The sequence below is a fragment of the Crinia signifera genome, chromosome 12 (genome assembly GCF_055691185.1).
Source record: "Crinia signifera chromosome 12, ASM5569118v1, whole genome shotgun sequence".
NCBI lineage: Eukaryota > Metazoa > Chordata > Amphibia > Anura > Myobatrachidae > Crinia > Crinia signifera.
The window spans coordinates 43,485,854-43,557,942 of NC_139228.1; the positions used below are offsets into that span (position 1 = coordinate 43,485,854).

Below are 72,089 nucleotides of genomic sequence, written 5' to 3' on the forward strand. Positions count from 1 at the left end.
GGGGTTAGTATTGGATGCATTGTTTATGGGTACTCTTTACCTAGAAGGGCGTCTGTCGCAGGCATCGCGGGTACATTTATGTATGGCCGCGACGCGACCGACGCGATGCCCGCGATTTCCCATTGAAACCAATGTTAAACATGGAAATCGTGTCGGTCGCGTCGCGGCCGGCCATAAATGTACCCGCGATGCCCGCGACGCGATGCTCCCGATTTCCCATAGGAATCAATGTTAAAAGGCGCGATGGACCCGATTTTACTGTTAAATGGCTCAATCCACCCGATTTGGCCATAGGAATCAATGTTAAATGGGCCACAGAGCCCATTAACCCTTAAATGTGCCCCCAAATTTTTAACGCCACCCCACGATCCACGCCAACCCGAAGCGTGGCGAGCGCAGCGAGCCCGCGAGGGGTGGCGGTACGCGTCCTCCGACCTTTTCATGCCCTACTATCCACTAGGGCGTGGTGTGAGAATATAATAGTGTGGCGAGCGCAGCGAGCCACCGAGCCCGAAGCGTGGCGAGCGCAGCGAGCCCCGCGAGGGGACGCGGATACCTTCACAGTTATGCGCGTCCCCTCGCGGGCTTCACAGGTGTCCGTGGCGAGGCGGACACCTGTGAAGCCCGCGAGGGGACGCGTCTACCTGTGAAGGTATCCGCGTCCCCTCGCGGGGCTCGCTGCGCTCGCCACGCTTCGGGCTCGGTGGCTCGCTGCGCTCGCCACACTATTATATTCTCACACCATGCCCTAGTGGATAGTAGGGCATGAAAAGGTCGGAGGACGCGTACCGCCGCCCCTCGCGGGCTCGCTGCGCTCGCCACGCTTCGGGTTGGCGTGGATCGTGGGGTGGCGTTAAAAATTTGGGGGGACATTTCAGGGTTAATTTGGCCTATTTGGCCCCAAATCGGGTCCATTGAGGCATTTAACAGTAAAATCGCGGTCAATCTGCCATTTTAACATTGTTCCCTATGGGAAAATCGCGGTGATCGCGGTCATCGCGGTGATCGCGGTCATCGCGGGCATCGCGGCCATCCCGATTTACCGCGATGCCCGCGATGACCGCGATCACCGCGATTTTTACCCCGATCACCGCGATTTCAATCGCTGGCGCCCTTCTAGTTAAAGAGTACCTATATATGTATTATCATTGTGTTTATATTATTTAATAATTAAACATAATTATAATACTAACACAGTAAAAACCATCCTATGACCAGAATAAAGCAGTGTTCATACTCTTTCCCTGGTAATGGCATTATAAATGGTGTTACCAGAGCAGCAATTTACGGCGGTACTTGTATTGTAGCGACATGAAATGTGGGAGGCTAAACACTGTGATACAGCAGTATTGCTCTCCAAAGGTAAATACACCCGTTATCCTATATAAATTAGTTTAGCTATCCTTACTTATAGAAATTCATAGAAATAATTCTCCATTACCTTCTGGTGTACCTGTAGTCTGGCCTTGGGTTCTCATGGTGAGCAATGTCACCAGAATAAAAATCATTAAATCTAGATTATTCATCTCAAATCTATTCTCACTCCTCTTCTCTCAACCACTACTTCACCTATCAAAGCCTCACCTCCCAGGAGCTGCAATTTATAACCTTCTATTGTTTGTGACATCATAATCCTGATGACATCACAATCACTGCTGCATGGAGCCAGCTAGCAGGGACAAGATTCAATAGGTTTCTATGGTGGCTTTAAAATTGCTAAGAAAACATCCATCTGTTAAATTGTAGTCCCAAGTTACTAATTCCATTTTCACACTAAAGGCTACATTTCTTCCTCTTGGAGGTTTGGAGAGAAAATGAAGTCATTATTATTAACTTTGGATAGATGTTTTGTGCCAGTGACTGTAGTTTATTCCCAGGATCCTAATCTTTCATGTAAATATATGTAGAAAAATTGATTTATAGTTTTTAATTTTTTTGCACATCGTGAGCGGGTCGTCAGTGTCTCGTCCGACCCGCTCACGGTGACGCGGGGGGGACGACCCGCTCACAATGTGCACCGTGAGCGTGTCCGATCCGATGGCTACCCGCACCCGGCTGTATGGTCGTCATTCAGATCCTACCTGCAGCAGGTAGGATCTCAATAACGACCGACCGACCCGCGGGACCGCGCATCGGATCGGTATCGGTCCACACCAGGACAGAAAAGGGCCCAATCACCACACAATCTACATCCAATTGGTCGGAATTGGATCTAGATTGAGGGGATCGGGCCCTAGTCGTCCTGGTGTGTACCCAGCATTACAGTATTGAGGAAACAATAGAGTTCAATAAGAAAAAATGTTGCTCTATAGCTATTCTTTTGTAACCATATTGGGAATAATTGCAATCATTATAAACCACCAAGTCCCTTTTGGTATTGAGCTTACAGGAACAAGGCCAAAAACTCAGATATAACTTATTTCATTTCTTTACTGTAACAGGACTGCAATATGAAGAAAGACAGAACAATAGTGTATACTGTAACTATTTATGTAAACAAATACATATACAGGACACTGGATAAACATGGGAATGGTCAAACAGGCCTATGAAATGTCAGAATAAAATGCACCGTATGCAATAATTAATGCAGTGCCCTGGTTCTATCACGGGATTGGTTGCAGGTAGGAGTCCACCCTTTCCAGCTCTCCCACTACCTAACTACTATTTAGGGCATGGGTCATTGGGTCCCCGAATTTAGGTCGACATGCATTTGGTTGACCACTGAAGGTGGACAGGCCTTAGTTCAACACCTGAAATAGGTCATAATGGCTGAGGTTGACAGGTTTGGAATGTCGACACCAGCATTAAGCCAACAATGGGAAGGTCGACAGTCAATAGGTCGACATGAGTTTTTCACATTTTTTTTGTCCCAAATGTCGACACTGTGTAAGTGTTCTGCCTCCCCTCGCATGGCTTGCCCTGCTTCAGGCGCGGTGCCTCACTTTTTTTATTCTTCCACCACACTGTCGGCACATGTCGGCTCATAAAAACGGGAACAACTAATGTTGACCTTTTGACTGTTGACCATCCCATTGTCAACCTAATGCTTTTGTCGACCTTACGACCCTGTCGACCAATTTCAGGTGTCGACCTAAGGCCTGTCAACCTAGGGCCGATCTAAGGACCAAATCCCTGCATTTTAACATGAGGTCTTAAAATGGGCTTTTTTCTTAAATAAGAAACTGTAAATAAATAAATACATTTGTATCCCATAAAAATTATAGTATGCGCCATACCACAAAGACGGGAATTCCTCCCATAAATGTGTCCACATTTTTTCTCATTTAAATAATTTGACCCCCAAATAGACTCTCCCCATTGCACGAAACCTGATCCCCCCACATTCATCCATCTGGCAATGTAAACTTTTGCAACTCTGCAGTTGCCACTATTCTGGTCTACGAATCCATCTGCTTACTCGGGAACCAGGTGCACGAGCTCAATACTTGGCACATAGAATTACTTTTAGAAATGAGTCTTATTGAACAGTTGAGGCTATTTGTTTCCTGAGAAGCTGAACAACCTGCTGCCATGTTTTCTTACAATGACTTTGTCCCTTTAAAATCCTGACATTGGGGGTTATTCTAGTTCATTCTTTCTGACAAAATCCTTCTTAGATGGACAAAACATGTGCACTGCGGGTGGGGCATATGTAACTTGTGCAGATATAATTAGATTTGGGTGGGGTTTTACTTCAAAGTGAGATCTATATTGCAGTGTAAAAATAAAGCAGCCAGTATTTTCCCTTCACGGAAACAAAATAACTCACCCAAATCTAATTCTCTCTGCACATGTTACATCTGCCCCCCTGCAGTGCACATGGTTTTGTCCATCTAAGAAGGATTTTGTCAGAAAGAATGAACTAGAATAAACCCCATTGTACAGGGAGCACTGTCGAGGTTTAACAAATAACAGTTTATAGTCACAGGGGTAAGCTCACAGAATATTACCCTTCAATATTATTATAATCTCGGATAATGCAGTCTAGTTCTGCAAATGCTTCTACCTCTGTCTGTTAAACTGATATCTTTATAACCAGCTTAATTTTCAGCTTCGGGCAGATATTTGAATTAGAAAGGATTCCTGAGAATCATTGCAGGAATTTGTTGTTTAACAGCAGTGCAGTTTATATAGTCAGTGATGTCCTTTAGTTGCTGAAGCTAACAGTACATAGCACTGTATGCAGGGGCGGTGGCCTAACTGTAAAATATGCACCCCCCCTGCTGTAAATTTTGGCAACGCCCCCCCCCCCATAACATAAATCCCCCCCAACCTTGCCTTACCCCCCGCTGCCGGGTCTGTGGCCTGGGAACCGCAGATCTACTTGTCTGCAGTCCCGGCAGTCCTCTGGCTGACTCCTTCTAATGAAAATGACCATCGCAAGATGGCTACCCCTAACAGCCTCCTTCTTTAGCAACCTCAAAAAGTATCTGCTGTAAGGGGGTGGACATTTTGTGTAGGCTATTTTTTATTAGTAGGAGACAGGAGGACCTCAGGGATCGCAGTCAAGTTGATCTGCGGGTCCAGGCTGCAGCGGCAAGCAGAGAGGTAAGGAAGGCTGGTCCGGGCAGCAGTGGAGTGCATCGATAGCCTCGCAGACCCCCGGCGCCTCCCTGTGACTGCGTTACGCCACTGCAGGGGTGGATACAGAAAACAATTGCATTTCTATGAGCGAGCCCTATGTGGGCACACTCATGAAACACCAGGGTCCACCCCGTAACGCCGTCCGCCTGTGAGTCAGGCTGTGAACCTCGGCAAGGTAGAAATTTCCCAGAGGCACTTGCAGCCGGTCCCTGCACATGCGCATTGCAAACAATGCACAGGCACAGTAGCCACCATTGGAAGAGGGCCAAATTCAGACCGCTGCATGCAGATCTGAATTGGTCACATTGTAGGATAGATCAACAATGTCTATTTCAACAGCATATGGTCGACATAGACAAAAAGTCAACACAAGCAAAAGGCCGACGACAATGTCAACCTAAGATTTCCCTGTATTTCCAAATGTTACCATCCACGTGGACACTGATTGGGAACAGAAAATTGAATGAAGCATGGCATGTAAAGTGGCACAATTTCGGGACCCCCTCGATGGACTAACGCCTTTGAACTCAATGGACTAACGTCTTTTTTCGGCCTTAATTACTATGTTACTGTGTCTACAAATTAACACAAAAAACCCATGAAACACCAACGTCGACCATTTCCATGTCGAATATTGACTATTGACTTAGACATGGTTGACCCTTTTTATCAAAACCACCTAAAACCAGGTTCTTCATATCACCGATGAGGAATAAATGGCTCATGTTTTGAGTTTTCACATCGTTTTGTATTTGTAACTGATCTTCTCCATATCTTATGGGTCTGTATCATTTTACAGTAGTTTCAGATGTTGCTAAGTTATTTTCTTTTTAGTTGTACTCTGTCACTAAGCCATTCAGTATTGTTTACTCAAGTGATTCCGATTACACTGAAATAACACAGCACGCTGTTGTAGATTATGAAAGGGGAAGGTTGGGTCCACAATGCAGGGACAGTTGATATCCCATATATCCCTAGTAAAGCAAGTCCATACTTCAAAAGATGTAGTTTTGGCAAGAGATATTTTTTTTTAAAAAAGTACCAGTGCAGTAACTCTTCTCTGGCACTCATGTGCCCTGCTAAATGGTAAGTAGCAGAGTATAGTATTCTAGTTTATGCCTTATTTTACTCATGTACAGTATCATGTATTACATTTTCAATGGAAAACATCATACCCCTTATAGCATAGGTTTTAATGCTGTTTGCATGAACAGGACCGCAATTAATGTTGGTGTATGCAGGAACTGCGTAACCGGAACTTTGGGGGTCCATTAGCAACATATGGAAGGGGCTACTTTCCCAGTGATTCTTGAGAGGCAGTTCAGCAGTAATTCATTGTATGCCCCATAATAGATGCCTAGATAACTTTCTGAACCATCGTGTGTGTTCTAGTTGATAATATGTCCCATAGCTGACGACGGAGGTGGTTGTTAACAACCAGCTCATCGTTCTCCATTGGAGGCGTTCTCACTGGGCTATAATCACTCATGATTGATATTGCTTATTATATCGCCCAGTGTGTAAGGGGTTTTACAGTTAAATACAATAGACGATAAGTACAGGGTACATAAACATAGCTGCATTGCATCAACAGATAGCACTGAAGGCAACAAAAACCATAAGAGTTGGTGCCATCGAAGATGGTTTAAGTAAGAGAAGGAAAAGCAGATGAGGGAAGAGGACCCTGCTCTAGAGCTTACATTCTAAAGGGCGGGGCAGACACAGGGGGGGTTTTAGAGAGGAGGAGGCCCTTGTGCAGCTCCCTCGGCCAGGCTTCTCCTCTCTGCCAGGAGCAGCATCGGGAGCAGTATGGTCTGAGCGCACTAGTGCTCAGACCCTACTGCGCATGCGAGAACCTACGCTACACTGTGGAATCTAAGCACTAGAGTGCTCAGAATCCACTGCGCATGCACAGATCACCAGAAAAATGCCCGCCGCACCATTTTTCCAGCGATGTCGATTCCGGAAGGTAAGTATTTCCAAAATGAGTGCAGTGTGCACACTGCACCCATTATAGATACGCCACTGGGTAGACAGACAGGGGTGACACAGAATGGGTAGACAGTGAGAATGGGTTAGAATGAGATTTGGTTTGATGAAGAAATGGGTCTTGAGTAGAAATGTGTACTGGACACTTTTTTGTGTTTTGGCTTTGTATCTGGATCCCCTTTGTGTTTTGGATCTGTATTCAGTGGCGTAACTAGAGAGGGTGCAGAAGATGCAATTGCTATGGGGCCCAGGGCTTGGGGGGGCCCGACCCGAAGGTCCTGCAAGCAATCCCCTGCACCCCCTTATCTTTTATTTCTAATAGGGCAGCGTCCCCTTCAGCTGGAGTTGCACATGCGGCCCGCACACAGGAGACCCGGAACACATGAGCCGTGCAGCGCTGCCACACGGAATCGGATACCAGGCCAGCACCACATCAGAGAGCGCTGATGTGACTCCGTCTTCTAGAGACCAGACGCACATCAGAGAGCGCCGGCGCCGCATCAGGAGACCCGCACAGGAGTAATGTTAAAGACATGGCACACTGCAGTTCACTGGGCGGAAGACCTTCCAGATATATACAGCGCCGTTTGAACAGGGAGAGGGGGATTAGGAGGGTCAAACTTATGCCTGTTAAATGCCCTGCTGTCCACCCTCTCCCCCATCCCCTCAACCCAACCCCCATTGCTTCCCCTCCTCTCACCCTCCCCCACACATTACCTCCAGGGGTGCCGAGAGAGGGGGGGAGCAGGTACAATTTACCCGGGCCCGGGCCTGTCAGGGGGGCCCTGGTCTGGACACACAGGTTTTCTTTTTATTTGTTGGCAAGTACCCCTAACATGACCCATTCCATTAGGTACAAAATGCTCTGTTCCTGGACTTCCCTGCCAGTGGTAATTACAGAGGTTGGACTCCAGCACAGTCCAAAATTCAAAGAGGGGCAGTCACATCAACTGCCAGTGAGTCCAGGACAGCGATGCTTGGGGTGGCAGTATATGTGACCCCCCTTTTGAATATTGGACTGTGCTGCAGGCTCACATCTGTAATTGCCACTGGCAGGGAAGTCCAGGAACATAGCATTTTGTACCTAATGAAATGGGCCATGTTGGAGGGTATGTGTAAATCCTTTGCAAAGAGCATGTAACCCCTGGCAGAGCATGTTAACCCCTGGCAGAGCATGTAAATCAGGGCAGACAGGTTAATCCCTGGCACAGAATGTTAACCCCTGGCAGAGCATGTTAACCCCTGGTAGAGCATGTTAACTTCTTAATATGCAATGAGCATTACGGTGTGTGGCATAACGTGTAATGAGCATTATGGCATGTGGTATAATATGTAATGGATGTGTCACATGTGTAATAGACATTACAGTGTAAATTTTTGTACGTGTATCCACCTTGGAAACAGTGGCGTAACACAAGGTCCGCAGAGTGTGCGGGGATCTCCACCTGTGGGGGCCCCAGGAAGTTGTTGTACCGGGGCCCAGAATTTCTCTTGGCGGCCCTGATTACCTCTGCCCTGTCCCCCTGGCTTTCTCAATCCTTCTGCCACCAGTCTTTCCTATTTTTCGCTCTCTCCCCATTCCCTTTTATCTTTCCTATTTTTCTCTCCTGTGTCCCCTCTCCCACACCCCCTCTCTCTCCCGTGTCTGCTCTCCCACACCCCTATCTCTCCCGTGTTCCGTCTCTCACACCCACTCTCTCTCCAGTGTCCCCTGTCCCACACCCCCTCTCTCTCCCTTGTCCCCTGTCCCACACACCCTCTCTCTCCCGTGTCCCCTGTCCCACACCCCCTCTCTCTCTGTGTCCCCTCTCCCACACCCCCTCTGTCTCCCATCTCTCACACCCCCTCTTTCTTTCCTGTGTCCCCTCTCCCATACCCCCTCTAACTCCAATGTCCTCTCTCCAACACCTTCTCTCTCTCCCCTACCATCTCTCCACTCTTTCACTCCACCTGCCAACTCTTTCTACCCCCTGGACCCTTCTTTCAACACTTTCTCCCTTACCCTTTGTCTCACCTCTTTCTTCTCCCTCACCTTCTAACAGCCTCTCTCTTACTCTCTGTCTACCTGACACTTTCTCTCTCTTTGACTCCCTGTCTCTCCCCTTTCTCTCCCTGACAACCTCTCTCAGGGGCAGATTTATTACGCTTGGAGAAGAGATAAACTGGAGATAAAGTGGAGAAAAGGTAAAAGGAGATAAAGCACCAGCCAATCAGCTGTTTTTGAAAAAGACAGTTGGGAGTTGATTGGCTGGTGCTTTATCTCAATTTACCTTTTCTCTGCTTTATCTCCAGTTTATCTCTTCTCCAAGCTTAATAAATCTGCCCCTCACTCTCTGGACAGAGTGTATTGAAGTCCTAGTTTGGTGGCCGTGCGGGATGCCGGCTGAATTCGGACATTTTTTTTAAAGGGGCAATCACAAGGCAAAAACATGCTTTGAAAGTGATTGCCCATTTAAAAAAAATGTCAGAGTTCATCCAACATTGATACTCTCTCAACTCCATTTCTGTCCCTGTTTCTCCCTGACATTGTCTCTCCCAATGACTCCTTCACACCCCCTCTCACTCCCTGCATCTCCCTCACACCCTCTCTTTCTCGTGACAATTCTTGGGGGGGGGGGCCCTTTCAAAATGTTGCTATGGGGTCTGCAAAGTTCTAGTTACGCCCCTGTCCGGATTGGTTTTGCCAAAACCACCCTCACGGGTTATGTTTTGGTTTTGGAACTTAATTTTTTTTTTAAATCATAAAAACAGCTAAAATCACAGAATTTTATTTTCTTTGTTCCTACAGTAATATTAACCTCAATACCATTTATTTCCACTCATTTCGATCTATTCTGAACACCTTACAGCTCACAATATTGTTTTAAGGCCAAAAGATTGCACAGAGGTAGCTGGATGACTAAGCTAAGCAACACAAGTTGGTGGCACAACCCAGAGGCACATCTGGGAGTGGCACTGCAGTGGCAGACTGGATGGCAGTTTTAAAAACTAGGCCTCAAAGAGCACATAATGCAAAGAAAAGAGATGCAAGATAGAATTATCCTTGGGCCCTCCCACCCACCCTTATGTTGTATAAATAGGACATGCACACTTTATCAAACCAATCATTTCAGCATTAGAGTCTGTCACACAACTGTGGCTAAAATGATTGGTTTGTTTGGACCCCCACAAAAAAAGAAGCAATTAATCTATCTCTCTTTGCACAAACTGACTCTACAGAGTGCACATCCTAATCCTCACAGAGTATTATCTGTCCCCACTTGAATCCACAATCACAGGTCCCTCTGTACTTTCTGGAGGAATTTCTAATTCAGTTTGATGAACATCATCTTCTCCACATTTTGTGGAAGCAGCATTCTACTTCTATTGCTAACAAGGTTCCCAGTTGCACTAAAATTTATTTTGGAGTACACACTGGAGGTGGGACAACTTAGATAATAAAATGCCAGTTAGGCAATTTGATGGCCATTCCACGCTTTTTCCTGCCGTATAGAAACAGACTACCTGACATGCTGTCACCGATAAAATCCCCCACCATTCTTTCAATGGTGACATCATCATATGCAATGACAGTAGACATGTCAGTTCAGACCAGAAGTCCAAACTTGCTCCTGTCTGCCCTGTATCACCGCCAGCAGTTCTGGTATGAAAATGCAGTTTTTTCCTTGTAGCCACAGTTGCGGGAGAAAATGAAGGAGGAGCTGTTGCCGTGTCACGTTCCGCTTGAGATGACAATCTTCTCACACCAGGCCTTTGCACCTCTGCAGACTTGTGTCCGCTAGAGAGAGAGATACAAAGTAGGCTTTAAACCTAGGATCGAGCATGGTGGCAAAAATGCAGTGTTCTGATTTTAACACATTGACCACCCTTAAATTCTCGCAAATAGAATGAAGAGGCTCCATCCACAAGTCCCAAATACTTAGCAGAATTGCTCCGTTTTAGCTCCTCCTTGCTCCAGCAGCTTCTGCAAAAGTTTGATGAATTGAATGACCTGACAAGCTGGCAGTGTCTGAACTGATTTTGAGTTTGAAGGGTTGGAGAACCTTGTACAGCACTGAAATCATTCTCCACTGTGGTGTATTCTCCCTCCTTTGCTTATGTCACAGGTGGATGTATAGGCTTGAATGACCTTTTGCTGCTCCTCCATCCTCTGAAGCATTTCAGAGAATTCCACCTCACTACTACCTCTTGCTTCAGGTGACGACAGAGCAAGTTCAAGTTTGCTGGTGCTCCAGTCTTCCACATGCAGTCACTGACTGAAAATCAAAAGTGGCCTGAAAACTTCTCCTACATGCCCCTGTCATTTTTCAAACAATTCTGCATCACTAAATTAATTGTGTGAGCAAAACATGGGACTTCTGGAATTTGCCCAGATACAATGCTCGCACATTATTGGTAGCGTTGTCAGATACCAAAAATCCCTAGGAGAGTCTAAGTGGGGTAAGCTGTTGTGTGATCATGTCCCTCAGTTTCTCTAAGAGGTTCTCAGCGATGTGCCTCTTATGGAAACTGGTGATACACAGCGCAGCCTGCCTAGGAATGAGTTGGTGTTTTTGAGATTCTGCTACTGGTGGTGCTGCTCTTGTTGCTGCGTAAGGCAATACATCTACCCAGTGGGCTGTCACAGTCATGTAGTCCTTAGTTTGCCCTGTTGCACTTCACATTTCCATGGTTCAGTGGACAGTGGATACAATGGCATTTTTGAGTACACTTAGGACATTTTTCATACAGTACAGTCTGGGAATTTCTTGCCTAATGAAGTGGTATCTAGATGGAATTTGGTACCGGGGACGCAGTATGTCCATCAACTGTCTAAATCCTACTACAATGGTGGTGGATACTGGCACACATCTTACACCAGCATAGCTTTAATTGCCTTAGTAATCTGCTTCGCAACATGGTGACTGCATTAACACTTCATCTTCCTTGCAAAGGACTGTTGGGCAGTCATTTGCTTAGTTAAAGTAGAAGAATTGGTCTTCCGACTTCCTTTCTGGGATGATGTTCGACTCACAGCAGCAACAGCAGCAGCAGCAGCAGTGACAGCAGTAGGCATAGCACGCAAGGATCCTCTGGAGGAATCCCAGGTAGGAGACAAGTCAGTCATGCCACTGATATGGCCTGCAGGACTAGTTCCGATCCTGATAGAGCAAGAAATTTACATATATGTAGTTGGTTGTGTGGAATGTAGGTGCTTACCCAAGTTTCTCAGCTTGATAATGACTTATGATGAATGCGCTGCAGGTGACATATAAGGGCTAGATACACTAATATCCTCCTCATCTTGGTATATTTCTAGTGACATCCTCAATCTCAATGTCAGCAACTGTGCTGGTGATGCTCCTCCCAGCCATTGCAGAGGACGTGCAAATGGTGGAAGGAGCCACCTCTATACAGTATTGGGAACGTCAGGCCTAAACATCACAGCCACAGACACATTGGACTCTCCTTGGGGATTTGTGATATCTGTACTTTAATCAGTTTTATTTTTTAATTTTTTTGAGAGGGAAGCACCACTCATGAACATTAGCCTTTCCTTGACACTTAATTTTGTGAATGGCATATTGCCAATTTTACGTATCTCATCAGATAGTTTTTATTAATATTTTGGTTATTAATTTCAGCTCCTTGGATTTTACATGCCCTTATTACCAAGGCATCGGCCTTAGCAGACGACATTGATGGACTTGCATTGACAATGTTATAACTAGTGGCAGCAGCTTCAGCACTAGGAAGCGATCTCTGATCTTTAAATTGTGTGTCCTTCTCCATTTCTGTATCAATACGCACCACAGTTGTGCTTATATGGCAGCACAAGACAGCACTGCTGGACTTATATACAGCACCCCAAACAGCAATGGACAGAAGCACCCCTAATGGCACAGGACAGCAGCACCCCTTTATTTACTCACACAGGGCAGCAGTACTTTATTTTTTCAGAACAGGGCAGCAGAACTTTATTTGTACATCACACAGGGCAGCACCCCTTTATTTTTACAGAGCACAGGACAGCACCATATACAGCACAACACCCCTACATACAGCACAGGAGAACAGCAGCACCCTGTACAGCACAGGACAGCACCCCAAGACTGCACCCCAATACAGTGCTCCAAGACAGCACTCAGCCCCCACCCCACGCCACCCGCAGACAGACAACCAGATGTCCATTCTGTACCCTATCTGGAGTGAAGATTGCGCTTATATAGAATCCAAAACCTCATGAGAAGCCAACAGCGGGATGATGACAGATCCGAGTCTGGTGAGTCGGACTCGGATCCCGCCTTGGGAAGTTTGTTTATTTATTTATTTATTTACAGTTTCTTATATAGCGCAGCAGATTCTGTTGCGCTTTACAATAGTAGACAGTGATAAGACAAACTGGGTAACAACAGACAGACTTGGAGGTAGGAGGGCCCTGCTGCAAGCTTACAATCTATAGGAGGAGTTCAGGGAGGGGCGATCATCCCTAGTCTTCAGATATAGTTTGTGGCATTGCCTGTCGAGCACAACCTCAGTAAAGTTTTACTTTCTGGAGCTTGTTGGATGCCAAGTTGGATAGGAACTAAAATATTGTTTAAACGTATTTGCATATTCTGCTCCTGTGAGATTCAGGGCTTTAACCTATTGGCAATAAAAAAAAAAGAAAGAGAAAAATATTTGGATGTTTTCTTCTTGTGTTTCGTAATCTTTCATAATCTATTATCATCAAGCAAAGTTCCATGTACAATTATGTACATGCACTGCATATACAACTGATATGGTATTCTGTGTACGGTTGTTGATAATGCTTGCGGTCATTTTTCCTAGGATGTTGGATTTAGTGGACAGCTCTATACAACCAGCAGCCAACAAACAAATATAGCTGGGTACACATATGTACAATCGTCGGGCCGTTCTTCCGATCTGCGGACGAACGGCCGTTCGATTGTATATATGTGTACGCTGTCCCGATCCCTTCGTTGCGATCGATAAACGGCCAAAAACGCTCTTGGTACTTGTTTCCTATCTGGGCGCCCACTAAGTTAATTGCGCACCATGCTATTCTCCGTACTGAAATCTGATCGCATCGCATCGTACACATACACGATATTGAACGATGCGATGCGATGCGATGCGATCCGATTCGATTTCCCATAGGAAACAATGTTAAATGGCTCAATTTAGCCAAATTATCATAGGAACAATAGTAAATGGGCCAAAAACACCCCTGAACATTGAAATGTCCCCCCAAAAGTAGTTGACGCCACCCCGCCATCAACGTGAACCCGAAGCGTGGCGAGCGCAGCGAGCCCGCGAGGGGCGGCGGTACGCATCCTCCGACCTTTTCATGCCCTACTATCCACTAGGGCGTGGAGTGAGAATAGAATAGTGTGGCGAGCGCAGCGAGCCACCGAGCCCGAAGCGTGGCGAGCGCAGCGAGCCCCGCGAGGGGACGCGGATACCTTCACAGGTAAACGCGTCCCTTTGCGGGCTTCCCAGGTGTCCGCGTCGCCATGGACACCTGGGAAGCCCGCGAGGGGACGCGTATAACTGTGAAGGTATCCGCGTCCCCTCGCGGGGCTCGCTGCGCTCGCCACGCTTCGGGCTCGGTGGCTCGCTGCGCTCGCCACACTATTCTATTCTCACTCCACGCCCTAGTGGATAGTAGGGCATGAAAAGGTCGGAGGACGCGTACCGCCGCCCCTCGCGGGCTCGCTGCGCTCGCCACGCTTCGGGTTCACGTTGATGGCGGGGTGGCGTCAACTACTTTTGGGGGGACATTTCAATGTTCAGGGGTGTTTTTGGCCCATTTACTATTGTTCCTATGATAATTTGGCTAAATTGAGCCATTTAACATTGTTTCCTATGGGAAATCGGATCGCATCGCATCGCATCGCATCGTTCAATATCGTGTATGTGTACGATGCGATGCGATCCGATTTCAGTACGGTGCCGTACGTAGAAAACCTGGGCGCCCAGATAGGAAACAAGTACCACGCTCTTGGCCGTCCACGGTCGGTCGGTCGCAGGTTCTTTGCTGCTTAATATTCTTCCGACAGGACGGCTCCATATCGAAAGAAAAGTGACATGTGTACGCACGTTCGATCGATATGCAGCCCGTTCCTGCGATCATTCCTCCCAAAAGCAGCACGCCCATGTGGGTGTTGACTAGCTGCGTCATCCCTCCATCAGCGCAGCATGTAAACAACAGGAAGTCTTCTCCCCCGTACTTTCCGCGCCATGCTGTTAAAGAATATTCGTTGTGTGTGCATTCCTTTTGAAATAAATAATCGTTGTGTGTGCATTCCTGACAGATATAGTTATAGAAGATAGATAGATAGATAGATAGATAGATAGATATGTGATGTTCATTGTTCTGCATAAACACTTAACATTTATTAAGAAATACTGACAAAAAATACTGTGAACACTTTGTTTATTTGGGTGGTCGGACCTGAACAGAGTATCACATACAGGTGCTTGCGTGAAGGTGTAGCAGGAACGCCCACCCACCCAAAAAACATAAAAACACATTTGAACATGGTGGTGTATGTAGTGGAAAGCGGTCCCACGGCAGCAACGCATCACATGGGAACATCCCGGCCTGCTCACATGTGATGCATTGCTGCCGTGGGACTGCTTGCCATGACATAAGTGCCACGTGTGAAGGTTTAGCAGGAACGCCCACCCACCCAAAAAACATAAAAACACATTTGAACACGGTGGTGTATGTAGTGGAAAGCGGTCCCACGGCAGCAACGCATCACATGGGAACATCCCGGCCTGCTCACATGTGATGCATTGCTGCCGTGGGACTGCTTGCCATGACATAAGTGCCACGTGTGAAGGTTTAGCAGGAACGCCCACCCACCCAAAAAACATAAAAACACATTTGAACACGGTGGTGTATGTAGTGGAAAGCGGTCCCACGGCAGCAACGCATCACATGGGAACATCCCGGCCTGCTCACATGTGATGCATTGCTGCCGTGGGACTGCTTGCCATGACATAAGTGCCACGTGTGAAGGTTTAGCAGGAACGCCCACCCACCCAAAAAACATAAAAACACATTTGAACACGGTGGTGTATGTAGTGGAAAGCGGTCCCACGGCAGCAACGCATCACATGGGAACATCCCGGCCTGCTCACATGTGATGCATTGCTGCCGTGGGACTGCTTGCCATGACATAAGTGCCACGTGTGAAGGTTTAGCAGGAACGCCCACCCACCCCAAAAACATAAAAACACATTTGAACACGGTGGTGTATGTAGTGGAAAGCGGTCCCACGGCAGCAACGCATCACATGGGAACATCCCGGCCTGCTCACATGTGATGCATTGCTGCCGTGGGACTGCTTGCCATGACATAAGTGCCACGTGTGAAGGTTTAGCAGGAACGCCCACCCACCCAAAAAACATAAAAACACATTTGAACACGGTGGTGTATGTAGTGGAAAGCGGTCCCACGGCAGCAACGCATCACATGGGAACATCCCGGCCTGCTCACATGTGATGCATTGCTGCCGTGGGACTGCTTGCCATGACATAAGTGCCACGTGTGAAGGTTTAGCAGGAACGCCCACCCACCCAAAAAACATAAAAACACATTTGAACATGGTGGTGTATGTAGTGGAAAGCGGTCCCACGGCAGCAACGCATCACATGGGAACATCCCGGCCTGCTCACATGTGATGCATTGCTGCCGTGGGACTGCTTGCCATGACATGCACCATTTTAAGGTGCATGCTGCTGGCCTCCAAATAAACAAGAAGGAGAAAAAAGTAAAATAAAGTACACAAACTATTTTTTGACTTTATAATGCAAACCGTTATAAATTTTTTCATATAAAGAGTGTACTACTGCTACGCCTTTTTGGATTTTCGTAATTTTTTGGGCTACGGTATGGACTTTCCCGCTTAGTTCTTGTAGACATTTATGGACTTGTGTCATGTTTTCTTGCATTGTGCTTTCGTCGCTGGACGTGTCAGGTGATGGTGTGTTCTTCTCCCCCTCTGCACTGACATCTGAAATCTCGATGATATCTATAATAAGTACAGATAAAGAAATGTTTACCTTTCCACAAATGATACGTCACTATCCCATAAAGATGATTTGCAGTATACACTCACCATCTACACTGCTGGTGATCGCAATCACTTGGTGGCCCTCTGTGGTCCCTTCCATCGGCTGCGCAGCCTGGATATCATCTATAGTGACAAGGTAAAGTGACATATTACTACCCCTTGTTGTGTGTATAAAACATGTGTTGTTCTGTTGGTGTGCTGGTACAAAACCTTACCTGTTGTACTCTCCTTCTTTATTTTTAGGTTGGAGGCCCTGTCTCTGCCTTCCTCATGTCTTCTCCTGGATTGGATTTCCTCTGAGTAAAAACAAGCAACATGTCAGCAAAACACACAAAATGTAATGGATCAAGACAGTATATTAATAAAGCCACCTAGGGCATTGGACTCACTTCTTTTAATAATTCCACGAATTTTCTTGAGCTTGGCCTGCTCCTTGTGCTTCAGGTCCGACCACCGTTTTTGGAGCTGGTATTTGGACCTTCTTTTCCCAAACTTCTCCTTTATCTCCTTGCATACACGCTGCATAATAATTTCTTTTCTATAATTTGTCTTGGGGTATGTTTTTCTCGAACAATCGTAGTCCCTTCTATCCAGCATTTTGACCATCAGTTCCACCTCTGCAGATGACATGGCGGATGCGCGCGTCACTTTTTTCTCCTTGTTGTCAGCGATTTCTTTATCTGTTGTTATCAGTGCTGAATTGGAAAACAAAGGTGCTGTACTGGCCTCCCCCATATGCGGTGGCGCCAGACCCTCCGACATGGCTCCTCGATGTCCCGTGTCTGTGTGACGCGAAGCACGTGAGTGGGGCGGAGATTCCTGTGCTCATCCAATCACTGTGTTTCAAGCCACGTTCAGCACGAAAGAATATTCCGTCGTTGCTGTTGGATTGATCGGAGCAGCGCAGCGAATTTTCCGGACTGTATCGACATTTATTTCGGTGAGTATTAAAACAAAATGTGTAGTTTTCTATGACAGGGACTTCAATCTGTGGGCCATGGGTATGCTGGGGCTTGTAGTGACCGTGTATCCTATGTCCCACAGAGTTTCAACTCCTGTACTATAGCTACAGTATATCTAGTGCCCCACAGACTGAACACCTGTACATTAAATGGTTTATGGTGTGCTTTGTGTATCAAGAAAATAATATGCCTTTTTATTTTATTTTTTGGAACAGAAATTCAACCATGGCAGAAAAAAATGTCGAGTTCATGAAGGACTTCATTGAGGCCTACAGGGATCAAAATTGTCTCTGGAACACAAAATCCAGAGACCATTTCAATCGGCAGAAGAGGCTATCTGCTCTGGAGGAGCTGGTGAGGGTGAGCCAAACATACTACCCCACAGCAAATGTAGAGTGGGTCCGGACTCGGATTGCCAATATGAGGACCGTCTTTAAAAAAGAACTGAATAAGGTTGAGTCCTCAAAGCGGTCTGGGGCAGGGGCAGACCAAGTCTATGTGCCCAGGCTGTGGTACTACGACCTGCTGGCCTTCACGGTGGACCAGGAGCTGCCCAGGGATTCGGTCAGCAACACTTCAAGGAACCAGCCTGCCCCCTCCACCTCCGCGTGCAACCAAGAGGTTTCTGATGACACCATTTGCGGCACAGTAAGTAGACGGATTTTATTTTAATTTTTTTTTTCAAACCAGATAAATATAACAGCAAGTACAGTATAAAAATTGTGAACATGTAAAATTAAAAGGGGGGGTATCGCCCCCTGCAACTGACCTCTCTGTTGGGCACAACAGAGAGGTCAGTTGCAGGGGGCGATACCCCCCCCTTTTGGTTATACATCGTCAATTTGACCTTCTCTGTGGCCCTAATTCTGGTTCTTCTCAGTGGTGGAGCTATACTCTTATCCGCCTGAGAACACAGTGATCAATATTCAGACATCGCAAGTGCATTTACCACATTTTTTGTATTTGGAACTTTTGGTTGGCATTGGTAATCCCTGGTATCTACACTGTTGTAGTCTTTCTGGCGCGGATTATTGTAATATTTTTTGTTGTCTAAAATTAACGAAATAATATCATTCTGCCAATCCACAGCGCCAACACCAATAAAATACTGCATGTATTCATCCCTGTTAATTTAGCACGCATAGATGCATTTCTGGTGTTTAAATTAGTATTTGGTATGTCTGGTATCTCAATAATTAGTTTCCAGAGATGCCAGTCATAACGCCTCTTCAACTAGCTCACTTTCATCCATGGCAGCAACATGGTGGTGTGTGGGCTGTGTTCTTCTGCGTAGATATAAAAATATATGGAAGTCTTAAAAATCGATAGTGATACATCATCTTGTTTTGTTACAGCCATCGCTATTTGCCGAGGAGGAATCTTCGGCATCGCTGGAGGTGGCATCACAGCTGCCTTCACCGGCCCTCTGCTCCACCCCCACACCAACCGCCACAACCAGCGCTGAACCTCAAGCAAGCGCTCAAAGTACAGCAGAAGCACCATCAAGAAGAGGGCGCAAAAGGCCGAGGCAGACTCCAGATGCTGCGGACGTGGCAACCACCAAGATCCTGGAGTCTGCCAACAGATTGATGAGCATGGAGGAGGATGATGCGGACCGGGTGGGGAGTGTATTAGCTGTAAATTTGCGAAAGTTGGACCCGGCTACAAGGGTGGAGGTAGAGCGCATATTTTATGAGACGCTGTACCGGGCCCGTGTGGGGACTCTGTCCCGGCACACACGGCTCACCGATGATACCCCTCTGCCTAGGGTTGAATTTCAACCCATCAGCCCAGCTCCTATACCCCAACAAGCGGTATTTCACCCGGTGCAATATCCCCAGTATCAACATTTCCAGCCACCAACTGGGCAAAGGCAGCACCAACCGGCAACGTCGGCTAATACGCTCCCACCAGGTCCACCTGGTGGCCCCTTCCAGAGTTTAGTGGAAAGTCCATCTCCCTCCCAACCACCGATGGATACAGGGGATTATGGGGTGTGACAAGTTTACCACCATATGTAAATATTTTATATAGTTTATTTAAGTGCATTATTGTTTTAAATATTTTTATGTTTAAGTATTTCTTTATTATTTATTTACTTGTTATTTATGTTATATTTTTTATAAGTTTATAAGTTAATAATTTATATAAAAATTAAAAATTCTGTAATCTAGTTGGTGTCCGTGTGAAAATATCATTTACCATGCAGGGTGACTATAGGGCACAGATATACATATGGGGTACATGCATGTTGTTTCAATATTTACCTTCATGTATTGCTCCTGGAGACTGTACAAAAGTACCAGGAGAAATTGGCATAGAAATAGGTGTGGTGGAGCAACTACTTGCTAGTACATAAACACCAGTACTGGGTACAGTCTGCACTCCAGGTGCCGTGGCATTGTGCCCTCCAGGAATGCCTGGCACCTGAGTACTACCACTCACTTGCCGTGATTCGGCCTCCACCTCCCCCTCCTTGCTGCAAGAAGACGCAGAGGACAACTTGTGCGGAACTGTGAGTATACAAATTTTATTGGCAAAATATTGATTATTACACACCAAAAAACAATATATTTACAATGACAAAAAGGTACATTTTTAAGCAATCATGTCATTCTGCCACTCCACAGCCCCAACACCATTGAAATAATTCAAGTACTCGTCTCTTGACAACTTTGCTTGCGTTGATGCATTTCTGGTGTTTAAATTAGTTGCCAAAGCTGTCAGACCAATAGGCTCGTCAACAACTTGGCTCTCGTCCACTGTAGCCCCCAGTTGTTGTGTGTGCACCGCTTTTCTGCGCATGTAGTTGTGCAGCACACAACAGGCCAGCACCACTTTGTCAATCTTATCTAGGCGCAGATTGATGGGACTGTGAAAAATTCTGAATTTATTACTTAGAATCCCAAACGCATTTTCAACCACTCGCCTGGCACGTGACAGGCGATAGTTAAAAATGCGTCGTTCCCTGTTCAGTGCCCTTTGTGGGTAGGGTTTAAGGACATTAGGGTGCAATGCAAAGGCCTCATCCGCCACAAAAACAAAGTTCAAACCGTGCTCATTTTCAGTCCGCTCTGGCAGATTCAGTTCATTTTTTTTCAGTTGGTCGTGGAAAAAGGTATTCTCCAGTGCTCCTCCATCTGAAACTCTACCATTTTTCCCAATGTCCACAAATACAAACTCGTATCGGGCATTAGCGATGGCCATTAGAACAATGCTAAAGAACCCCTTATAATTATAATAAAAAGATCCACTCTTTGCAGGGGGCATGATCCTGACGTGTTTGCCATCGATAGCTCCACCACAATTAGGGAAATTCCAAAGATCACGGAAATCACGTGCAATATTTTGCCACTCCTCCTTGGTCGATGGAAACTGCAATATAAAAGTATATGCGTATTAATAATCTGTTGGGTTGATTTTAGACCCATCAGCCCTCCCCCATTGCAGCCTCAAAGCTATTACCCGCCTTATCAAAATGACCCCCCACCCACTGGTGTAAAAGATTAAATCAACAGGCATTGTAAAGATATACATATAGGGTACAGGTATGTGCACAGCTATACATATGGGGGACATGTATGTAATTTCCATATTTACCTTCATGTATTTGTCCTGTAGAACTTGGACGATGGCATCACAGGTGTCTGGTATTATCAACCCCAGCGCTTGAGATGATATTGCGGTGGTGAATCTCAGGTCGGCAAGGGTCCTGCCTGTTGCCAGGTAACGCAGCGTTGCCACCAGTCTCTGCTCTGTAGAAATAGGCCTCCTGAAATAGGTGTCCTCTCTCTCTATTAAAGGGTAACCAGTGTCAGCAGCTCCATGAAGGTAGCGTCATCCATACGGAGATAATTCCTGAAATCATCAGGATTGTTCTCCCGTATCTCCTGTAGCAATGGCATATGGGAGAAGGTGTCTCTCCTCAGAAGCCAGTCTCTGGTCCAGCAGCTCCGATTCTTGGTCCTTTTTCTTTTTTTAATAGCCCGCAATCTAATGGCCATAGCAGCCAAAATGCACGCAGGAGCCTTCCTTCTCCTCAAGCTCATAATTAAAAAGGCCCAAATGCACCGATAGACGAACGAACGTACGTACGTATATCCAGTACAGCTAGCAATGATCTGAATAGTCACGGCTCTATTCACTGTACTACACGAACGATTCTTTGTTCCGTGATCACGCCTCGTTTTGGTATGCTCTTTTAATCCAGCCCATTATGATAATGTTGTGTACATTTTTATCGTGTGAATAGCCAGAACGGGAGAGTGTGTACGGGTGTACATCGGACGTCGCAAGTAAAATTGTACATATGTGTACGCGCAGATCGGTCGTATGTTTCGGACGGCCGAACGTGTATTCGGTCGATCGAACGGTCGCAAGAAAAATGAAATTGTACATATGTGTACCCAGCTTATGTCTAATCAATTTGTAGCCAGACACTGTGGGGGTCATTCTGGTTCACACGCAAAGGCAAATTCACTCTCTAAAGGACAAAACTATGTGGACTGCAGGTGGGACTGATGTAACTTGCGCAGAGAGAGTTAGATTTGGAAGTTATATTGTTTCGGTGCAGGGTAAATACTGGCTGCTTTATTTTTACACTGCAATATAGATATCAGATAGAAGTACAAACCCCACCCAAATCTAACTCTCTCTGCACATATTACATCAGCCTCCCTGCAGAACACATGGTTTTGTCCATTAGAGAGTGAATTTGCCTTTGCCAGTGAACCAGAATAACCTCCTGTGTGTATGTTTTGGGGGAGATTTATAAAAGCGTAGGGAGTCAATGCTATTGTTTGGGAAGGATGCAATGTGCCGTTGCTACCGCAAGCACTTGCTAGTTTGGGACACTGTAAGCTGCAGCAGCTTCCAGAATGACTCACACACTTGAGATCATACAGGATTGACTCCGAAGAGAGGGATAAAGTGGAGAGAGATAAAGTTCCAATGACAGCTCATGGAATTTTTCAAACACAGCCTGTAATATGAAAGGTATGTGAAACATGTGACTTGGCATCCAATAAGGATGCAGGGATGGAAAGTTAGCTATAATTAGTAGCTTCAGGAATCGGAGGAGTCTCCCTCTTTTTTCTTGAGTTTCCCTCCTTCCCCTTAATTTGGCCGTGGGTGGGTGTTTCTTTGCGCTGACTGTTTGGTGGGAAAGAATGGCAGGTTAATTGATTTAAGGTCTTCGTTAAAGGATGATTCGTTGTATTTAGCTGTTTTTCGGGGGCGCTCACCTTCGTTGAATATAGGCCTTTGCTGGATCACCTGATCAGGGACAGTGACACCACCCGGACGGGTGGGCAGTCAATGTAGACGGCTGAGCAGATACCGCTTATTGTTAGGGTATTCTGTTGACTAGGTAGGATAGTTATGGGTGGAGCTTAAATAATTAGCCGTTCTTTCTTGGCCATTAATTAATTACATTAATCAATTAAATTAGCTTAAAGTTTGTTAATAAATACAGCTAACATTTTCTTCCAAACCTACTGTAAGTCTCAGAGTCGTTATTTCAGGTTTAAGTTAAGTGTTAATTATCATGTAAACACAAGGTCATACATCAGTTGCTAGGATGTTTATACCATATTGTATTATTGGCAATTAAAAAAAAATAAAAATGTTTGGATGTTCTCTACCTGTTTCATTATCTTTCATAATCGTCTATGTGCAAAGTTCCCATGTACAATTATGCACATGGGAACTTTGCACATAGAAGATTATGAAAGATTATGAAACAGGTAGAGGACATCCAAAAAATTTTTTTTTAATTGCCAAAAAGTTTACTCCCTGGATCTCACATATACAGAGACATAGCAGAATATGCAAATGGGATTTACCACAGGTTTTTTTTCTCTCTCAGTATAGGAGACATGTACTGGGAACATAGCTTAGAAGTTAGAACAGGTAAGAACAGGATTTCTGTAAGACTTTATCTGCAGAAATAGAGTTCCCTCAAGGGTGGTGTCCTGGCAAGCTCTCCTGAACTAAAGTGTGATAGGAGAGGGGTGCTTCCAGTTCTCTTAAATGTATCACCATGGGGATAGATCAGCTTATATAACAGTCTGCTTTTTTAATGTAGAGTGAAGCCTAGTTCCTTTATTGACGTGATACTCCCCTAGGCCAGTAATAAGCAACCTGTATCCTCCTTTGCTGCAATTACTATGGATGGCAATGCATGCTGGGATGTTGTACTATGTACTGCAGCTGTGATCAGCACTGGCATTTTGTAATGGATATTTTGTGATCACAGCAACGTTGGCACTCAAAGGGTTAAATAAAGTGGTTCGCTTGGCAATTTTTACACCTATTATGACAAATTCCCTTGGCACTCAAAGGTTTAATATCTTTTATTAATTATCTATTGTAATTTAACTTTCTACTGAGATGTGGTGTATCTATTTTGAAGGTTTAGAGGGTCACCCAATTTGTCGCCAGTCACTGATTTAGAGGATAAAAAAAATGTGGTTGAGTCCTATATGTCATCAGTCATAATCACCATATAGACAGTGGCCCGGCATTGATTTACCTGCTCATGATTGCTGCAGTGGTTTCAGAGTAGTCTTCTGGGTCCTGAAAGTCATGTGGCATCACTTCTGGCACAGACCTCCATTCCTACAGCAGCCTAACCCTAATGTCCAGTGGTGGTTTTAATCTATGGGATGCAGGGCTGCAGCCCCCCCCCCCAGGTAAAATCCACCACAGTTCTCTGCCTAAGTGAAGCCAGATATGCAGTCTAGACTGCTCTGGCTTCACTGTGACTGGCAGTGACTTCATTGGGAGGTAATCCCTCTCTCCGGGACGCCTCTACATGGGCAAATGAGCGGCAGCCCATAAAAAACGGGTTCCGCTCATGCGCAGCATGAGGATGGTACTGCGCGTGCACCAGACCCGGGACCCTGACTATGCCTGGGGGCTGCTCTAAAAGCAGCTATGATATTTTTTTTCCCGCAAGGTACAGTTTCAGGTTGAGGAACAGAAAGAAGTCGCAGGGAGCCAAGTCGGGTGAGTACGTTGATGCGGCAACAATTCATAGCGCAATTCATGCAATTTGGTTGCAACAATTCCGGATGAGGGAGCTGGTGCATTGTTGTGGTGATAAAAAAAACATGAATCAATCTGAAATTTGGTATTACATGATAGTAATACCAACTTTCCACAGCAACGCCCCCTGACTTCAAACACAGGTACTTATTGATCCACCCTCGTATATAGATAGATAGATAGATAGATAGATAGATAGATAAAATACACTTACAAGAACTTCAGATATTTTAGGATTTATTTTATATTTTACGACGTTTGCTGTACAATTTACAAAAAAAAAACATTTCAAAATGTGTACAAAAGGCATGGTTTTTCTCTTTCTTTATCACAAAAAAAGTATACACTGATATTACAAAAAAAAGTTGGGGCAGATATTGCAAAAGCTCTTTTCAAGTGCAAACAGTTTATACAAATAGGAGCAAGGACACTACAGAAAGCACTTCCTCATAAATTATTTAAATAGCATATCTACAAAAAAAAAATACCCATAACACTAAACAGCAATACAAATAAAATTAATTTATACAAAAACAAAAACGAAAAAAAGCAATGGAATTGCTAAAATATAGAAAAAATATTACAATACTCTTTATTTAAAAAAAAAAAAAAAAGTTTAAAATACTTTCCTGGGGATACAAAGTCATTGTAACTATATACAGAACTGATTAACACTACAGTAGATTTTAAATGCATGATAAATATCTCTCCATTTATTTTCCTCCCTCTTGTATCAAAGACGTTTTCTGTTTCTCAGTCACACAATGAGGTAATATTTGTACATGAAGGTTTAAATCTGCTGGTTTACTCTTAATTATCTTTGCATTTTTTTTTGCAGTGGACTGTCTACCTGCCACAATGTAATTAGGGTGTTATATGACTGTATGGAGACATATGGTTTGCATTTGAGTGTTCAGCACAGAGAGTGTGCTGTACCTAAACCCTCCACCCCTCTTGCCTTGCTATCCCTCTGGTTCTTTAGCAAAATCAACATGTTATACAGCTTTGCCTGCAGAGAGGACCTTTATAGAGTAGCGTCTGAACCGTAACCAAACAGAGAAAGAGCCCACTCTACCTCTATCTCAAGTAAAAACAAAATAAAGTTATAATTTGTTCTGCTCCCCCCCCCCTCCCTGTATTTTTTGCCATGTGATGTTTTAATCAATCCTATGTCTCATATAAGTGCTACTAAATGTGTTGCACCAACAGATTTTTATAATGTTGTGCAAATTATTATTTTATTTTTTTGCCAAAAACTGGAAGAAGTGCATGTTGTATCTGTCCTAACAGTCAATATAAAAAGCACACACACACACCCACCCACACACTCTTCTATGCACACACACATACACACATATACTGACACTCTCAACCAGGCAGTGATATCTTGAGATAGTTAAGTTGTCTGTATCGAAATACACTCACACTCATCAGTTCTAACCCAACCCTTGTTACAATGTACACTACATAGCCATACACAGAGATTCTTTTATTATTATTGCAGCTCTCCTCTTTTGTGGTGAAGTCACCACTCCAGTAAAACATCAATTACTTGTGCACTAGCACTGATAGGTTCTTTGTATTCTGCTTCTAATATACTATTTTACCGGTCATCTTGAATATTCATTTTTTCTTTAGAAACAGATGATCCTTCCTTGAGGCACTTAGGAGAAAGTCTATTGTATTGTAGTAGATTTGTGCCTTCCAATAAAATAAAAACTTGATTGATGTAATCGACCCCAAGATTTCATGCTGAGTAAATCACTCCATTAAGGTAATGTCTCTTCCTTAGTTACAAGTTCTTGGAGTGATCTTTTTGTTCCCAAAAATAAAAAAAAATAATACATACAAAAGGGATGGAAGAAATCACCAAAAGATGGAACAAATCTAACGATTCTGAAGGTGCTATAAGGTTTCCATTACATTCACTGAATGTATAAGTTTTGGATCTATGAGTCTGGAAGAAAAAAGAAACATTATGGCATTACTCATACTGTTGATAAATTACATACAGTAAGGTATTACAGGTATTTCACTGTATTTAGACTTATGAATAAGGTTAAGGGCTGGATTTGGATCATTGGTGATCATGGATATGAATTTTCTGAGTTTAGTCCGCATTGCTGGCCTTACTACCAAGGGCGTAACTACCGTAGGTGCAAGGGTTGCAGCTGCTATGGGGCCCAGAGCTTAAGTGGACCCATCTTTGCTGTCTAACATATGTTTTACATACATTTATCACCATCAGTTGCTAAAAGGGGCCCTTACAAACTTTTGCTATGGGGACTACGAATGTCTAGGTATGCCTCTGCTTAGTACATCTTGTCCAAGAAGTGTGTCTGTGGTGAGGGGCTAAGATTGAAGTGAAAGAAGAGAAGGATGAGGGGCAGAACACTTCATCTTTACAGTGTCCGAGGATGTGGTGGTACCTGGGCAATTTCACTGACTACCTAAGCTAATGAGGAGGTTATGGGTAGAGTTTTCATGATGATGCTAGATGGGAACTAAATGTAAATATTCATATGTGGAACTATAGGCTGAAGAAGCTGTAGGCTGATGGTGGACATATATGGTGATGGTTGAACTACTGAACTGCCTCATTTAAATATGAGATTATGTTGCAAGATGGCTCTCGATAAATAGGTTTAATTTTTACTGCTCAAATTTCACCACATGCTTTTTAATGTTGTAAGCTAAGAATAAGCCAATCACTTCACTCTATGGGGGTGATTCACTTTGGCTAGTTAAGCTGCATACATTAGCAGCTTACCGAGTGGTCAGATGCCGCCCATGCAGACTCACACCCTCTTCACCCATGGGAGCGGCTGCATTTGCATGCAATTGGATGTGTACGCTCACAAATCCATTCGCATGAGAGTGTAGGGGTGAAAAATATTTAGATAGTCGGTGACCATCGAATGACTGTGCCACCCATTTGACTCTTATTTGCGAGCTCCTGGACGCATATCGGGTGGGCGACTGATGTTCTGTGACGTCAGCCTCCTGCCCCGAGCAGGCTTCTGCATGCCTGCATTCACATGTGGACGCCCAGCGTTTTTCTAGGTGCACCCACTGTTTTTTCTGGGAGTGCCCAGGAAATGCTGGGCGTCCCCATGCCCCTGCACGCCCCCTGTCCATACCGTTGTGTGAGAACATCTCGGCGAGTGTATTACTCGCCAAAGGCATTTGCACTGTGGGTCTGCACATGCTTTTTCTCGATACGCACGCACAGACCCAGAACATCGGATCTCGCTGGGAATTCGGCTCTTTACGAGCCAACCTGAAACAGAGCCAATGATGCTTGTGGGATGTAGTGTCACTCACCTCTGCACTCATATTTCAGATCTGAGAAAAACACCATCTCTTGCGAAAAGACAAAGAGTCCTAATCTTCCTCCAGCATATGTCTTGTCGTAAATTGGTCCTGAGTCAGCCATGATTTTCTTGCCCTCATGCATTACAACACTAAAACAAATTGAGAAACATAGTATTAAATGGACTGATTCAGGAGAACCTTAAACAAACATATCTTGTAAATTATAGGTCTGGAAATTTAACAGTTAAAACGGGGAATACAATTTTGTAATTTAACTGCTTCACTAGTGATCTACAGCCAGACACATTTTGCAGATCACTGAGTGAGCAATCACAGTACATAATCCTTTGTCCACCTTAGCTTCAATGAGCTAGTTTTTGAGGACACGTGAGAGAACTTCAAAACTCCAAGAAGACGAGAGCTCTTCTGGAAATTAGCTCATAGAGGCCCATTTAAATCAATGTAAAGTTCAGACCTGCACAGCAATACAAATGTATGGCCTTCGTCAGGACCAATAGTGTTACTATAATATTACTGCGTGTGCATTTACGTTGATTGTCCATAAGGACTTACATGTACAACAGTTTGCCAGATAAAAAAAAATTGGCTGCATGCAATTGGATAAAAATACCAAATTATTGTATGACTTTTGATTCTTACCGAATGAAGCCAGTCTTTGGTCTGTGGGTTAAATGCCATCTGTAAGCTGTGAAGTCTTTCCATCCTGTCTGGCGGGGGTCATGCCACAAGGTACGGACCTGCAAAAAAAAAGGACAAAAACATTTAAAGGTTGAGCAACAGACAAGAGTTCTTATGCAACTCTTCAAGGTCTTAAGAACGTTTTAACTAAACTTTTCTGGAAAAAATGTCTGGAGAGGTATGTACCTGTCCTTGTGTGTTTCCGGTGTGCCACAAAGCATTACGCAAATGTTCTCCTGGTCCAGTTGTTGAGTTTACAACTTTAATGGAGAGACCTGAGTAGCCCTGTGCTTTAGTAGGTGTTGTGTCCCAATAGGTCTGGGTGATTTGTTTCCACATAACCACATAAAATCTGCTGCTTGATTGGTATCCAAACACAAATCCAGCATAGTCATCATCTCTTTCCGTGTTGATGAAGAAGGTGCCACCAAAGTCTACTGCACTAAACTCGTCAAAACCTTTCAGGGAAACAAAGAGCAAGGTCAGCCTTTATCTGGTAAAAATCACCATCTACAGTATAGACATGAAGGAAAGTTAAATACAGTGTTGAATCTTTAGTGGTGCTTACCAACTGCAAGTCCGGGGTCACAATTAACAGTCTGTACCAACTCTTTGCCCTGATGTCTAACCACCCAGTTGGGATCAATCTGCGATGTCCCTTTAGGATCCAAAGGTACCATTTGGAATTTACGGAAATCAGTTATACTGATGTCAACATTCTCTGGACATACATCTTCAGAGTCTGGAATATTGTCATTGTCAAAGTCAAATTGACAGGCGTCACCACGTCCATCACCTGGAAAATAGAAGCGATTTCCTTGAGTCCCATTTACCGCTATATATAAACATTGTAATGTTTTCACAAAATAATGTGCTGTGACCGTTCATGTACAGTGCATTAATAAAGTGATTTTTGACACATCACTTCCTAATTAAACCTAGCAACTCTTCTCTTACCATTGGTATCAGTCTGATCACGATTAGGCACCAGCCTGCAGTTATCTTTGTCATCTGGAATGCCATCATTATCATCATCATGATCACAAGCATCACCCTTTCCATCCTTATCGTGATCAGCTTGGTTGGCATTTGGAATGTATGGGCAATTGTCCAGGTTATTCTGATGGCCATCTTCATCTATGTCTTCATTGCTATCACACTTATCTCCAATAAGATCTGAGTCAGAGTCAGTCTGTAGAAGAATTTGGAATTGGAAAATATAAGTCATCTGCATTGTGTGGAAGCCAAATGATTCTGGTCTCTTCACACAAACATCTACTCAGGCATCATAATGTATCACTGAGATGTTATTCTGTTGCTTATGTGTTCAAGTGGATCTTGGCTACATTGGCTTATTAGGCTTAAGCAAAAGAAAAAGGAATGGCATTAAGGGAACTCGTGGTGCAGCTTCTTGATGGCAAGCCATGGTAACCCTGTAAAGTGGTACTCTGCCAAGGAACGTATTAGTAATAGAAATCCCCTGGGTTCTTGAGAAGAGAGTACTAAACCTCTTGTTGTACATATAACACAGTTCCTAAAGAGATTATGTGTTTTTTTTTGTTTTGTGGGAAAACATCTGTTGAAAGCACAAACGAACTGAACTGTGCAATGCTCTGGACTTTCTACGCGTGTTCAGCTTAAAACAGAACAATAAAGTAAGATTAAAGAGGAAGGGGTTTACAAAAGTAGCTAATCCATGATGTGCAGAATGGCACGGAGAGGGTGATCTAAACTACCAATCCTCATGGTCAGCTGTGTTCTAATGCATGGGACTGTGGAGCCTTCTGGCAACATCTTAAGGATGGAAGACTTAAGAGGTCAACCTGCTAAATCCGTAACAGTCAGAAAGGCATGAAAGACGTCATGGTAGACATCAAAGTGAGGTGGAGACATTGTGTAAAGTAAATACTAGATAACTGTTTAGCTCCAAGGCATGTGTTTATATAACCTGTTAGGTTATATAACCTATACTGCTATAATGTGTAGGAAATATTCCTAATCCTTACCTGGTCTGGGTTGTGTTCCATGGGACAATTATCACATTGGTCTCCAACACCATCTTTATCTGTATCTCTCTGGTCGACATTGTATACGTAAGCACAGTTGTCTCTCTCATTGAGGATACCTGTAGAATCGTAATATTTGTAACATGTTATCGGACTGAAGATAACGGTTCATGACAAAAAGAACAATTACTGTAATATAAGCATCAACTCTAGCATCACAATTGCAGAGTATTTAGTATACTGATGACATCACACCATGCTTTAGAAGGAACTGGAACCTATATGTGTTTAAGTAATGTATATAATAATTACATATATTGCAATAGAATTCCTAAATTTAATTGAGTCTGCTCATATTGCTATTGCTATAACTTTTTATGGGCCTGGTTTGTATTATATCAGACAGGAAAAGGCTGTACTTAGTAATAAACTCAGACTCAATATTAAACTATGGTCAATTTATGTCATAAAAAGGATGTAATAGTAAAAGAATACAAACCGTCTCCGTCGATATCAACAGCACAAGCATCTCCTTCCCCATTGGCATCTGTGTCGGCTTGGTCTGGGTTGTGGTTGTAAGGGCAGTTGTCACAACGATCACCAACATCATCTCGGTCATAGTCATACTGAGCAGGGTTGTATATGAACTGACAGTTGTCCTGCAGAAGTAAAGAATAGTCTAAGGATTTTGCCAATTCACTTTTCCAGTAAAAGACACAGTAAATACCTAGTTTTATATACCGTCTTCAAACATCAAAAAGGCTTCTTTTTCCACAGACACAACAGCTTGCATATCTAAATAAATGGATGTGGTATTTTTAGCAGAATCTAACGTCTCTGAAGTTTAGTAGGTCCACTTTAAATGTAGCACCTACATGCCAAAATCTACTTATGGCATTTGAGCATGGTAACATGTGCTTGTTTCAAACTTTGTTATCCTGCTGTTTGCAGGAAACTTGAGGTCAACTTCACATTCAAAGTTTAGCCTTAGCAAAACACTTCATAGTACAATCCTGGCCAAAAGATTTCCCAATTTACTAGACAAATTTCACAACCAGATGATATTTTCTGCTTCATCGCCCATCCATCCCCCAGCAGTGTTTACTTTCCTACTGTTTAACTCAATCAGAAGCAAAGAAACTCAATTTCGAAGGTTCCAAAAAACGTGAATCTAGTCTTTGTTTTTTTACCCTATCATCTGGGATTCCATCATTGTCATCATCATTATCGCAAGCGTCTCCAGTTCCATCCTTATCATAATCTTCTTGGCCTGAGTTGGGGAGGTTGGGGCAGTTGTCCTAAAATGAAGAATAGGGTCATGAATATATTGATATTTTTTTAACTTTACCGTGATGTTCTTTTTGGCACCGTTTGCTTGTGATTGATAGCAAGGTTACATGCACTTACTTTTTTACAGTGATAGGTGGCGTTATCAACACATATGAGGTTCTCATTTGGCCATCCATCCAGATCTGTGTCTTCTCCGCAGATGATGCCATTTCCAGCGTACCCTGGTCTACACTCGCAGCGGAACATGGGATCAGAATAATGACCAAGGTAGATACATCTTGCATTCTTGTTACAGTCATGTGTTCCATCTGTGCAAGGGTTCCGGGGCTTGCAGACCTAGTGTTCCAGAATAAAGATATCAAGATTAGCATATTGAGAACCACATGTGCTAAACCTGTCACACTTCAAATTGATTTTCTACAGTCTACAAGACAATGATAGATATTTCTAACGGTAGACACAGGTTTTTTGACTTTACATGGATGTTACAGACAAGCAAAGTTTAGGTGAAATATTTATGTATTAACCTTTTCTTATATAGTGCTGCATATTCTGTTGCTCTTTACAAATGGTAACAATAATAGAACAAACCTGGGTAATAACAGACAAACATAGAGGTAGAAAGGCCCTGCTCGCGAGCTTACAATATTGCAAGTAACTCTGGTATACGCAGAACCGCTGAGTATCGCTCTGGCTTTGTCTTGCCCTTCTGCACTTTGGGCCTGATTCAGACTCATGCGCAGATCTCCAAAAATTGCTACTCGCTAGAAATTGAAAGTGATCTGCACATGCTCACATGCACCAGTGTGCTTGCATGAGCACTAAGTAGTGATGGGGCGTGGACAATGCATCGGGGGAGGAGACAGACCGTTATGGAGGCATTAACGTAGTGTTTTGTTGGAGCAGTCTGGACAATACAGGTGTGTCTGGACCGCTCAGAGGGAAGGTAATGTCTGCTGTGTGACATCACATGCAGCTGCTGCAACCTGGAAAAATGGCCAGCCTGCATCTGAGGGCAACCGGTAATGTGCGAGTATTTCACTGTGTAGCAAAGCGCTCGCACTTTAGCGATGTGCGTGCATAATTTTGCTGGGTGCTCCACCCCCCAGCCTAGCGCCTGCAGTTTAGCAAATCCTTGCTGAACTACAACTGACCCTGAATCAGGCCCTGTATTTGTAAATTATTAATTTGAGGAATGTAAAGTGTCAGAATGGAGTAGAGGCAGTGATGGGTGACAGTTTGTTCTGCTGTGCGTTGTGATTGGGGAAGGTACAGTAGCACTAGGAACACATAAGGCCAAACTCTGGCAGAGAGATGTGCAACTCAAAGAAACAAGTAATGCAAATATTCTTGTAAACGTTCACTCATCCCTAATCCAGGATTGTCGTATTTTACCTGTTTGTTTGCAGTAGCGTCGTCAATGCTTTTGCCAAATGGCTGTGTGCCAGTGTATCGTGGTGGACACGGGAGACAGTTGTAACCTGGCTCTGTATTCTCACATCTATGCACTCCATTAAGGTTAAAGCAGGCATCAGGCACTTCTGTGCACTATAACAAAAAATAGGTCATTAACACACATATCCAATATATATAGACACACACACACACTAATGTAGAAGTCCTTTGTGACACATTATCAATGGAAAACTCACCTCATCTACATCAGCGCAATCTGTGCCATTTCCCCTATAACCTGTGGGGCAAGCACCACATTTCCAAGATCCGTCATCAAAGCTGGTACATTGAACTCCAGCAAAACATGGATTAGATAGACATCCATCTAAAATGTAGGAAGATGCACGTATTAAGCATCTGTAGAATCTGGATGAACAGATTACCGTGGAAGTATATTTCATGTGGGCTAATGGCTTACCGATCGGACAGTCCTGCTTGTTACAGATACGATTGTCCGCATGATCTCCTTGACAGTCTTTACCACCATACTGGGGCTTGGGGTTATTACAAAGACGCTCACGTTTCTGAACACCACCTCCGCAGGTCAGAGAGCAAATATCCCAGAGTGACCATGGTCCCCACTGACCATTAACTGGAAAAAAATGGATCAGAACAGCATTAACTCTTAGCTTGTATTGTCTATATACAGTAAGTCATGTCTAAACAGCAAAACATGGTATGAACAAAGGAAAATCTATCAGCACATACACTTTTCCGTTGAAATGACCTTTAACAGAACTAACTGAAATACTGGGAAGGGGATATAATACATCATTCTCTGTTGGTTTTCAGTGTGCGTCATTTGACCTTTGAGTCAGGATAAAGGGGCCGACACACGAGGAGAATTGCTGAGCATTCTGAGCGATTTGTCAAGCGCTGTGTGGTGAGCAAACTGTCAGGGCCAGTGTTCTCCAGTGAAAACATTGGCCCTGCCCGTGCATCGCTATTGCTATGGCCTCTACACACGGAGCTATTTCAGGGCATTTTCTAAGCAATCTAGTTAGATCGCCTCGTGTGTAGGCCCTATAAGGAATTATACAACTTAAGAACCACAGAGAAAATGATGAGTATTATGCAAAGGAGCCAGCAGCCATCAGCAAACAATGACACTCACTTGGACAAGGATCTTTCTGGCATGGCTTGTTCTCCCTTCCTTCTCCTACACATGGCTTTCCATTCATCTGAGGCACAGGTGAGTTGCAGAGACGGATTCTAGTGATCTGGCCACTCCCACACGTGACAGAACATGAAGACCAAGGAGACCAGTGGCTCCATCCGCCATCTTGTTTAACTAGAAACAACAAAATATGATATACATGTTATTACTATTGGCAATCCATCAGCAGAGGCATATCCCTATAATGGTTGGTTCATAAAGACTTGGTCTCACAGTCATCCTTGTGAAACCAACTTTAAGTCTATTTCAGCTGTAGCGCTGTAGTGACCCCAAACATACAGCCTTAAAAGTAGCTCTTGAGATTAGCAGAACACAAGGGGCCTAAGAAGCTTACAAAAGTTCTTTGAACTTCACTTGAAAAGCAACTGAAATGAACATGTTGGATTGCAAGCGTTGGAATAAAGCGCAAGAGGTGACACAACTGCAAAATAAAGCAGTCTACCATAATAAAAAGCTTAAGAAAATAAACATCTACTTCACAGAAATCCCCAAGATGAATGGCTGTATAAATACATTATAAATAAAGTTTTAAAATTAACTTTTGGAAATAATAAATAAGTTACTTTACTCACATCTCTTGTCACATTCTTGGATGTGACACGACCTGGTCTGTACTGAGGATCCTTCACAGCGGTTATTAAGACTGTCACATGATCGACCTCTTTGCTGTATTCCGTGACCGCACGTCACTGAGCATGGTGTCCACTCAGACCATGGGGACCAATCGTCATCGGGAGAGTCGCTTGCTAGAAAAAGAGAGGAGAGGTTGTATTATGATATGGTTATCCTGCTTTTTAAAACTTTCAACTGCAAAGACTCAAATCCTTTCCTCCAAATAGAAAATGATTTGTCTTGTAGTAAAGTAGAACATCCACTGTCATAAATCTCATTGATAATGATCCACTGTAATGGAGATATGACATGGGATTTTGTTCATTTTAAAAGCTTGCTTTTATTAACTACAGACATATCTACTTCAGAGGACAAGGAAACAGATGCACCAGTTATTATAATTGAAAAATTTTTGGTAGATACATGAAGTATTTTAGCTGTACAAGCTGGGAAACTTCTGACTGGGAGTTCCATACATGCCAAGGAGATAGAGGTATGAAGCTCACAGGACTGAGCAGGTCCGACAGTCAGTGCTCAGCACTTGCAGCTGTACTACTTTCAGAAGAACTATTTTATCTCTGTCCTGAATCAACTTGTTCAGCATTTACAAGATTAATATCTGCATATTTGTCATTACGCCTTTTGAAAATGAGATGTTCGGCCTGAGGCTGCAGATACACCTCCTGAACGGTAAATAAAAATGCTTAAGAAGGTGTACGGGGAATAAGAATGACTCATTTTAAATATAAGAGGGCAAACGGGATAAAACAGATTTACGTTTACTGCCTGGTCTGGTAGTACATCAAACCATGGAGAGCAATAAAGTTGAGAGAGAAAAAGTACCAAACAATCAGTGTTTAACTTAGTATTTAGTATTAGATTAGTATTTTTTCTCTTTCTACGGTCTGATACCGCTCTCCCATTCTTTATACGTTTCCAAAGTCTACTTGACTTCGGAGGAGTCTACTGTGTTCTTATTTGAACAATGACTCTTTAATGATGCACTATAAAATTACATTTGTTATGTTAGAATTTGTATGTCTAGTCAACTACTTACGCCAACATCTGGGGCAGCATTCCCCATCTGGAATAGTGGCATTGGTGCAGGGCATCAGAGGGCATGAAACTTTTCGGCAAACAATGGCTGAATTCTAAGCAAAGAAGCCAAAATGGAGTCAAATAAACTGTACTATTCAATCAAGTGTGGAAAGGTTTATCTATCAGCGATAACACAACTGTACGTAAGTACTAACATTACAAAATACTTTAGGTTACTTTAGGTAAGGCTGTGGATTTTTTTATGGAAAGTATATACCTAAATGACTAAAATGGGACACAATCTATAGCTGTGTCTATATTTACAAAGTAATGCCCATTGACTTTGTATAACAGTTTTGTAAAGCAAGGTCATACGTTTCCGACATCATTGAAGGTGGACTATAAGATTAAAATAACTGACTTGACAGTAAGGGTACAGTGACAATAGGCAAAAAGAAATATTACAAGGGGAAAATTACCTGGCATGTACACTCTGTACAGCTGTCAATGGTCCATTCTTGAAAATTGTCGTACTTGACTCCACTATGTATACAACCACCAGCTGGTCTCACCATCACCTCTTTAGCAAGAAGCATATTGTCCTTTGTCTACAAGAACACAAAGAAATAACTAAATATCATCTCCCCAATAGTATTTTTTACAAAACTGGGCATCACTGAATTGTATTTACCACTTTCTGTATATCGTCATGAAGGGATGCAATCACTCTCTTTAGACCTTTCAGCTCCAAAAACATATTGTTCAGATCATCACAGGAAATGCCACATACATCATTAAGGTCCTTTGTCTTGTGTCCAATGTAATTGGTGCGGATTGCTGGGCGCGAATCATTTACTGAATTCTCCAAATCATAATTTGCTGAAACAGTGGCAAAAAGATAGAGTTCAATAATTTCTTGTAAGTTGAAATGTGATGTGCAATATTATACTCTCATAGTATTATAATACTTACAGTATATTATACAATATTATATTAATACAAAACTACTGTAGTAGTGATATTTTTTTAAGCGTTGTATATATTCACAGTTGATTGTACTTACAGCTGGAGCAGCCTTTGTTTCTCAGAATCACATCGATACTGGTGCCAAACACAAAACGCAGGTTCTGAAGCACACCCTGTTAAGACAATACCATTGTTTAGATTGCAGTAGTTCTTTGGCTCATAACACAATAGGAAATACAGAACTCTTGAACTGATGAACTGCCAAAACAATGCCATCTACTTTTAGTTTATTCAGTTTAATCAACATTAGAAATAGAAGTATGGTACCTATGGCACTAGCTTTGTTCTATAGTTATTAATTTAGCTTGTTTACTAGGTGATGTTTCTCTTTATGTTTTCTCTTTACCTGGAAGTTGTCTTTGACTCCTCCTTTTGCTACTCTCAATTGAGCGATGCTTGCCAAGTCCCCATTGAGAACAAGCTGAATGGGCACATCCAACTCCGCATTTTCCATCTTGTCACATCCCACATAAAGCTGAGCACGATCTTCCTGTATAAATAGGGTAATGTTCTTCCAGTGGCCGGTGGCCAGCTTAGCTTCTTCCACAGATACTACCTGCTGCTTATCTTCAGTACTCACACTCAAGTCTAAAGTTCCAGCTTCACCATTGGAAGTTAAACTAAATATATGACCTTTGCCATCTTTCCTTTCAATAGACAAAAGTGCTCCTCTGGTCTTCTTCACTTGACGTAATGTTGCCAACAAGATAAAACCCCGTTCTACTCGAACAGCATCTAGCAAGTCTTGAAATTTATCTTCAGGGACTGGTGGAATTAGATAGGGCTTTTCAATTCTATAGGCTGGGCTTGATGGATCAGGACCTTTCACTAGCTGGACTCCCTGAGGTTTGCGGTTGCCAGTCTTTCGAGTGAGTCCAGTTAAGTCAAAGAGGTCAAAGACACTGTTGTCATCTGCTCCATTCTCTGGTGGTAATGGAAAAGAAGAATGTTATACTTCCAGAGAGGCAACTTTCAGAAGAAGATCTGAATCTAGATCACAAAGGCTACTCAAAATAGTTTACTTTAAAGAATGCCAACATTTCCAGGTTCTAGATTTATATCAGTTGAGCTGGTACTTGAAATGCCGGGAGCTACAGTTTAATAACAATTTCAAGTTCACATTCTACCCACTTGGTATGGCGTAAAGCTTTATCCAAATTTAATTTTATTACCATGAAATTCATAGAACAACTATCAGGTTGTACAATGATGTCTTATAGTTCCTCCTTCATAACTTATTAATGTCATAGAAAGGCATTACTGGCCAGATGCAATACAGCCTGAGTTCGGCAACGGTGGATATTGACCGAACACAGACATTTTTTTAAAGGGGCAAGGCATGGTTTTGCTTTATAAATGATTGCCCCCTTAAACAACCATTCCAGTTCAGCATCCCGCACACTCACACAGCCTCCAAGGTTGAACTTCATTACATCCAGCCCTACATCTCTAACATTAAGGGAATATCTATCTATTAAGGCATTCTATCTAATTATTTACAAAAATACAGCTATTGCTTACCTGATGCTTGCCTTGTGTCAGGAACAGCCAGCATTAATAGTAGGAAAATACCCTTCATTACCCCCATTCTGCAGAACAGCAGTGATTTCTAGAACAAACAGAAAAATACATCTTAGAGAGGTTTATATGAAGCATCACTATGCTGGACTACTTTGTGATACAAGTTAAATAAAATCTAATAACAGTAACATTTTATCCAGAATGACAACATTTCACATCACAACGGTATTCAATGTGCACAAACAAAACAAAACCAAAGTCTAACAAAAAAATGTGTAATGCTCTCAATGGGCTAAGGTCCGTGGGATAGTAACTGTGTAACCAAAAAACAATTAGAAAATGAGCGACATGTTCAGTGACATGAAAGTAAATTCACTTCTAGAGTTGATGCTTTGTAAGATAGGAGTAAATTACAGAACAAACTAAAAAGCAGATCGGAAAGCAAGTACAATCAGCCTCAACAGCTAACAATACAAAATGACATTATATGAAAGTCTATGTGATTATTCTACCCTGATGCTATAGAAAAAGGACAAATAATTATTCCCAAGTAGCAGGTAGTTGTGCCTAGGTCATTCAGGGTCTTTTGCTTCAAGATTGCAGCCTTATTTTATCATTATCACATAATGATTTATCAAAAAAAAAAAAAGTATACAAAAAAATAATAATACAGTACATAAAAATCTAAATAAAACCAATAAATGAAACACCATATGAATGCACCAACTGTACTGTATATAATAAAACCTTGTCAGTTCAAAGAACTTGGAAACATCCAAAAGAAACGACTGGAAGCATTTAACCAGTGCTAGGTCTGGCTCGTGCTCGCAGATAAATCACCAATTACAAGTCTAAGTTGGGAGCAAAGCAGAAAGAGCAGGTAAGTTTGCAGTTTGGTAAAACTATGCTGCACTGCAGATGGAGCAGATGCAAAGTGCACAGAGTGATTTAGATCTTGGAGACGTGCCCAAACTCCCATCTAAATTGCAATGTAAAAATAAAGCTGTCCAGCAATTTGCTAAATACTATACATACAAAAGCAGACAGTATTTACCATGCATGCAAAAATCATACATGTATTTACAGCCCTTTCATTTCAAGGGATTGGTCTAGATGCAAAATTACCTGCTTTTGTCCTATACTCCCAAATTAGAATTAGCCCTATTAGTTTCTCCAATACTGGAGATAAAGCTGAGGTCATGCATAGCAATAAAGGACTATAAGTCCCCTTACATTTTCCAGCTACAAATATAGGTACTGTAGGTCCTCCCTGGTGGCGTCTTTGGTAGCAGGTCTCCCCAGTCTGCTGCTGTGCGCTCTATACTTCTCTGTGAGCGCTCTGCATGCGTTCTGATCTCTCTGAGCAGCAGAGCACTCCATATAAACCAGCCCTGACATTCCTGGGCTCCCCACTGGCCAATCAGAGCCAGACGGGCAGGAAACTGGCTCCTGTTTATTCTATTACCTCACAACATGAGGGAGAGACACAACTATCCCATACACACTGGCTGTGATGCATGCTGAGGAATGTCTAAATGACACAGCTACATTTTTTTTTTTTATAACAGGGATAACCAATAAAGGCAAGCAGGAAACATTCACTTTCTCATTACTATAACTTATTAAGCAGTAATATGTTCTCTGTTTTCCTGTTACACCTTAAAATATTTAAACGTTAAACCTTCTTGAACTGTATTATTTATATGGCACACACATATTACATAGTGCTTTAAAGAGAATATTTCACATTAATCCTTGGAGCTTACAATCTATATAAAGTTGAGAAAGATAAAGTATAAAATAACCAGCTTCTGACATTCTACACGCTGTGCCTGAAAAATGACAGTTAGAAGCTGATTGGCTTATATTTGATCTCTCTCCACGTTATCTCTCTTAGTGCATGATAAATCTAGCCCATATTGACTTAAGGTGCCCATACACGTACCAATTATCCGGTACTTTTTGTGCTAAAATAGCATCGTTGTGCATGCACAACGATGCTATTTTAGCAGAAAAAGTACCGGGTAATTGGTACGTGTATGGGCACCTTAAGTTTTACTAAAGGGGTGTACACACGGGCTGGGGGATGGACAATTTTGACTAAGCGACTTAGTCAAAATCACCCAGTCGCTGCTGGAGATAAGCTGGCAGCCATCCTCAGCAGCAGCCGGTGTGTACAGCCGAATAGACACTGCGGGTCTAGTCAAAACATTCTTGTCTACAGTGTCTATCTGGGCGATAGTGGCACTGCGGGGCCGCAAATCGCTATCACCCTCTGCGCACAAGGGGCGATATAGGGAACCCTTGTTAGAGATTTAGAAAAATCGCCCCATGTGTGCACCCCTTTAGTTAGATATGAAGCAGTGAATCGTTCTCTCTCTCTCTCTCTTTCTCTCTCTCTTTCTCTCTCCCCCCAATGTTAACTTATGGTTCATTCTGTCTATGTGTTCTAACAATGATTAACCAATTGTTTGTTTCATTGTAGAATAGTGTGATGGGGTTATGTCCATAAGAAAACATTCATTCCATTCTAATGTGTATTTCATGTGTTAGCACTGAAAAGGGAATTTAAAACAGTACGGATGGTGTAATGATTAGCATTACTGCCTCACAGCACTGACGTCATGGGTTCGATTCCCACCATGGCCCTAACTGTGCGGAGTTTGTACTCCGGTTTCCTCCCACAATCCAAAAATATACTGCTAGGTTAATTGGCTCCCAACAAATTAACCCTAGAATGTCTGTGCATGCATGTACATGTGGTAGGGAATATAGATTGTAAGCTCCACTGGGGCAGGGACTGATGTGAATGTTCAAATTCATTGTAAAGCACTGTGGGATATGTGTGCGCTATATACAGTAAGAAACTGATAATAATAAAAACAGAAAGACTTCAACTTAAGTACCTATACAATAACAGATGTGTAAATTTAAGAATTAAACTATATTTTTAAATAGACATATACAAACGCCACACATATACACATCATTAAGTTGTTGTTTTTACGGCATGCTACTTTATTACCTGTATATTTATCATATCTTACTATTGTCAGGATCAGTGTTCAACTTTGTCATTTATACAGTGCTTGTATTATATTGGCAACCGCTGGTACTTACACATGTCATGTACATAGAGGGATAGGTATTTGCAGCATATACTGTACTGTACACATGAAAATCTCCTTGTACTGTATGAACACGGACTAGTTTGGTTAAGTAAAATAACCAAAGTGATTCTGTATATAAGAAATACAGTTAGATCTGTAGAATTCTGTTTGTTGGGAATTGGGTAATATATTCTAGAAATACCACAAGGGGGAGCATGCGATCTGGAAATCCTAAAAGGGTTTTATTTGTCTCTTTTAGCTCACTGTTTCCAGTTCTGTGAAGGAAACATATTTCAGGAAAAGCATTAAAACCGATTACAGAGAATAATGCCCACCTCTAATAAAGGATAATTGAATTCTTTGTTAATTTCATTTTGGAGCCTTTGATTCCTGACTGGAACACTTTTTTTTGGTGTCAGACAGAGTGTAAGAAGTGATGTTGTTCCAAAGTCGGGAATTCCATTCATGTCTTCAGGCTGTGACGTAGGAAATGTAAAAATGGAAAGGACTTTGGACAGGGAACTCATCTTATTAAAGAGACAAAGACGGCAATGCCTACTGGCGGCTTGCACTGTTGGAAGCCTTATTCTCAGCTTCAGGCACTGCCTTACATTCTGGAGCATAAATCATATTGTTTTAGGATTTGTCCATACATTTGTACTTGGAAAATAAGTAAAAAATGCATGCAAGCTTTATACAAATTTTAGGGGGTAATTCAAAACTGATATTCAAGTGTACGGCTTGTAGTACGCATTCGCGAGGCCACCCTGCGATGAAATGCAGAGAATCTTTTAATTGTTGGCTGCAAGTTGATTGACAGAAAGCTGGTGTTGGTGTTGGTTATACCTGGACGTTTTCTGGGAGTGTCAGGGAAAACGCAGGGTGCCCAGTCGTTTGCAGGGAGGGTCTGTCCGGCCCGATCCAACTGTTTGTATCACACCGGCCGAGGTAATCCTGGGTTATAGGCTGCACACACTGGAATAATCATTTAATGCTGAGTGAGGTAGGAATGGATTTGCAGCTACTGTCTACGCTGATTGGCCATTCACAAGCCTTACACAGCAATTCGCAGGCTTGCACTGCGCAGGATTTCCCTCTGGCTGGGCGGTGGACTCAGGTCTGAATAACCCCCTTAGTAGAGCATGTTGTCAGAATATCAGTAAGAATGTCAGTTCGGGATACTGTCACTAGGTCATTCCTATAAAGGTCGACATACATTGGGTTGACCACTGAAGGTCGGCAGGGCTTAGGTCGACACCTGAAATAAGTCGACATGGCTAAGCCCAACAGGGTTGGAAGGTCAACACAAGCATTAGGTCAACAATGGGATAGTCGACAGTCAAAAGGTCGACTTATGCCGACAGGCAGTATTTCATCCACTACGGCACGACGCGAGAATATAATAGTGTGCCGAGCGCAGGGAGGCACCGTGCCCGAAGCATGTCGACCTTCCAACCCTGTTTCAGGTGTCAACCTAAGCCCTGTCCACTTTCAGTTGTCGACCCAGTGTATGTCGACTTTCATTGAGTCTACCCTATGACACATACCCTTTAGTTCGATATGCAAAATGTCAACTTCCACAATTGACAATAAGTATAGAAATGTTCATAATGTCGGTATTTAAAAAGTCAACACCAGAATGTCAAACACATTTTAGTGTTCATTTTAGGGTTATGTATAGGGTCAAGCCTAGGTACCGTTAATTAATTAATTAATTAGGGTAAGGCTTAAATATGCAAAAAAATTAATGTTGGCATTCTAGTGTGAAAATTTCAATTGTCCACAATTTGAAGGTATTTACATTTTTTTTTTAAATATATTTTTATTGATCAATCTACAAATGAATGGGCATTGTGCATGGCACAGTGGAATACTTATTCACACACATGAGTATTCAGGTTCAACATACTGTAGGAACAACAAATAAAAATAAAAAGTTGATGTTGGTAGGCTCATAATGCAGACAAAAGTTACCATCAGAGTAAGGCTGAACTATATAAATAAATGTTCACTCATCTCTTCCCCCCATGGTCATACTGAGATTGGAGGATTGCCCTCAAACATTACTAAACGTTAAGATTTGGGATGTACAACTATGGAAAAGGTAATAATAAAAACTCTGCCTTTTGAAGAATCTCCCTGCATGTGATATCTCTGGATTCATATATGGAAGATTGTTTTTCACAGATCTGGGCTATTGCTACACTCTGTGAATATGATTCTCTGAGTCAACAACTCTGTTTGTATATGGAACATTGATTGGGTGATATATTCTCATTTATATTCTGCATGAGTTGTAATACCATTGGGTACATGGACACTATGGGCATTATTCTGATCGGTGCATACTTTCCCGATTTCCTACGGTGCGGTCCGCACGCCACGCTGTGCGGTGGCGTGCGGACATCGTCCGTAGAAACGCCCACGGGTCCTCCACATTCGGACGGACTCCCTGTTTAAGAAGAGGGCGTGTGTACGGACGACATATAAACCTTGCGTGTGCGGTGGACACGTACAGATTCTGCACGGCCTTACCGCATAAGCACGGTCTTACCGCGTTAGAACGTACGGGAAGCTGGCCGTACGCACTGATGCGGAGTATTTACGCACAAATCAACACTATTCTCATAAGACCCAAATCTGTGCAATTACCCGCTTATGCAATTAGCCAACCTCATTCAAAAGGGATTGTTTTTAATGGTCATCTATTATGTCTCTAATTGATCATTAAACACTTTACTACCACTTTACATTAACCCTTTCATCATGCTAAGTGCACAATGTTTTTTCTTGCCCCTTTACACCCATGTGTTATCTATGAATATGTATATACCTTTTGCACCGTACATAACTAAACACCATTATTTAAAGATATATATTAATAGTTATATTTATACTGTAAAATAAAATAATAACACACATACCACTTTGAACTGTCAACAATAAAATTTATTCAAAATTTACAAAATATTTATGTACAATAAAAAATTACACCAACAGGTCACAGACAGCCTCCACCTCTGCGGCCATCACTAGAAGGTGCTGCCGCAGCCTGAGTAGTGCCCCTCTTAGGCTGTCGCCTTGCCTCTGTGGATCTGTGGGCATGTTAAAGGGGGAACAACATTAATTATGCTATTCAGGTTGACCTTGTACAGTAAATCTTAAGTACCTACAGCATGAGAAATCATACATAAAAACAATTACATAGCCAATACTGTTTGTAATGCTAAAAATAAATATAAAAATGGGCCCACACACACACACACACACACACACACACACACACACACACACACACACACACACACACACACACACACACACACACACACACACACACACACACACACACACACACACACACACACACACACACTGGCTTACACTAATGAATATGTGACTGAAAAATCTCCTGCCTTAACACTCACCAATCTACTAGAAAGCTACATCCAATACAACATGCCACATTTTGCCATACATATATACCTGCATGTCACTGCTTAATAGTTAAACTGCATGATAGATAGAAACATGGATGGATGGATGGATGAATGGATGGATGGATGGATGGATGGATACCACATTTAAAGGCTAGCCTAGTCCCTCTACCCCTTACTTCCGGATTCATAGTCACATTGCCAGATAGGTGAAGCTGCTGCACTAAGCCGCTTCCTTACACCAAACAAATAGAAAGGCCCTCCATAAACAAAAACGCATCACCTACCTGAGCCTCTAGATTCCCCGTTTGCAGCTTGGGCCTATAACCCCTAAGTGTGTCTGTTGTAACCCACTTTAGTTTATTTATTAATAATAGAGTAAAACACACTAGATTCACCAGTGGTACCTAACAAATAGTACTACCACCAATTATTAATGATGCCTTATGTTTACCTACCAATTCCTTCTTCCTCCACCACCTCGCATGCCGCCTCCTCCTCTTCCACAACCTCCTCGGCCACCTCCTCGTGGGCCATATACTCAGTGGCCACCTCCTCCTCTGCCACTTCTGTGGCCTCCTCCTCTGCCACTTCTGTGGCCTCCGCCTCTGCCACTTCTGTGGCCTCCTCCTCAGCCACTTCTGTGGCCTTCTCCTCGGCCACTTCTTCAGGGGGGGCCTCCTCCTCCTGGCCCTCTTCACGGGCCCGTCTTGCACGGTCACGTGCTGTAAGGGAAATCAAAATGCAGATTATTAAATAAGTCACATGAATTGTTCATTCATCCTGCATCCCCAAAAATGACATATTCCACCCACATTACAGCATGTCAAACATGAAGTACCACACAAATAGTGTATGCCATGTTTAACTCATGATCAACCAGGTTACCTTATTGGCAAAGAAAAGGTCATGGAAGCATTAATGTACAATTGCCCATTTAATGTGTAAACACTTACATCATGCAATGCTGGCCCTTATTTGCTGGAGCTTTTCTGGCTCCCTGCGCCTCAGATCCGACCATCGCCGCTCCAGCTGTGCGATGGTCCTGCGCACCTGTGTGCGCGTGAATATGCGCCTGCGGGCAGCGGCATACGCCTGGCGCTTCTGGCGGTTTGTAATGAAGGGCCCCGCACGCCCCAGCCTGGTCTCCATAACGGAGACCAGTGCCCTAAGCTCCGCGGGAGAGAAGGGTGCTGCTCTCCCATAGGCCGCCATCTTAGCAATGGCACAATTCAAGCAATCATGTCCTGTAATTGGTTGATCAGAGTGATATTTGGTATTAACTTTATTGTTCATTTTGTCAGTAACAGCGTGTATGCGCCAGGACAGAGGGCTAACCCATTGCATCGCAAACCCACACTTGCTATACCTGTGCATAGTTTAGCAGACCATGCCATTACTTACTATCTCCTAAACAGACAGTGTACAATAAGATGGTAACCCATTATATATAATCTATTACAATCACCAAACATGGGTATAAGCAACAGGTGAAATTATAGTTATTGTAGGGTGAGTGTGAGTGTATATTCTAAGGGTTGGTTTTCAAATTTAATATATTCAAAGTTTGGTGTCATGAGGCACATGTTGTATTATGTTGCAGATTGCAATGGGTGCTACAGCAAACATGAGGAGTGACATGTATTAATATGTAAACTTTGATTGCAGGTGGCACGACTTCAAAACGAACCTCAAGAAGAAATTGACCCAGCGGTGGGAACACAGCCACACCTCTGGGGCTGGCCCCATGCCTGGAAAGCTGAAGCTCACCCCCCTGGAAGAGATGGCCGAGTGCTGCATTGCAGTGGAGGAGGTCCGGGGGGTGAGCACCATGGACAGCTAGTCCCCAGCGGAAGTCATGGCTTCTTTGCTTGAAGGTAATTATTTGCCATGCCATAAGTAGCTGGTTCTAATTTTGCATGGAATGTGTTGTAATTGGAATGTTCTCTTTCACCAGCATCCCCACCGCTTGGTCAAGAATCTCTTGAGGAGGTTGAGGAGTCTGTGCCACCTGGCCCCAGTACCAGGCCCGTGCAGCAGCAGCAGCCAATGTCCGCGGCTGAATTGGCCACATGGGGGCATGTGCTTGGCAATATTCAGCAGCAGGGAGAGTCAGCATCAGAGCGGGTGCGTAGGACCGAGGAGGTGTTGCAGGGTTTGGTCAGCAGCCAGCAGGCTATCGCTGGGAGCCTGCAGGCTATTGCTGAGGCCCAGCAGGCCATGGCTGGCACCCAGCAGTCAATTGCTGCTAGCCTGCAGGTGCTGTCTGATCAAGCCCTGCGGCAAAATGACCTCCTCCTCCACCATAATGAGCTTATGGTGGAGCTAGTTGCCAGCAATAGGGTCCTAATGTCATCCGTTTCTGGTGCATTCCCACCATCAGCACTCCCTGCTGCCAGAGGGGGAAGACGATCCACCCCCTCCCCAGCATGTGCTCCACCTGGGTCACCATCTGACCGTGGCCGTGGCAGAAGAGCTGCTGCACGTGGCAAAGAGCCTGCCAGGGGCAAACGTGCCCGCAAATGAACTTGTGTCCGCATTAATCTCCACCGTTATGTCTTACCAAATCTTTCATTGAGCTATGTGTTTTAGCTTCCTGTGTCCAATTCCGTGCCGAGGGTACCCACATTTGCCCTTGTCATGTTTGGTTCCCCTGTTGCCCTGTTTCGGGTAGCATTACTGTGTGCTGTACTTGAAGTGTTGGTGCTATACTTTTGTTGTGAAGCCACCTGATGTGTTCCTAATGATTCTGCTGTGGCTATGTATGTGTAGAATACATGTTTTTTTTATCTATTATTTAATTGTCTTCCTGCTATGCTACCTTTTATTTTGTTGCAATTTCTAAATTATGTTATAAGTTCCTTGAATAAATGTTTTTTGGTTTCCCCCAAATGTGTGGTTTAATTGATACATGTAGAAGTAACATGTGTAGTAGTATTATTAATATGACGTGGTGTTCATTATTTGCAGTGTAAAAGTGTGTGAAAAGTACAGCATATATGTGTGTGTTTAGTAATGTTCCATTTAAGCTGCAATGTTTCCAATTGAAGCAGTGACAAGCGTGGAATTAACAAGTAATGAGTAAAGTAGGTGATTGTATTGTGTTCACCTGACATTGGTTGTAGTGATTAGGCGTTCCGTTTGCCTAGCGCATGACCGAGTGGTGTCCGCAAAGCAATACTTGCTTATGGACACCGCATATTTCTAGCCTTTTTGTTCGCGTGCATTCGGTGTGCTGTCCGAATGCACGCCCACCAAAATAAGTGCACTCCCCCGTGTCCGCCCATGTTTCCGCCCAGTTTAGCCCACTTTGAAAGTACGCCCCTGTGTCATTCCGAATGACGCCCACAATACGCCCATATTTCCCGAGTGATTGCTGTGCACATTTCTGTACGGTATTAGTGAGTACAAGTACGGAGACCATGCGTGGCACATGCGCATAGCGTTCCCCACGCATGCGCAGATGGCTAAAAAACGCCATCCGAAAGTATACGGAAAAGTACGCACCAACCAGAATAAGGCCCAATGAGCGCTACTTTTATCTATATTTGTATACAGGAGTATATGGGAGTGATCAGCCACCTCTCATGCGATGGGGCATGGAGGAGGTGGTACTGGGCTGTGGAGATCCAGACTTAACAATGCCCATTTACTTACATTTTAAAGTACAAATCACATCATTCTCCCACCCACTTCTCCTGTGTGAGCAGATGGAATCAGAGGTGCAGTCAGGGAGGTGTGAGCATGTGTATAGGCAGTGCTAGTATTGTTGGCAACTGGTGTGGGTACGTGTATAGGCAGTGCTACTACTGTCAGCAACTGGTGTGGGTGTTATGTATAGGCAGCACAACTAATGTCGGTGACGGTGTGGGCACTTGTATAGGCAGAACTACTAATGTCAGCAACTGGTGTGGGCACATGGTTATGCAGTGCTAGTAATGTCGGCAACTGGTGTGAGCATGCGTATAGGCAGTGCTACTAATGTCGGCAACTGGTTTGGGCATATGGTTATGCAAGGCTACTAATGGCGGCAACTAGTGTATAAGCAGCACTACTACTGTCAGCAACTGGTGTTGGCACTACGTATAATCAGAGAAACTACTTTTCACAACTGGTGTGGGCGTTATAAATAAGCAATGCTACAAATGTGGGCATATGCAGGAGTACTCGGGGCATTATGTGTAGCATAATGTGTGTCAATGTCATATGGCCATTATAGTGCATGGCATATTATGTAAGGGAAATTATGGTGTGTGGCATAATGTGTAATGGGCATTATGGTGTGCTGCATATTGTGTAAGGGGCATCATGATGTGTGGATAATAATGACCATAATGAATAATGTGCATTACTGTGTGTGGTATAATGTGTAATGGGCTTTGAGGTGTGAAGCATAATGTGTTATGGGGATTATGGTGTTATTGGTACTTTTATGTGACCACACCAATTCCCCATGAAGCCACGCTTCTACATGTTTGCACGTGCCTTCGGCGCGCACTCTCCCTGTTTTTCTAAACATGGCACCAAAATTGCTAGTTACGGCACTGGTGCTGTGTTAGGTGAATTGTGTGGCCATGCCCCTCCCTTTGTAAAGTTTGGGTGTGTGCAAATTTATAGTTTGCAGGAGGGCGCCGATCCCCCTAGCACCGGCCCTGTATATAATGTATAATTCAAGCACACAGTCTGGAACTTGATCACTAGAGGAGGAGGTGGGCCTCCAGGCAGTGGGGCTGACCAGGGGTTTTTCCTGTGCCCTGTGGGCCAGTCCAACCCTGGCCAGATAGTATTGTCCCTGCAGTTCTATTTAAAGCCAGTCCACAGGATACACTAATACCCACAGAAAACCAAATTACTAGGTGAAGCAGTTCTACCCGGTAATTTGCTGAATAACACGGGTCCGTTATCTGTGTGAAAGTGTCAACCTGAGTCGTAAATCCCAGGTCTCAGACCCTAGAATTTACCAGGGTCGAGGACCCTGGATTTATGACCTGGGTTGACCCTTTCACACAGAAAAAGGACCCATGTGTTATTTAGCAAATTACCAGATTGACATCTTTAACCCATTAATTTGCTGTTCAGTGTGACAGGGGTCAGGTCCTGGCAAAATGTACCGGCACTCTAAATGCCGAGTAATTGAAAGGTCATATGACTGAAAGGACATAGGACATGCACAACACTTTTGTTGGTAAGCTGCTGAATCAGAGGTGTGTCACTCAGGTGCCAAAAGGGAGGGGTAATTCTGTCTAGGAAAAAACATTTGATATCCCAATTGCACACTGAGTGAAACATAACTATATAATAATCAGATAACACAGAGATTTTGGTTGCGTATATCTGCAGATATAGGGCTAAGCCCCCAGGCCGTACGTCAAGGTATATCTGTCACAGTGACAGAGATGCCTTGACATACGGCCTGGGGGCTTAGCCCTATATCTGCAGAAATACGCATCCAAAATCTCTGTGTTATCTCATTTTTATGTAGTTATGTTTCACTCAGTGTGCAATTGGGATACCAAATGTTTTTTGGTATAATAGGACATGTTTTCCATCTCTCCTTGCTGGAACATAGAGCTATTCATTGCTGACTATTCACTTTAATAGAACCACAGGTGGTTCTAAATATTTCACTTGGGATTTTCTGAGGAGATCTGGAAATCATGCTCTGTTAGGTCCTGATTCAGAGGTGAATGCAGCTGCAACTATTGGCATTGCGACTGCATGAACAGGGCGGGTGGGGGCGAGTGACATCACTGACCGATAACGTTAGCCATATCGGTCAGTGTGTATGCTCTATATTGTTGTCCGGGGGCACCGCCGATTTAATTATCTATCTATGGCTGCGGGAATCTCCTCAGTGTGTTCCCAATGTTACGGATCATGTAACAGAAAATAATATCCATGAAACGCGAGTACAGAATATCGTTTATTCTAACAAAGTAGAAGTTTCAAAGTAGAATCCTTCATAAATACTTTACACATGCTGAATTATTTTGTGGCAAATTGCTGTTTCATAATATTATGTAGTTTACAACCGTATACAAGGTATAATATAGTAAATGAATACAAGCATGACGGAATACCTTTCAGAGCTATATTTATGTGCCAGATGACTTTAATAACATAATAAAGTTACATACAAAGATAAGGTACATTTAGTTGATTGGGAAAGTGCTGTAATTGCAGTGATTATATGTGTCTGACAGTAGTCTGAATGCCTATTTCAGCAGGACTTGTTTTAAAGCAGCGCAAAGGATTTATGACTTTGAAAGTGATTGAGAATCTAAAATACTGTAGACTTTTGGCGCCCGCACTGCGTGGCCTCTGCACCCAGAATATAAATGTTTTCAATACACTTTGATCTGGACAAAAGGGGCCTACACGTGGGGTGATTTCAGGACATTTTCTAAACGATCTCGATGGATTACTTAGAAAATGCTCCTACATCGCTCTGTGTGTAGGGGCCATTGCGATAGCGATGCGCGGACCCGCAGCATCGCTATTGCCCGCCAATTATTATCCAGCATGCTGGATAAATCTAGTAAATCACTGGCCAGGGCGAATGTTCTAATGAGAGAACACTGGTCCTGAGAGATCGCACAGCACACAGCGCTGACACATCAATGTGTGCTGGGCGATCTTGTTGAGTGTTCTGAGCAATCTACCATCGCTCAGAACGCTCAGCGAATCTCCCCGCGTGTATGGTGCATAGTGTTGTCATGACTCCATTCAACTGAGATGAGTTTTAGATATCAGAGGCAAATGAGGAATTGCTATTGGGGAATTTTTTCCTCTACTTTGTAAGCAGCCTAAAACACACAATTCATTTGCAGTTAAATTGTTTTACATACATAGCAAGTATGGTTTAGCCGCTAGTGGCTGCAGAATAAAATCTTATTTAATAACGTGGAAGTAATTAGCGATGGTTATATTTTTGTGATATACAGATGGAGCGCACTCCATCTAGCGTTTTCTGGCTGTCAGATCGCCAACCGCCAACCACCATCAGCCGTCAGAAGGGGACGCGTGTGTGGAGCTCCCCGCCAGTCCTCGCCGCCTCGCCGTCAGTCCCTGATGCTTGCCCCCACCTGCCCGCTCCCCCCTTAACCCTGCCTGTCTCCTTGAAGTGGAGACGGGCAGGGTTATTGTCTCCCGCTGCCTGGAAATGGGACATGCGTGCGTGACGCTCACGTATCCCAGTCAGATGGAGCGCCATCTTGCCAGTGGGGGTATTCTGGTGAGCCCAGGCGCTGAACGAGAGGCGCGCCATATGTATCCCAGTGTATTTCAGCTGTTCCAAATTGCACCAATACAAATTTACCAGGGTGTTAGGAAGGATAAATAGCTCAATGTTGTAAGCAAACAGTCATCTGGCTCTTTCCAGCATTCAAAGGGGTGTGGGGATAGAAGGTAAGCCAGGCAGATAGATTTAAACAGGAGTGCACAGGTTGTACCATACAGACAGTAACACCATTAGGTGTAGCAGAGCATTCAGTGGCACAGCCAGTCCCAGTAGCACACGCAGGGGGGGGTTTCTGAGTACCCAGAAACCCCCCCAGGAGTCTAATTGCCCTAGCCTGAAAGCTGAGGGTCCCCTCTTTCCATAGGTACAAGAATTTTAAAAATCGGCCCTTGGGAACCGGAGATATCTGACTTCAAAGCAGTGGTCCCCATCCAAGCCTGTTAATTGCTTTTGCCCAGTGAGATATTTCAGGTTCTGTCTGACTTAGAGTTTGATGGACACTAGTAGCTTGTCTCTACTCTTCCCAGAACCAGAGATATCAGCCTTCCAGCAGCTGGTTACTGCTCCAGCTCCACACACCTGGTATGTAGTTTTATATACTCGTTGGCAGATTGCTCTGCCTCCTGAACTCTGTTCCCCTAGTCCCCAATACCATTTGGTAGGTGGGATTCTCTAGTTTTTCATTCCATTAAAATCTAAAAAATCTATTTTCAGGAACTGGAGATATCTGCAGTCAAGCAAGCTGTCCTCCCACCAGAAAATTATGAATAATAAGCCCAATCCACTATATATATTAATTATTATTTATATACATTTGGTCTATCTAGAATACTTTAACTGACCCGGCTTTGCTCCGCCCCTCTGGAAACCCCCCTCTGAAAATCCTTCGTTTGCCCCTGAGTCCTGTCTGTATAACAGCAATTAGCAGGGATTCAGTATGCGTGACCGGTGGACAGGACGCTGGCAGTAAGTGGCATCTTAATAATAATCCTGAAAAGGGCTGGGTAAGAATATTTACCCTCTCATCCTACCACCCTAAACTTCACCCTCTCTACCTGCAGTCTATCCCTAAATCCGGCCTCTCCACAGCCTAATCCTCATTGGTGCCTAACTGTAAACCTCTCCCTTTGGAGCATATCTTTTAACCCACTTTTTTGTCCCTAATTCTAAACCCCCTACATCCCAACCCTTATCTTTGTTCCCCAACCCTAACTTCCCCCTACTGCCTAAATCTAACCCCCTCCTCCAGCGTAACTCTACAACACCCTGGCATACTTTTGATTTGGATGCAGGCTGTTGGGATTTCGGCATCACATCTCCCCTGATGTCAGTTTTCCAGCACTGGTACTGAGGCCACTGGTCTGGATTCCAGTACCAATGTTGTGGCCGGGGGCTGAGATTCCAAGAGCCGACCCTAGGCATAGGCAAACTAGGCAAATGCCTAGGGCATTTGGAATGCCTAGGGACAGCAGCAGCTTCTGCTGATTAAAATGATATGCAGCATGCCTATATTTTGTGTGTGAGTGAGGCTGTATCTGCATAGGAAATAGTGTATTCATGGAAATCACTGTAACATAGCATTCTGTATGCAGGTACAGCCACAGTCGCACACAGAATTTAGGCATGCAGCATATCATTTTAATCATCGGAAGCTCCTTATGTGTCCTGGTCACATAACAATGCAAATAAGATGAATTTTCAGCAAAAAAAGGCACCCAACGTTAGCAGAACTGGCCAGGAGCTGCATGGCCTATTGAGGCAAGATGTATGAGGAAACATCTATATCCAAGCAGAGGCAGAGGTCACAGTGTTAGCGGCTGTGCGAGTGCTGTCTGCTGGTGGGTTGGTTGTGCAATAGGGTTCGGCATATGTGTAAGGGGCATTATGTGTGTCATGTATAAATGCATTAATAATGTGCGACATATGTGTAACAGGCATTATGTGTGTCATGTGTATTAGGCAGGGGTGTCCAAAATTTTTGCAAAGAGGGCCAGATTCAGTGAGGTGAAAATGTGTGGGGCCCGACCATTCAGCCTAACATTCTATGAATCATTAATCACATCAGAATGGATCCCCACTCTGCCTCTATTCACTTTATGTCCCCCAGCATGCCCCTCCTTCACTGTATATTCCCCTGCATAATCCTCCTTCTCTGTATTTTCCCCAGCCTTCCCCCATTTACTGTATTTCCCCCACTCTGTCCCCATTCACTGTATGTCTCCCAACATGCCCCTCCACTATATGTCCCCCAGCTTGCCTCTCCTTCACTGTATGTCATCCAGCCTGCCCCCCATTCACTGTATGCCCCCCCCAGCATGCCCCTTATTCACTTTATGTCCCCCAGGTTGCCCCTCCTTCTCTGTATGTCCCACATACTGCTTCCCTCCCTTCACTATATATTTCCCTGCCTGACCCCCCCCCTTCCCTCTCTGTCTCTGTATGTCTCCCATCCCCTTGTGTAAGCTATAGAATGGAGATGCTTGGGCTCCCGCCGCTGTCCTCATGTCCGCATGTTATGGGAGCAAGCTTCCCCCTTGCTGCTCCCCCTCCCCACACACTGCTGTGATATACAATTGCAGCAGCAGGGGTTGGATACATTGGGCGGTATTCAATGAGCCTGATTCGCCATGTTTATATGGCGAATTTGTGCTGTTTGGCGAATTTCTGACTAAAACGGTGAATCACCCTATTCAATGACCACATGGCGAATACATTTCAAGGTTTTTTTCACCATGATTCACCGAGTAGCAATCGCTATCTTTTTATGGTGAAGTGGAATGTGAACTTTTAAAATAAAGTGTTTTGTTTTTTACATTTGGTGTCAAAAAATCAGGAATTTTATTCTGAGGAGGGGCATGCTATTTTTATTCATGTGCTTACAGCACATATATTTAATTTAAAAAAAATTTTTTTTTTTTTTTTACACAGCATCCAGCAGGGGGCGCCGGAGCCGAGCCGCTCATTACATATTCATATATTCACTGCACCCGATCGTTACGATCGTGTGTAGTGAATATACGCTCCCCTGCTGGCACCCCCGGGGGGCAGCCTGTGCTGCCTGGCACCCGGGGAGCCCACCTACCCCCCACAAAGTTCTGGGGCAGGCAGAGAGACTACCATCTCTCTGCCTGGCACCGTCCTCAGGCTCCCTGCGGCAGTCGCCGCAGGAGCTCATATTCGCCAGTCAGGGGCAGCGAGCCCCTGACACGTTGAATACCGGAGCCCGCCGGCTCCGGAACGTGGCGAATGTGCAGCGAATCCTAAAAAGGATTCGCTGCACCTCGCAGGTATTCTCATTGAATACCGCCCATAGTCACCCGAAAGATGCCAAACATGTCTCACACTGGCGCCCGGCACCCCCTCACCACTGCAGACAGCAAAGCCATCAAGGTAAAGGCGCTCTCGCCTCTAGAGTCCCGCACTGTGTGTCCAGCCTCTGATGCTCCACCTGCTTCTGGCTGGAGGCCGCGGGCCACTTGAAGTGACAACACGGGCTGCAATTGGCCCCCGGGCCTGACTTTGGACACGTCTGGTATAAGGGTATTAATAATGTGCAACATATGTGTAAGGGGCATTATGTGTGTCATGTGAATAAGGGTATTAATAATGTGCAACATATGTGTGAGGGGCATTATGTGTGTGATTACTATGTGTATGAAGGGCATTAGATTAATGTAATGCCAGCAATAGGCATGGAATGGGTTAAACATCCAATGCTGTGTGTGACTCGGGTATCCAAAAAGGTAAAGGGAATGGCAGAGGTAGTTGAGATTTTAGGGCAGGACAGGGAGGAGTCTTCCTCTCTTTCCTGCTGAGTTTTCCCACCCTCCCTTCCTTTGTTTAATGATGGGGGGCGTGGGTGGGGAATCGTGTTGACTGATAGGCGGGAAAGAACAGCAGGTTAATAGTTTTAGCCTTTTCGGTGCGCTCGCCTATTCATTGACTTAGGCCTTTCGCTCGATCACCCACTCGGGGGCAGCGACCCCACTCGGCTGGGTGGGTAGTCAATGCAGTAGGTTGAGTGGATACCGCTTGGTAGGGTAGTTTTTATTACGTCTGCAATAAGTGGGGGTGGAGTTTAGTTAAGTAGCCATTCTTTCTTTATCGGTTTGGGGTGTACACTGCGCTCGCTTAGAGTGGCTAATGGTTTGGGCGCTGCTTAGCCTCAGGGGTTACCCGCTTCCCCTGTGGGTCATAAATGGAAACAAAGAAGGGTTGGGCTGAAGCGCTGCCTCTACGTGTAATGGTGTAATAATGAGGAGAGGTGTTTTGTAAGATAAATGCTTTTATTTAAGAAATGTGCAGATATCACTGTAAAATATGGCATGCGTGATGGGAAAAGGCTGTTCCCAGTCGTGACTGGAAAGTCTTTCCTCCAAGGTGAATACCCGTCCGTCTGTCACTGTTTAAGAGCCCCGAGGGGAATGAGGGTGTCAGCGGACCCCTTTAAACCATAAGCCCAACTGGGCTTATGTCTCTTTAGGCAGTCAAATAGTGACAGTTTACTGGGTTGTGGTAATACAGTCTGGCACAAGTGTGCTTAAGTTCGCAGAAGTGTGGTACATCTAGCGACAAATGCTTGAGGTGTGCAGGAGTGTGAGGTACGTACTGGGATTCAGCGAGGTGCGGCGTCCCGCTTGCTCGCTTCTTACCCTGTGTGTCCTGTGGCCGGAATGTCCTTCCGTGCTCCTGCTGAGTCTGGCTCTACCCCTCTGTGAGCGCAGCCGCGCTGGATGGGGGAGCCTGTCCGTGGGTCTGGGGTGATGCTGCAGCCGCAGCGCTCGGGTCCCCGTTGGTGTGTGCCTGCCCGGTTTCACTGGCGTCAGTCTGGACGCGACTTCCGGGTCTCGGATCTCGCGAGATCAGCGTTGATCCCCGGAGTGACGTCAGACGGTACCGGTGCGCTCGACTCCCGCCGGAGGAGACTTCGCCGTGGTTCTTAATATGCAGGAAAAGTTTCTTGATGTGGGTGCTGAGTGCCTTGTGTCCTGACGTCACTCCGGGGATCAACGCTGATCTCGCGAGATCCGAGACCCGGAAGTCGCGTCCAGACTGACGCCAGTGAAACCGGGCAGGCACACACCAACGGGGACCCGAGCGCTGCGGCTGCAGCATCACCCCAGACCCACGGACAGGCTCCCCCATCCAGCGCGGCTGCGCTCACAGAGGGGTAGAGCCAGACTCAGCAGGAGCACGGAAGGACATTCCGGCCACAGGACACACAGGGTAAGAAGCGAGCAAGCGGGACGCCGCACCTCGCTGAATCCCAGTACGTACCTCACACTCCTGCACACCTCAAGCATTTGTCGCTAGATGTACCACACTTCTGCGAACTTAAGCACACTTGTGCCAGACTGTATTACCACAACCCAGTAAACTGTCACTATTTGACTGCCTAAAGAGACATAAGCCCAGTTGGGCTTATGGTTTAAAGGGGTCCGCTGACACCCTCATTCCCCTCGGGGCTCTTAAACAGTGACAGACGGACGGGTATTCACCTTGGAGGAAAGACTTTCCAGTCACGACTGGGAACAGCCTTTTCCCATCACGCATGCCATATTTTACAGTGATATCTGCACATTTCTTAAATAAAAGCATTTATCTTACAAAACACCTCTCCTCATTATTACACCATTACACGTAGAGGCAGCGCTTCAGCCCAGCCATTCTTTCTTGGCCACCATTATTTAATTAGTTTAAAGAATTCAATATAGCTTAAAATTTGATAATAAATCAGCTAACAATTTCTGCCAAACCTATGTCTCCGAGTCTTTATTTCAGGTTTAGTTAAGTAAGTTAAGTAATTTTAAAGGTTGAACATGCTAGAGGTACACACATAAGGTGCTAGGATGTTTAATAAAGGTTGGCATATGTGTAAGGGGCATTATGTTTATAAGGACATTAATAATGTGTGTCAGGTGTAAGGGGCATTACTTTGTGGTATTATCAGGGGTGCCGAGAGAAAGGGGTAGGGGGTACAAATTACCCAGGCCAAAGTCTGATGGAAGGGCCCACTGGGGGCCCCAGGCCCCCTCCCCTTAAGTGACAGCAGCAGCTGCAGCTCTTCTCCTCTGCCCAGCACACACTACTTTGTGCTGGGTTGCAGTGTGGCCATGGAGGTGCTTAAAATACAATATTTTCTCAGGATTTTTTTCTAAGGGTATAATGTGAATAATGTGAGGAGTAATGTTTATAAGGTAAAGTGGTACTATTCTGTGATGTAACGTGAATAAGGGACACCATCACATGATATAATGTGAATAAAGTTGCACTACTGTGTGGCATAATTTGAATTATGGGGTACTATTGTGTGGCCATGCCCCTTCCCAGCAAGAACACACCCCTGTTTGGGCTGCGCACTGAATGTGTGCACTGTTTCTATTTAAAATATTGTGGGTAGGAGCACCAAAATGATGACTGCTATAATGAGGGTTGATGGTGCTGGGAAAGGGGAGCAAGGTCAGAGGCGGAACTAGTGGCGGTGCTAGGAGGCACCTAGGCATCTTGCCTAGGGCGTCATTTAGGCTAGGGCCGGCTTGGGAGATTCCAGTAGTAGGATTTTGATCACTGGCATCTTAACTGCAACCCACATGCAGGATAATCTAGGGTCACCCCAGAACTGAGCACTACCAAACACAATTCTCTGATGAAAACGCATACCCTCTAGACAATAACTATAATATAACCTCTAGACCAGGCATGTCCAAAGTCAGGCCCGGGGGCCAAATGCGGCCCGTGCTGTAATTTCAAGTGGCCCACAGCCTCCAGTTGGAAGCTGGCAGAGAATCAGATGTGGGAAGCACAGCACCGGACACTAAAGGTGGGGCCCCGGCGAGCGCACCTTTACCTTGCTGTCTGCTGCAGTGAGGAGGTGCCGGCCACCACAGTCAGATGTGTTTGGCATCCTACCCCTGCTGCTGCAATCATATATCACCCTACTCCACAATCACAGTGACAGCAGTGTTTGGGGAGGGGGGCAGCAAGGGGGAAGCTTGCTGCCGTAACATGCAGAGCAGAGGAGGGCAGCAGAGGGAGCCTAAGCATCTCTTGTCCTTGCAGTGCCTGCTTTGCCTCTCCTTTCTATGGCTCACACAAGGGGCTGGGAAACATACAGAGAAGGGAGGGGGCAGAGTGGGGGACATACAGTGAAAAAGGGTCAGGCTGGGGGACATACAGTGAATGGAGGCAGTAATGGCCATTCAGAGAAGGGGGAGTAGGGGCAGGCTGGGGGACATACAGTGAATGGGGGCAGAGTGGGGTACATAGTGAATGGGGGTCATACAGTGAATGGGAGTCATACAATGAAGGAGGGGCAGAATGAGGGAAATACAGTGAAGGGGCAGAGTGGGGGACCATTATGATCTGATTAATGATTTAAAGAATGTCAGGCTGAATGGTCGGCCCCCCACACATTTACACTTAACCAAATCCGGCCCTCGTCGCAAAAAGTTTGGACACCCCTGCTCTAGACAATGACTATAATATATCTAACATTAAATGGACGCATCCTGTGAAGAACATTTCTAGCTGCCGACAATATTAGGATTTACCGCTGTTTGCAGAGCAGCCATCTTGAATAGTAATGGCCAGCTGATCTAATGCCAATGCACAATTAAAAAGCATCACTAGACATAACAGCTCATGTGAACCTTTCCAAAACTGTAATTGGAGATACACTGCTAATAAACCCTGTCCTGTGGTCCTGTGTCATGTAAAATATTTTTATCCAATGATAATTATGGTAAATAAAATTAATATCATAAATTTATATTGAACCTCACTCGTCCCAATCTTTTAACCCCCGGTGTCTCTTTGCCACCATCAACTCCCTCCTCTGCCTCCCCCCTCCTCCCTACATTGAGGCCAGGACATTATATCCCAACAGACCCTCAACAACCTGCCCCCTCCTTTTCCTATCCAGTTCACCACCTCTGCCTTCCTTTTCCCCTGTATCTGGAGAGATGAAGTAATAGCCCTCATCCAAGCCTTCCCCCCAACAACCTCTCCATTAAACCCTATCCTCTTTAGCCTCCTCCACTTCCTCTTTCCTTCTTCCTGTTCCCACCTTGTACACCTCCTCAATCTCTCCCTCTCATCTGGCACTGTCCCCTCTGCCTTCAAGCATACTCCTCTATTCTTAAAACACTTACCACTGACCCTAACACTCTCCAACTACTGTCCTATCTCTCTCCTATCTCTTGCCATCAAATTCCTCCAGCCTTTCTTTCCTCCCACTCCCTGCTTGATCCATTCCTGTCTTTCTTCTTTCCTCTCCACTCCACTGAAACTGCAATGATCTTTATGCTGCCAAATCTAAAGGCAACTACTCTCTTCTCATTCTTCTTAACCTCTCTGCTGCTTTTGACACTGTGGACCACCCTCTCCTTCTGCAAATTCATCACTTCCTTGGTCTGTGTGATTCTGCTCTCTCCTGTCTATATTCCTACCTCTATAACAGCTCCTTCTCTGTCTCCTTTCATGGCTCCACCTCACCCTTAGTTTCACTGACAGTAGGTTCTTGGTCCTCTTTTCTTCTCTCTCTATACGTCCTCTCTCTAGGTGAGTTCATTTGACTTTCAATATACCTATATCTCCTCTCCTGAACTCTCTCCCTCTCTCCTCACTTGTATTTTCAACTGTCTCTCTGCTATTTCTTCTTGGATGTTCCAATGCTTTTTTAAACTTAAAATGTCTAAGACTGAGATGATCTCATCTTCCCACCCTCCCACATAACATCACTTTCCACAATTTCACTATCATTGATGGAACAACTATCTCTTCTAGTATGCTGCCTTGGCATTATTCTTTACTCATCCTTCTCATTTAAACCACACAATCAGCATCTCTCACAGTGCTGTCATTTCCACCTCAAATACAGTATATTTCTAGAATCATACATTTTCTCACCCAGGACGCTACAAATATCCTCATGCACTTACTAGTCATCTCCAGATTGGACTTCTCCTTTCTAGTCTCAATGACAAACACTTCTCTGCACGCTGCCTCTCCTGCCAGTGGGTCACTTCCTCCCATATCTGTCTCCAAGATTTTGCCCATTGTGTTCCTTATCTCTGGAATTCTCTACCAATCCCTGCAAAACTTTAAATGGGCAATTAAGACCGACTTCTTCATTAAACCAGCCATCTATCATCTTAACCTTCTGTTGATGCTCACTTTTACTTCTTCTTTGCTACTCCTGCCTATCTGCTCCTCCCCTTTAGAATGTAAGCTCGCACAAGCAGGGCCCTCTTTACTCATGTACTTTTCTTCAAATATACATATCTCTGCCACACTAATAATTGCTTCAGTATCATGTCCCCTGATAGATCTGTCTTTATTTACCATGTACTTGTTCGAAATTGCCTTGTATTGTAATTCCTTATTTAATATTTTTTTTTGGCTCACTTATGTATTGTTAGGCGCTGCAGAACCCTTGTGGCGCCATATAATTAAATGATCATAACTATTTTTACACTTTGGATGTGGAATATTTATAGTATTGCATTGTTGAGTCATTGAGAGAGATTTTAGTTTAGTTTTTTCTTCTATATAATAGATATTTGTGGGGGTGTTGCAGTTTCTATCTGGTATTGCTGCAAACCCATTCCTGCTTTGATATATTGACTGTACTTCATATCCATGTAGTCTTGAGACTTTAGCTCATGCACAGATGGTGTGTGCATGCACAGGAGACCTAATGGCCGCCATCTTGATAAGTATATATACTTCACTTATGAAGCATCATGGAGAGAGCGCAACAGTGCACTCCATATACCGACAAATGGGAGGTCCCACAAGTCCATGTAATCTGTACAAGAGCTGGCTGTATAGGTCATTGGTACGACCTCATCTAGGGTACTGTGTTCAGTTATGGAGGCCATATCTCCAGAAGGATATAAATACATTAGAGACTGTACAAAGAAGGGCAACTTACATGGTGCATGGCCTACATCACAAAACGTACCAGAAAAGACTAAAAGATCTTCATATGTATAGTTTAGAGCAGAGAAGGGAAAGGGGGAAATGATAGAAACTTTCAAATATATCAAGGGTTTGGTACTTATGTAGTAACCTGGGCTATTCTGCTTAAGGAAATCGCATCGCATGATCCGTATTAGTGACATATGATGTGTGCAATGTGATGCGATCTTACTAAGTAATTTATTCACTGCTCTTTTGCAGTGGGCTTGTACCTCATGCAAAATCGCATGCGATTGTATGCAATTATTTTAGGGTGCGATGGTATTAACTGTACTGCAATTTTTAGCCACCCACCCCGAAGAGTTGTGGCGGAACACGTCCTCCCGACCTTTTCGTCCCACGAGGGGACGCCGAAAACATGTAAAGTAATCCGTGTCCCCTCACTTGCCACGCTTCGAGCTCCGTGGGTCGCTGTGCTCGTCACACTATATAACATCAACTCCACGCCAACGTGGATTGTGGGGGGTATGAAAAGGTCGGGAGGACACGTTCCGCTGTGCTCACCATGCTTCGGGGTGGAGTGAATAGTGTAGGGGTTTTAGGAACACATTCACACCAGCCATACAATACATCTGACACAGTAATGTGGACATGTGTTAACGTTAAACTGTGAATTTACTTAGTAATGATTCAATTAATAACATATATGAACAATAATAAAGATAATTAACAATAAAATGAACAAGAATAAAGATAATGAACAATAATAACGATATTTAAAGAGGAAAGACGGAAAAAAACAGTCACTGTGAAGGCAGTGAATTAGCCTTTGGCAGGAGTGTCAGAGCGTGGAGAATTCTGCCAAAGGGATTGGCAGCGCCCCAAACTCTTCCTCCAATTGAATTTTTGTAGGTATGACTCCAAGTGGTGCCTTGAGGTTCCTCGGGGACATTTTTTCCTCCATTTGCAGGCCCCCACAGCCACTCTATGTTTTGGGTGTGCACCCCTGACTCAGGGTCAACACAATTGAACCTATGATTCACCCTGGCATGTTCATACCCTGCTGGAGGGCATATAATACCGACCTTTTCATACCCCCACTATCCACATTGGCGCAGAGTCGATTCTATATAGTGTGGCGAGCGAAGCGAGCCACCAAGCCAGAAGCATGGCAAGCGCAGCAAGCCCCACGGGAGCGACATGGGTGTTTATAGCATCCATCAGGGTAGTGACATCTCTCTTTTCCACAGCGGTAAGAAAGCAGGTGCCTGTCTCCCTGCAGATTCTGCCAAAAACCCATTGCTGGGGCAGAATCCTCCCAACATGGTACTTCCGCTTGACGAAGCGGCTCTCGTCAACCTCCACCACCATGCCAGGGCCTCAAATTTGCCTCTGCGGCTGGGAAAGCAGATCCATGGCACTTGCCTCCCTCAGAAGACTGTTGTACTGCACAGTAGTTTTGATTGACATGTGCAGCTCCCTCTGGCAGTACAGCACACTGGTCAGCTCCTGTGCCCATGTATACACAAAACGCACCAGGGTCAGGAAGGGTAACCGTCACCCCGGGAACCAGTGGGCTGCTGGAACACTGACCTTCTTCCTACAGGATTTGGGGCCAGATTCTCTAAGCTTCAAAAGTGATAAAATGGAGAGTGATAAACAGCCAGCCAATCAGCTCCTACCTGCCATGTCACAGATTGTGTTTAAAAAATGTCAGACAGGAGCTGATTGGCTGGCTGTTTATCACTCTCCATTTTATCACTTTTGAAGCTTAGAGAATCTGGCCCTTGATGTTGTAGCGCCACGTCCCTTCCTTCACAGACAGCCTCATTGGATGCCCGCTCAGGCAATTATGCGTAACGGGCAGTAAGTGGTGTTGCTGCCAAAAAACCACAGCCTCCTCCTCAGATGTAGGCAAGGTGAACAGGGTCACTTGTTCACCTGCCATGCCGGTCACTTCTGTCACACTCTGAGAACTCTGTGAAGCATCCATCACTGTCAGCTAATCACCTCAGAATGAGTGCCCGGGAGCACTTACGCAAGTTCTGACTGACTACGCTATTTCCATAGCTTAAGCTTATTCAGAAAGCATAGCTACGGTAACTGACAAATGTCTATCAGTACTCTATCCATATAAACTATTGAGATTGCATTGCATCGCATGGATTGCATTGCACTAAAACGGGACATGCAATGGGATTTTCTTGTACAAGCGTACCTATGTTAATTGGGCGCCCGGGTAATACATAAGTACCAAGGGTTTTAACAAGGTACAGGTTTGGAGACATTTTTCACAGGAAGAGGAGCAATAGAACACTGAAACTAGGAAGGAAGATTCAGGGGAAATCTGAGGAAAAAAATTACTTCACAGAAAGTGTAGTGGATAAGTGGAATAGCCTCCCATCAGAGGTGGTAGAGGGATACATTTGCATACAAGGACTCCCAGGACATAAACCAGGAAGTCTCCACATCACAAATGATAGGTATGGCAGGTCTTATTGGAGGATCTGTCCTTTGCTTAAATCTTCTTGTATATGGCATTAATATGGATGCATTAAGTGGCGGGATTCATCGCATTCAAAATACATGCTTAATGTATCCTGCCTTTTTCTATACAGTGATACCAGTCAGTATGTTTTATGCACAGTTAGGGATGGCCATTGGTGGGCTATCAATCAATGGTTACCATCGATGGTACCATTGATAGATAATCTTGATGGTTTCTCCCACCGCTGATCAACCCAACTTTAATCTTCAGTGAAATGTGGGAGAGCAGAGCTAAGTTCGTGAAATAAAAGATTCAATACTGTAGCTCTTTATCATCGATTGCAGGAAACCATCTGGTTCTCTCCCATCAATGATTTGAAATCATTGATGGTCGTTGGGCGTTCCTATGCGCAGTGCATTGTTTAGCCAGATCTTCTATTAAAAGTATATTTACTAAAGCTTCTAATAATGTAAATGATATGTGTTGTCCATAGCTATCAGATTTTAGCTTACATTTCTCTGTTGCCCCCCAGAAGATGTCATTAATAAATATATCCCCAGGGCTGGCATGATTTGGTGTGCAGGGGGGCACTGAAACCCCCTATCACTGGCCTGTCGATACCTTTGTCTGTTTTGTCAATTGAATACAGTTTTGGTATACCCTGCCCAACTTTAGTTTGCTTCCAATCAGCAATGATTATGTTCCAGGTATAATATTATAATATTATTATAGTTAATTAATATTATTAATTGGTTATTGTTAACATGATATTTAAAAAAAAAAAACTGAACTTTTTTTTTGGTACTCTTTACCTAGAACGGCGCCCGTCGCGGGCATCGCGGGTACATTTATGTCTGGCCGCGACGCGACCGACGCGATGCCCGCGATTTCCCATTGAAACCCATGTTAAACATGGAAATCGTGTCGGTCGCGTCGCGGCCGGCCATAAATGTACCCGCGATGCCCGCGACGCGATGCTCCCGATTTCCCATAAGAATCAATGTTAAAAGGCGCGATGGACCCGATTTTACTGTTAAATGGCTCAATGGACCCGATTTGGCCATAGAAATCAATGTTAAATGGGCCACAGAGCCCATTAACCCTTAAATGTCCCCCCCAATTTTTAACGCCACCCCACGATCCACGCGAACCCGAAGCGTGGCGAGCGCAGCGAGCCCGCCGAGGGGCGGCGGTACGCGTCCTCCGACCTTTTCATGCCCTACTATCCACTAGGGCGTGGAGTGAGAATATAATAGTGTGGCGAGCGCAGCGAGCCACCGAGCCCGAAGCGTGGCGAGCGCAGCGAGCCCCGCGAGGGGACGCGGATACCTTCACAGGTAGACGCGTCCCCTCGCGGGCTTCACAGGTGTCGGCGTCGCCACGGACACCTGTGAAGCCCGCGAGGGGACGCGTCTACCTGTGAAGGTATCCGCGTCCCCTCGCGGGGCTCGCTGCGCTCGCCACGCTTCGGGCTCGGTGGCTCGCTGCGCTCGCCACACTATTATATTCTCACTCCACGCCCTAGTGGATAGTAGGGCATGAAAAGGTCGGAGGACGCGTACCGCCGCCCCTCGCGGGCTCGCTGCGCTCGCCACGCTTCGGGTTCGCGTGGATCGTGGGGTGGCGTTAAAAATTGGGGGGGACATTTAAGGGTTAATTGTGCTTATTTGGGCTCTGTGGCCCATTTAACATTGATTCCTAGGGCCAAATCGGGTCCATTGAGGCATTTAACAGTCAAATCGCGGTCAATCAGCCTTTTTAACATTGTTCCCTATGGGAAAATCGCGGTCATCGCGGTCATCGCGGTCATCGCGGCCATCCCGATTTACCCGCGATGCCCGCGATGACCGCGATGACCGCGATTTTTACCCCCGACGACCGCGATTTCAATCGCTGGCGCCGTTCTAGGTAAAGAGTACCTTTTTTTTCTTTCAAAGTTTGCTTATTGTTAGATCACGGTACAACAGAGAAATAATTCAAACACACAATACATTTTTTACGTTGTTTCTTAAGTGATGATTTACTTTAAACCTACACAATGAACAGTTCGTAAAGTTTTTATTTGATATTCTTGTTGCCATGGGAATGGGGCAATCAATCTGATGTTCACCATTTGTTTGCTGGCCTGCAGACTGTGCATCGCATTTGACACATAAGTTGTGTATACAGTAGGTGTGCCTTACTTTCGTCTTCTCTTTCAAGGTAAAATTCTTTAGGTTGGTCTCTTGACAAGACAAAAAAGGAAAAATTTATATATAAATGCACGTAATTTGCCAGGAGTAATTATGATGGAAGGAATACTTGCAGCACTAAATATGTCCTGAAGGGATATTCATATGTTGTGTAATCCCCTGACGTATCTGGCAAGGTTTATAACACATATGCCATATGCTAGTTCCTCTGCTGATTCTGATCCCTACCATGATTGCAATGAAATTAGTTTCAGTTCCCCAATGAAAAGACACATCTGTCACTAACCTCTTGGACTATTTGTGCTTACATAAACAGAAAGATTCCTTCAGTATCTGCGCAAATTGTAGGTACATCACAATGGAATGTTTCATTTGTTAATATCTTTGATGATAAATACATTTTGACCTTGATGGACTTACACAATGTAACTTTCTGTACAGATCATGCAAAAATAAAAGGCAGCCTCAGCGTTTCTTGTCAGTGCCATCATGTTAGTTTGCTCGTGATTATTTGACGTTAAATAGTGGGAAATTGCAAAATGCTATTACATTGTTGTAGAAATATGGGTCTGTTTCACAAAAAACAGCCATAGAAGAGATATCCTGTTCTCGCATATTGCACCCAATTTTTTTTTATTCTGTCCTGTTTTGTTGCTGCTATATATTACTAACATACATATTTGGATGCATCTGTGAGTTTCTGGGTTGGTGCCCAAGTCTCTCCCGGGCATCCCACTCCAATAAATAATGGGTGACATTTATTAGAGATCGATGTTGGGTTTTTGGCGATTTGCGGCATAAATAGCACTTTTTGCTGCTAATTCGCACTTTCTGAAGTGGCGATTTCCAACATCGCATCCAGATGTTACCCATTGAAAAAGATACAAATCTCTAATTTAATGGCTGCCGCATTTGGAAATCGGCAGCAAAATGTGATTTTATCCCCCCCAAAAATAGACCAAGTAGAGGGTGGCGATTTCCTCAAAATCGCCAGCGTTTGAGCGTAGAAAAGGTTAAATCTGTCACAGGTGACCCACATAGCAATTACTAAGTCCCCTACATATACCTCCACATGATTATGGACACCTGTGAGGGTGTTTGAGATGGAGATTTTGCAGAGTGGACTGGAGGTGCTAGTGTGAGAGCTGGGGCGTTTGGAGGAGCTACGCAGGAGGGATGATGCTGCCCACCAGCTCCAGGTACCCCGACCACTCCGTGCTTCTCGTCGGTACCATGCTAGGGTGTACCTGGACTCCCTCTCTGATCAGCAGGTGGTGGACATGTTTAGGTTGAACCGCAGAACCTGTTGAACTTATATGAGCAGGTGAGAGATGATTTGGACCCTTGTGGGGGGGGGGGGGGGGGCAACTATGCAGTGTCTGGGCTGCAGAAATTAATGTATGCCCTCCACTTCTTTGCCACAGGCTCCACTCAGTCTGTGAGCTCATGGGCCTTGGGGGTGTCACAAGCCACTTTCTCTAAACATTTATCTCAGGTGTTAAATGCATTAAAGAAGCTGTGGCGCACATATATCACATTCCCACGTTGTGAGTCCGAGTGGCAGGACCTGAAGGTGGCATTCTATCGGCTCTCAGCATTTCCAAATGTGCTGGGAGCCATAGACTGCACCCACATTGGGATTCGGGCCCCGCATTTGAGGGAGCATGTCTATGTGAATCGCAGGGGCAGACATTCCCTCAATGTGCAGGTGGTCTGCGATGCCAACCTCAGAATTCTCAGTGTGGTTGCAGGCTATCCCGGGAACTGCCATGATGCCTATATCCTGCGGCACTCAGCTTATGGGACCGTTTCCAACAACCACACCATGCCAGAGGGCTGGCTACTTGGTAAGTAACTTAGCACTGTTTACATGATGTTTGCTAACCTATGTCTTGCCCTTTAAGATCCATGTGCGTAACCGTATGTTAAAGAGTCATTTCTGTTGTAATTGTTTATACCAGCCCTAACAATAAAGTCTGGGCTGCTACTATTATGTGCAAATTACCCACATGATATGTGACCACACAAATCCCTTTACATGTTAGGTGACTCAGGATATGGGTGTCATTCGTGGCTCATGACACCTCTGCGGAACCCACAAAGCCCTGCACAGCACCGCTACAATGCTGCACATATTGCTACCCGCAATGTAATGGAACGCACCTTTGGGGTGCTGAAAAGCAGATTTCGGTGTTTGGACAGGTCAGCAGGTACACTACTGTACCACCCAGCCAAAGTTGTTTTGGTTGTCCAGGCTTGCTGCATGCTGCATAACATAGCTTTGGGTCAACCAAATTATGTAGATGTGGCCACTGCAGCAGTCGTGCAGGAAGCTCAAACTGATCCGTACAGACTGCCTACACTAATTCGTATTAGCGGCCGTATATACGGCCAGCTAATACGAATTAATACGACATCGGAGGATTACAAAGCAGTCGTATATGACTGCTTTGTAAATCACCCTCCGGAACACAACTTTGCATACGTGGTATGCAGTCGTATTCATTCGTAGCAAGAATACGAATACAATTATTTGTATTCGTATTCTTAGTAAATTTCCCCCATACATTGTTAACATTAAATTTTTCACTGTCCATGTTCATTGGCCAGAAACAGACCAGCAATAATGGCCAACACCTGGTAGCTGCAACAACCCAGCATAGTTTATGCCTGGCAACATGATGACACCTATAACACAGTAATGTAAGTAGTTTTTACTTTGGCCAAATGAATGAAAATGCTAATTAACATAGGTTTAATGGATGGAGGTGCCATGGATCATTGATCTGAGGTGGTTGGAATTAGAGATGTGCACCGGACACTTTTCGGGTTTTGGGTTTTGGGTTCTGATTACCTTGAGGTTTTGGGTTCTAATGGGTTTTGCCAAAACACCTCCTAAGTGTTTTGTGTTTGGATTTCTTGGGTTTTGGGTTCTGATTTTTTTGTTAAAAAAGCATAAAAACTGCTAAAATCGCAGTTTTTTTTTTTTTTTTGCTCCTACGCTATATAAACCTCAATAACATTCATTTTCACTCATTTACAGTCTATTCTGAACAGCTCACACCTTACAATATTGTTTTTAGGGCAAAATGTTGCACCGAGGTAGCTGGATAACTATGATAAGCCACACAAGTGTGCGGCACAAACACTAGACTGATATGGCACACTTAGCATCCCCTCTAGGCTGATACTGCACACCTAGAATTACCCCTGGACTGATATGGCACAGGTAGCATCACCCCTGGACTGATACGGCACATTTAGCATCACCCCTGGACTGATATGGCACACTTAGCATCCCCCTAGTCTGATACGGCACACCTAGCATCACCCCTGGACTGATATGGCACGCTTAGCATCACCCCTGGACTAATACAGCACACTTGGCAGCACCCCATGAATTATACGGCAGACTTGGCTTACCCCAGGAATTATACGGCACAGATGGTGGCACCCCTGACCTGATACAGCACACATGGAATTATACGGCACAGATGGTGGCACCCCTGGACTGTTACGGCACACATGGCGGCAGGCATGGAATTATACAGCAGACAAATTCCTGCAGTAAAAATAAAAATGTGTATTCTTTTAATTATAAAAAAGAGCAGCACACCTTACTTAGCAACACCCCATGAATTATACAGCACTCTTGGCTCACCCCTGGACTACAGCGCATTTAACAGCCCTTGCAGTAAAAAAAAAAAAAACACCTTAATTTTATTTTCATAAAAAAAAGGGCAGCTTCCCTGGTCTGATATGGGACACATGGGGCACCCCTGGAATTATACGGCACACATGCGGGCACCCCAGGACTGATACAGGACACATGGGGGCACCCCTGGACAAATACAGCACACATGTGGGCACCCCTGGATGATACAGCACACATGTGGGCACCCCTGGACTGACAGTACTGGTAGCCAGTGGAAACAGCAGATTGGAATTATATACTGCAATAAATACTGGTAGCCAGTGGCAACAGACTGGAATTATATAGTGCGATAAATACTGGTAGCCAGTGGAAACAGCAGACTGGATTTTTATATACTGTGATAAATAATACTGGTAGCCAGCGGCAACAGCAGACTGGAATTATATACTGCGATAAATACTGGTAGCCAGTGGCAACAGCAGACTAGAATTATATACTGCAATAAATAAAATACTGGTAGCCACTGCCAGTGGCAACAGCAAACTGGAATTATATACTGTGATAGGTACTGATAGCCAGGGGCAACAGCACACTGGAATTATATACTGCAATAGGTACTGGTAGGCACTAGCCAGTGGCAACAGCAGAGAGCAGACTGCAGCAGACACTAGGCAGTGCAGGGCAGGCAGTGGCACTAGCAGCACCAGTGGACTATCACACTGTGACTGACTATACAGGAGCAGACTCAGCAGAGGCAGGCCCCAGCACAAAGGAGAGACAGAACACAGCACCAGTCATCCTTGCAATGGTGATGTCTTGATCACTGAGCAGAGACACAGTACACAGCAGCACGGACCCCAGCAGAGACCACACACAGCAGCAGCACACCCTTCCCTACCCTTCTCCGAGATTGGAGTGAAGATGGCGGCGCGAGGTTGCGGAATTTAAGGGTTCAGTGATCTCGCGAGTATCCGACGCCAGGCGATGACGTTTTGCCCGTGCGCCCGGATTCTAGTAAGGCGGGAAGCGCCGAGCGCTGCTCGTATCCGGGCCCGGATTGATGACGTCCGTGCTGGCTCGGATCTGAGGAATCCGAGCCCGCACATCTCTAGTTGGAATTCACCTAAACAAGTGGCGGCTACATACAGTATGCAATGCCTAATGCTGATCCCCCTCAAATGTCAGTATTTCCTTCAAATTATATGACAAATAAGCACACACAAACCAAAGACCGTGTCAGCTAAAATGACACTAT

General features: G+C 44.4%; 1 protein-coding gene across 1 annotated transcript; it reads right to left on the bottom strand.

Annotated features, from left to right (window-relative positions):
• Positions 1-24,872: 24,872 nt before the first annotated feature.
• THBS1 (thrombospondin 1) lies at positions 24,873-40,162 on the bottom strand. Its single transcript, XM_083167052.1, has 22 exons — positions 40,025-40,162; positions 38,792-38,879; positions 37,617-38,194; positions 37,308-37,383; positions 36,936-37,123; positions 36,724-36,852; positions 36,264-36,357; positions 35,167-35,340; positions 34,532-34,708; positions 33,836-34,009; positions 33,615-33,742; positions 33,358-33,510; positions 32,080-32,298; positions 31,863-31,970; positions 31,172-31,331; positions 30,673-30,791; positions 29,624-29,858; positions 29,235-29,462; positions 28,853-29,124; positions 28,628-28,725; positions 27,977-28,116; positions 24,873-26,609 (listed from the first exon to the last, which is right to left on the bottom strand). The coding sequence occupies exons 2-22, from the start codon at positions 38,856-38,858 to the stop codon at positions 26,602-26,604; spliced, it is 3,525 nt and encodes a 1,174-aa protein (XP_083023178.1). The 5' UTR covers positions 38,859-38,879; positions 40,025-40,162; the 3' UTR covers positions 24,873-26,601.
• Between the last annotated feature and the right edge of the window lie 31,927 nt (positions 40,163-72,089).

Excerpts from the sequence above, each read along its gene's own strand:
- THBS1 (XM_083167052.1), bottom strand. The coding sequence starts at position 38,858 with ATGGGGGTAATGAAGGGTATTTTCCTACTATTAATGCTGGCTGTTCCT. Across the intron at positions 37,384-37,616 it reads GAGTCAAAGACAACTTCCAG|GGTGTGCTTCAGAACCTGCG; the intron begins GTAAAGAGAAAA and ends TTGTCTTAACAG. Across the intron at positions 28,726-28,852 it reads CCGGAAACACACAAGGACAG|GTCCGTACCTTGTGGCATGA; the intron begins GTACATACCTCT and ends TTTTTTTTGCAG.